Source organism: Rosa chinensis, chromosome 7 (assembly GCF_002994745.2).
Source record: "Rosa chinensis cultivar Old Blush chromosome 7, RchiOBHm-V2, whole genome shotgun sequence".
Lineage (NCBI taxonomy): Eukaryota > Viridiplantae > Streptophyta > Magnoliopsida > Rosales > Rosaceae > Rosa > Rosa chinensis.
Genome location: NC_037094.1, coordinates 28,458,211 through 28,519,240, shown reverse-complemented (window position 1 = coordinate 28,519,240; position 61,030 = coordinate 28,458,211). Strand labels below are relative to the sequence as shown.

The 61,030-nt window shown below is 36.8% G+C and overlaps 3 protein-coding genes, 3 long non-coding RNA genes and 1 other non-coding gene across 11 annotated transcripts; 2 read left to right on the top strand and 5 right to left on the bottom strand.

Moving 5' to 3' along the window:
- Positions 1–2,200: 2,200 nt before the first annotated feature.
- On the bottom strand, positions 2,201–7,697 carry LOC112180202. Its single transcript, XR_002928143.2, has 5 exons — positions 6,752–7,697; positions 5,644–5,833; positions 4,591–4,612; positions 3,947–4,041; positions 2,201–2,463 (listed from the first exon to the last, which is right to left on the bottom strand). It is a non-coding gene; the product is annotated as an uncharacterized LOC112180202 (long non-coding RNA).
- A 3,200-nt stretch (positions 7,698–10,897) lies between these two features.
- LOC112180529 lies at positions 10,898–22,856 on the top strand. 3 transcript variants are annotated; one of them, XM_040510534.1, is made up of 18 exons: positions 10,898–10,929; positions 11,022–11,123; positions 11,789–11,825; positions 12,650–12,696; positions 12,777–12,848; positions 13,028–13,135; positions 14,471–14,583; positions 18,328–18,718; positions 19,347–19,559; positions 19,678–19,770; positions 19,889–19,983; positions 20,491–20,917; positions 21,022–21,282; positions 21,403–21,656; positions 21,740–21,904; positions 21,988–22,089; positions 22,183–22,249; positions 22,539–22,856. In XM_040510534.1, exons 12-18 carry the CDS (start codon positions 20,912–20,914, stop codon positions 22,626–22,628), a joined length of 945 nt encoding a protein of 314 aa, XP_040366468.1. In that variant the 5' UTR covers positions 10,898–10,929; positions 11,022–11,123; positions 11,789–11,825; positions 12,650–12,696; positions 12,777–12,848; positions 13,028–13,135; positions 14,471–14,583; positions 18,328–18,718; positions 19,347–19,559; positions 19,678–19,770; positions 19,889–19,983; positions 20,491–20,911; the 3' UTR covers positions 22,629–22,856. The 3 variants fall into 3 exon arrangements, 2 of the variants coding, with proteins under 2 accessions (XP_040366468.1, XP_024174855.1); XM_024319087.2 differs by lacking the exons at positions 10,898–10,929; positions 11,022–11,123; positions 11,789–11,825 and having other exon boundaries at positions 12,453–12,696; XR_005803099.1 differs by lacking the exons at positions 10,898–10,929; positions 11,022–11,123; positions 11,789–11,825 and having other exon boundaries at positions 12,454–12,696; positions 22,183–22,429.
- A 1,038-nt stretch (positions 22,857–23,894) lies between these two features.
- LOC112180139 (disease resistance protein RPM1) lies at positions 23,895–27,636 on the bottom strand. 3 transcript variants are annotated; one of them, XM_024318640.2, is made up of 2 exons: positions 27,531–27,636; positions 23,895–27,394 (listed from the first exon to the last, which is right to left on the bottom strand). In XM_024318640.2, exon 2 carries the CDS (start codon positions 27,021–27,023, stop codon positions 24,180–24,182), a length of 2,844 nt encoding a protein of 947 aa, XP_024174408.1. In that variant the 5' UTR covers positions 27,024–27,394; positions 27,531–27,636; the 3' UTR covers positions 23,895–24,179. The 3 variants fall into 3 exon arrangements, with proteins under 3 accessions (XP_024174408.1, XP_040366513.1, XP_040366512.1); XM_040510579.1 differs by having other exon boundaries at positions 23,895–25,200; positions 25,387–27,580; XM_040510578.1 differs by having other exon boundaries at positions 23,895–27,074; positions 27,148–27,580.
- A 6,722-nt stretch (positions 27,637–34,358) lies between these two features.
- Positions 34,359–37,904, bottom strand: LOC112175408. The gene is made up of 5 exons (XR_002926435.2): positions 37,620–37,904; positions 36,598–36,713; positions 35,685–35,848; positions 34,873–35,044; positions 34,359–34,597 (listed from the first exon to the last, which is right to left on the bottom strand). It is a non-coding gene; the product is annotated as an uncharacterized LOC112175408 (long non-coding RNA).
- A 1,440-nt stretch (positions 37,905–39,344) lies between these two features.
- On the bottom strand, positions 39,345–43,055 carry LOC121050559. Its single transcript, XR_005803423.1, has 3 exons — positions 42,879–43,055; positions 40,059–40,922; positions 39,345–39,957 (listed from the first exon to the last, which is right to left on the bottom strand). It is a non-coding gene; the product is annotated as an uncharacterized LOC121050559 (long non-coding RNA).
- Positions 43,056–44,552: 1,497 nt separating this feature from the next.
- LOC112176004 ((R)-mandelonitrile beta-glucosyltransferase) lies at positions 44,553–49,017 on the top strand. The gene is made up of 2 exons (XM_024313802.2): positions 44,553–45,118; positions 47,787–49,017. Exons 1-2 carry the CDS (start codon positions 44,623–44,625, stop codon positions 48,740–48,742), a joined length of 1,452 nt encoding a protein of 483 aa, XP_024169570.1. The 5' UTR covers positions 44,553–44,622; the 3' UTR covers positions 48,743–49,017.
- Positions 49,018–54,415: 5,398 nt separating this feature from the next.
- On the bottom strand, positions 54,416–54,518 carry LOC112181073. Its single transcript, XR_002928681.1, has one exon. It is a non-coding gene; the product is annotated as a U6 spliceosomal RNA (small nuclear RNA).
- Positions 54,519–61,030: the final 6,512 nt, after the last annotated feature.

Below are 61,030 nucleotides of genomic sequence, written 5' to 3'. Positions count from 1 at the left end.
GGTGCTGAGAACTTATTTGTTGTCTGTAATGGTTATAAACTACAAATAATTGTGGTCTTAAGTATGTTTCAATTACATATAACTGCAGTCTGAAAATATAAGAAACATCAGTTATTTGTTGTTGTAGCTACATTTATAATTGGATTTGATTTTATTAGATAACAAAGCCATGAATAAACAGGCCAGAGTCTAACAGAACTTACATAAGAAGAGCCGGAACAAACCGGATGTCCTATCTAAGTCACACCTAAACTCATTAAAGTCTAAATGGTTGCTCGCTGAAACAGCAAGCCAACAAACTAAGCAAGAATAAACTCACTTCCTAAGGCAAGATCATTCATCTAGTCTAATCTGCCAGCACTCAATTGTGGTACACATATCAACTAGAAACATCTTAGAAAAGCATATAGAAATCACTCCCGCTTGAGAAGGCTTGAAGTTCAGAATGTCTTGAAATTTTTGATATTTTAAGCAAGCACCTGCTCTTTCCCCTTAGGGTTAGAGCTTGTACTTACCTCAGACTCATCAGCAGCCAACAACCTCGGCATCAGGTTGGTTTTCTTGCTCTTCGTCTTGTCATATTCTCCATCTTTCTTTGCATTCTTCCCTTTTCCTGCTGTCCTATATGGTAGTTTGTTGACACTACCAATTGGGCGTCCCCTCTTCCTCTTAGGCTGTTCGATAGTATTGGAAGGTCCCTATAGTAATCCCATGTTCACTGCATCCAGATTGTTCTTTCCAATGGCAAGACTCAAACGGAGTTTTTTAGGAGAGATTGTTACCTCATCATCTTCCCGAATCCTACGTAGTCCGATGATTGGGTTCTCATTGAGTCTTGGTTCAGGCAGTTCCCGAATCTGTACCTGCCTCTTGTGTCGTCGCATGTTCATCACCGATTGAGGAATAAGAGCTTCTGGTATACTCCTTGGCACCTGAGCTTTGAATATTAGGGTTTGGTTATTGATCACCACCCTAGTAGAATGAGGGTTCAGTACAGGTTGTTCCTGCATGACAGCTAAGGTCGTGGGTGGTGCTACTGCTCCCATCGGTGTATCATTGTCTTCAACTAGTTCCGGCCCGGAGCAGGGGAGGCCAACATGAGTAACCAATCCACAAGTGCTGCAGGGACCGAAAATCTTGTCATACCTGAACTGCACTATGAACTGGACTTCATCTTCTACCCAGAATCGACGACGGAACAACAGAGGTTTCACATAGTCGATCTTAACCCGAATACGCATGACTCGATTCCTGAATGTCGGACGATCGATTTCCTTGAGGTCGCCAATCGTGTTGCCAATGAGGCGCATAATGCGCTCCGATCTGAATGCCGGTGGTATTCCTTGTAGCGTCATCCAGTACGATGACTTCGTGAGGGGTACATCCACCGCCGAGCTGACACCGTCATACGATGAAAGGGCTATCGGAGCTCTGTTATAGCCTCATGGTCCGCCTTTCCAGACACGATCTACATCAGATGGGTCTGTGAAGGAGAGCAAAACTCTGTCATCTTCTCCGACTTCCTCCACCCGGAGGTTGCCATTAATCCTCCATGCAGCTCGAAACATGCCCAGGAACGATCTGCGAGAGTATTCCCTCGCCGTAAGGAGTTTGCCAATCATGAACGCTTCAGGTTGTCTCAATCCCTTGGATGGGCGCAGATCCACCGGTTTCTTCCCGTCAGCCAGGGCTAGGGAGGAGGCCAGGCGGGCTGCCATTACATCGATCGTTGTCATTGACGTGACAAAGAGAATAAGCTACGCAGGAGGCTAAAAAACCCTAACCCTAGGTTAGAGAGAGCGGCTGTGACTGTACTTGAATTTTTTTGAGATTTATAATTCGTTTTTATGTTGTCTGAATGTGTATAAAACAACAAATAATCCAACTATTATGTTGTCTATGTCTATTAAATATAACAAATATTTGTCGTGGTTTTTTAGTTAAGATTACATTTTTCTGTTGTCTTAACCAATATAGGAGGATAGTTATTTATGGTTCTATGTACCTTTGAGCGACAACTATCTGTTGTCTTAACCAATATAAGAGGATACTTATTTGTGGTTCTATGTACATTTGAGCGACAATTTTATGTTGTCTTAATCAATATCAGAGGATAGTTAGTTGTGATTCTATTCTATTGTTTCTCAGCTGTTCCAACAACATATTGTTTTTCAAGTTTGTTGTTGCCTTGTATTTCAGATGACACATATAAGTTTGCTCTTGCCATTCTTTGATGTTCACATTCATTCTGAAAACTCCAATGTCATTACAGCCATCAAAATACATCTACTATTGAAGCTAACTAGCAAAATAATTTACAATGTACTCTAGAGGTTGGACATTTGTTTTTTCTTCTCCTCCCGTGGCTTGGCTGTAGAATATATTAAATGCTCCTAGCTCCTTTAAGATGCCAATCACTTGCCTTAAGAGTTTGCATAGAATTTTTCACTGCATATGCTGAAACTACAAGGTATAAAGCAAAACCCAAACAATTATTAGGCTAATGATATCATCAAAAGAACAAAACATGGGCATGCTTGATGCATTTTTGAATGAGAACCAAACATTCCAGCAACTATTGTTCCATGACAGAGAAATCTAACCAGATATTTACATACGCAAATAAAGAACAAATGTTTTGAGCACTAAGACCCAATATCGTCTATCAGCTCTCAATGTGTTTTCTGTACCTTGAATTTGAGCCATAATCAAGGCCATTGGGCTCAAAAGACATGACAATACAGTTACATTTTGCACAGCCTCTGATCAAAACTTGTCAACTTATGTCAAAGAGAGTAGTCGCATATACACACACACACACACACACACACACACACACAGAAGCAAATTAACATCATAACCATACTTTGATAACCTGATGTGCCCAAAATTTCATACCATACCAAGCTCTGTGTAAATTATGTTTTATATTCTAATATGTGGGACTGTAAATACTTGATTTTGGACCAGAAGCTACTCAATACATATGAAGAAAGAAGCATCAAGTGATTAACAGAATAATCTGAAATTAAATAAGGCATCTCCAATCAATATAATTAGAATTCGGGGTACCATAAACTTTACATGAAATGAAGAACCTAAAAACAAAACAAAACAAAACAAAACGCTTCTATTAGCTCAACTGAAAAACAAATAAGATTTCAAATCAAAAAAACAAAGACATATTAATTTCCAATCAAATAAACTGTTTAGTCTATTTGGGGTCCAAGCACCATACATTCCCTTTTGAATAATGCTGATGCTTTTGGAAGACTTGATAAGATATTCACAGGATATGTGAAAGTAGTCATATAAGAATTGAGAAATGACCAGAGAAACGATGTAGGTTTTGTTCGATCAGCAAATTTTTACAGATAAAGCTATAAAAGAAAATGAAAGAGTTTTACCATCAACTATTCAGAAATTAAACACAAGTGAAATTGGAACTCTAATTCAGAAATTAAACCCATAAAAAACTCTTGGAAGAAAATTTCAATCCATGAGGAGAGAGACCTTAAAAGTTTTCAGGGATCCGCACTAAGAAGGTCGACATGTGCTTTCTTATAAATTTGTTGACATGCATAAATAGATGCTAGAAATTAAAATTTAGTGTTTTCTTGGTAACGTTATGGAGTTCTTGGCTGTTAATCTAATTTCATATAAATCTCATATTCACAACCACACTAAATTTGAAACATAGCAATCCACTAATGAACAATGATGCTAACAGTGAAGCCCATATCGATCAACATCCTAAATTATATAGACACACAAAAACAAAGCTCAGGACAGAAAATAGGAAACTCATTTCAATGAAGAGCAACGCTTTAGATGTTCAAAGGAGTTGGTATGCAAGATAACGAAATTAAGGAAGGAGAACATAGCCTGGAATTCCCAAACAAACTAAATAAAAAATAAAATAAAAAATGAGAGCTAATTACTCAACTGTAAAAAAGACGACCAGGTTGAGATAGAAGCCCCAAAGATGGATGATTGCACCTTTTAACAGTTCAGATTGTGACCATACCCAGCACTTGACACCTAAATCACCAAAAACAAACAAAAAAACTATCATTTACTGATTCAGTGAGTAGTGATTTCATATCATAAACCAACCAGCAATCGAAGAGCCATACAAAGCCATCAAAACTCAACTCCACTACTAAAACATACACTGAAAAACTGTTCTCCAGTAAAACAAAAAAAAACACACAAAGCAGCAGAGAGCACAAAACATAAATCCATAACCGATGAAAGACGACAAAACATGAATTATAAAAGCAATAAACTGGAATATGTTTAAAAAATAAAAAAGCAAACAACTGGAATATGAATTATTCTATGTATGATCTACTGTGTATGAACCGAGGAAGCACCTATATTCAATAAGCTAATCTATTTGCATTTAATTATCTTCTTGAGATATTTTCTTTCTGGATGCCATATTATTTGTATGTGAGAAATACTTCATTTTCTTGTATTATATTTGATGAGTATGATGTTGAATTAAATAAGAAAAGAGTTAAGACACTTAGAATACCCATCGTGAAACTATATTTTAAGTTGAGTCACACAAACATGAAATCTCACCTATTTCTTCTTGCTAACAGACCTGCAATACAATAAAAAGTAGAAATAAGGATATCATACAAAGAAGAATAAATTATGCAATTGACAAAGAGAAAAATTAAGCATACAGCTTTTAATAGAAATCTATCATATAATTCATATCGAACACAAACTATAGCTATGAAGATCATGAACATGCAAAAAAAGGGTCTATGAATTCAGTTGAAAGTATAAGGAAAACCGGTCTGAAGCAGAAACCACAAATAAGAGGGCAATCATATCAATGAAGCATAACAGTAATCAATATTTTCTCTCTTAGAACTCCCCCTTTCTTAATGTGGACATAATGTTCAAATAGAAATGAAATTTTGAAATAAAGGTCCAGCTGCCTATGAAGCAATTATTTATAGTGGAAGGTACATACCCAGGTGATGGCAAGCTGGGAAAAGAGTAGAGAAAAGGCTTGGTAAAGCAGAAGAAGACGCAGCAGAGGACTAAGTTTGTTTCATATTCATAATCCCTCAAATATCCGGTGATATCTGACTTTGTCAGCAAAGGAGTTTTACTTACCCAAAAGAACCTACATTTGATGAATCTAAACACAACACCCTATCTATTTAAAAAGAAAAACAAAAAGAATTGTCTTTTTAGCAGAAAATATCTAACATCTCATCGAACTAAGACAGAAACACTAATCTTATTCTACCAATCTTTTTCTAGCAACTCATTCAATCAACTCAGCTAATAACAGCAAAAGACCTTTGACCAATTCCATACAATGATCCAACAAACAATTATAACAGTTAATTAACTACCATGTCTCATTCTGTACAACCAAAAATTAGAAAAAGTGGAGCCATAAAATGGTTCGAGATTATCAAACAGATACTAAAATAAGAACTGTGAGTGCTGCCATAATCTAAATCCACTCTGCATAAATGCATGTTGATTATAAACAATATATAAAAGCCAATCAAAAAGATCACTAATTAATCACAGCTTGTCCCCAAATGTTTTTTTTCTTTTCCGGTAAAGCAAATAAGATCGATATATATAATAGAGAATGAACCAGACCTTGAGATGGCTGATTTCACTTTAACAACCTGCATTGTTTATGCTTCAGAATAAAACTATAATCTCCAAGTAATGCAGCATACTTGCAGTTTATACTTGCGAATTGTTCTTCCCACTCTTCTTTTGATAATGCAGCATACTTGCAGTTTTACAATCGAGTTGATAGAAATGTGAAATATGGCCGGTTCTTCTAAAGGAAAAGGAAACAAACACAATCATAGCAAGTCTGGAGATACAAGCTCAACAATAGGCTATTCCAAAATAATAACAAATAATCTCCAAGTAAAATGTAATAGTCAAACTAGGTAGCAAGTACAATTGAAAGGGATATATAAAAGAAGTTTAACAATGATGCATGGCATTGAATCTACAACTCAGTGTCTGGGGTAACTTGTGAAAGAAAGTTTAACAACAAGCTCAGCAAACTTCTTTTGGTAGGAAACTCGACTAGAGAGAGGGTGTACACTTCATCTGCAGATTACAGGAGGAATCCACCTTCTCCTGTCAATCTAATCTAGATGGGACAAGCATCACTCACTCAATTTAAGATAATAGTGTAATGAGTTCCTCAACTTACAGGTCTTTAGGTTTATCAAAGTCTGAAATCCAAACTCAGAGGAAGAACATACATTATAGGAGTTGACACACATTCTGCCAATTAAAAAACTATCATTTTTTGAGATTATCTGCAAATAACGAAAGGAATGAGAGAAAAATACTCCCCCTGACCCATTTCTCTTCCCAAAACCCATTCTTTCCCATTCCCTATTTACGAATCTCATTCACTGAAGCAGTTATAATTGCTAATAACAATTGAAATTTTCAATCAAGGAAAACTTTAAAAAAAACAAACAGTCAACATTAAAGCAACTGCTAACATTCCTTTCCATCACATTATAACACACAGAAGGTGACACACTTTGAAATAGAAACAGAGACTTCTACTACATGACTTTTTTTGTGGGAAATCAGAAAGAACCAAAAACCATTCATATTTACTAGATATGAAAGTCATAACAAACATTGCGGGTTTCATCAAAGTCCAATTCGGCAACATACATAACAAAAATGTTGAAAGCACATGATAACAAGTCCATTGAAATAATACCTCAGGGTGGTACTGCAGCCCATAGAACCTCCTTTCTGGGCTTTCAATGGCGGCCACCACTCCCTGCTAGCTCTGCTCCATCACCCGGAACCCTTGGGGCAACTTAGCCACCTCATCCCCATGGCTCATCCCATAGAACCTCCTTTCTGGGCTTTCAATGGCGGCCACCACTCCCTGCTAGCTCTGCTCCATCACCCAGAACCTCTGGGGCAACTTAGCCACCTCATCCCCATGGCTCATCCACACCACCTGCCTATCCCCAACCCTCTTGGTCCCGGAAAATCCCCGAATTGCTCTCCACCACAATCTCCATCTTGCCATAGTCTTGCTTCTTCCCAGCCCTAACCACCTCGCCAAGCTTCTGTACAATCAGTTGCAAGCCATAGCAGATTCCGCGGACGAAGAAGTCGTGGGCCTCGGTCCACTCGGTGAACCCGGCTGGGAAGCTGGGGGAGTCGTCGGTGTGGACGGAATGGGAACTGCCGGAGAGGATGACAACACTGGGGTTGAGGTCGGTGATGGCCTTGAGGGGGTTGGTGCAGGAGATGGTGAGGGAGAAGACGGAGAGGGATCGGATGCGGCGAGTGATGAGGTGGGTGTATGGGAGCCGTAGTCGAGGATGAAGACCAAGTCCGATTTCACGGCTTTTGGGTCCATGGCAGAGATGGCCATGGCTACTGCAACTAATCTAGTTTTTTACGATTCTAGGGTTGGACGAACGGGTGATCTAGCGAGTAAAGAGAGAAAAAAATGTAGTTGGGGTTTTTGGATTCGAGTACCCAAAAGCTACACTAGTTCCTCGTTCATAGATCTGATGAGGGAAAGAAACAGCTAGAGCGGAAGAGTGATGGAGAAGGGGTGAGTGGGTGACCCAAAGAGAAACTCTACTCGAGACTTGAGGGTTTTAGACCAAATGAAAAAAATATCAGGCTTAAGGACATGGGACTTTCAAAGGAAAAAGAAAATACCGAAATTAAAAAATTGATCAGACAACACAATTTCTTTAAATCTGTTGTTTGAATGTTACTAGTCTTTTGACTCAACTAGGGTTTGACCATTTTGAGAGGGAAATGGTCAAACGAGCATGGAGGGAGAATTCCAAAATTTCAACAATTTATATTCAGACAACAGAATTTTCTTATCACCGTTGTCTGAATATGACTACCTTCTCAGCTTCAGATGAATGAAAATAATAGCTATATTTCTATCTTGAGCTAACAACGTTATTATGTTGTCTGAATGCCACCCTCTTATTCAAAATGAAAAAAGTGTGTTTCAGTGAGTATTCAGACAACATAGTTACATTTTTATGTCGTCTGAAAAATTGAGACGACAGAAAATTAGGCTTCTGTCTGTCTGATGTGTGTCGTATGATTACCTTTTTGGCATAGTGCTAATACCCCATTAAAAAAAAATTTAACTTTTTTAATACCATTTTACCCTCACCTTTTTGTTACTTAGAGAGAGAGAGAAACCATAGGAGATTTCGCTGGAGCTCCGTCATCGGCCACAGGATTCCAGCCAACTTTCACCGATTCCGGTCACCAGCCACCGCCCACCTGACTTTTTTGAAAACCTCACCGGTTATTGCCCCTATAGACATCTATTGCCCCCCAATAGATGTCTATCAGCCATGTATTGCCCCCAATAGACGCCTATTGCCCCCCAATAGAACTTTCTGTAGCCGGAATGGAAATTAATATATTCTTAAAATTAGACAAATAAAACTTTGATTAAAGAAAAAAAGAAGAGATTATATCAATTTAAAAATGTTTCTTGCCCTTCAATAGGCGTCTATTGCCCTCTAATAGACATTCAAAACTTTTCTTTGCTCTTTTGTCCGATTACTTAAAAAAAAAAAAAAGATGTCCCTTCAATAGATTTGGGCACCCATTTTGCAAAAAAAATGATTTGGGCACCCATACACCGTCCGAGCATATTCCCTTCGACGCTGAAATGCACCGGGGCTGCGAAATTGGTTATTGCCGACGGCAGCGTACCTTCCAAGAGGTTGTGGTCCAGCGCAGAAGCTCGCCAGAACCTGACCGGAAAACTGGCTGCACGACAGTTGATGAGCTGATGCTGAGTTAATTAGGGATGCTCCTCAGATTCTCACCTAAGAGAGAGAAAGGAATAAAGAAATCGGATCAGAAAGGAGGAGAGAGATAAAGATAGACTGGAAACAAACTCAGTGTCGAAGATGAGGGACTGGAAACGAACTCGAGTCGAACTGGTGACCGGAGAGAATTGAGCGTTGATGACTTCAAAGCTGGCTGTAGAGAAACGGGCGGCGAGGTCGACGGAGGGCATCGTCGCCATCATTGCACCGGATATGGAGATCTGAGATCAGATAGATAGATAGATAGATAGAGCGAGAGAGAGAGAGAGAGAGAGAGAGAGAGAGAGAGAGAGAGAGAGAGAGATCTGGAAGGAGGAGATAGATAAAGAGTGGCATGTTGTAATTTCTTAATTAAGTTACGGTCAAAATGGTCATTTTCTGTTAAATTGTGTAGTTAGGAACAAAAATTTGGTGCTTTTGGTCAAGACCCCTTAATTTTAATCAATTTTAGGTGTTTTGGTTTATTTGAGAGCTCCGCAAAAACAGGAACTAGTGTTTGGCAGTTAACAATTTGGTTTCTTTGCTTGTCCCGCGGCGCCTATACATCGATATGGCTTCCAACTTGACTTGGGTACAGTCGGACAAGTTAGTTTGTTTCTCCAGTCGATGTTTATGTAGTTTGGTTGCAAAAGTTGGTTGTGTTCTTCTTCTTCTAGGATCATATTTGGGAGCGGCTGTGGTTTCGGGATCCAATTCTCCAATGGATAGGGTTGCTCATGTTCTTCGGTGAAGTTCTTGGAGATTTGGTTTTTCTCTTATCTCTGGTCGGAGATCATTTCTCTACCTCTAATGATTTGGATAGGGTTGCTCGGAGGCTGGGCTTGGGGATTCGAAGTGTCTTGAATTTTCTGATTTTAAGTGATGGCAGTCATGGGCAGTGTTTCAAAGTGGGTTAGTGGATTGCTCCGGTAGCGGTGGAATGGGGGTTGCTTGTGGTCTTGGTGGGTTTGGAGGAATGGTGGGGTCAAGTCAGATTCTTGATGTCTTTTTGGAAATGGGTTGAATCTTTGCTGATTGCTGTTCACCGTCCGATGGTAATCGTCTCTGATCCTATTAGTCATTCTATATCTCTTACCAATTCAGATAGAGTTTGCAATATTATTTATAAGACACTGACCGTATGAAATGTCCATATGAAGAATGTGGCTTAAGTGATCTACAACTGGTGTCTCTTTTTGTGAAGGACATGTTATGCTCTTTTTGCCCTTCGACCATGGTTATTTTTGTCCCACAGGGTTTTTGTTACCTGGCAAGTTTTTAGTGAGGCAACGATCAAAACGTCATCACCGAGTTTGAGTGACACGAGGGGGAGTGTGGAATGATGTCGACTACTCCACATTCACGAGCGTTGTGCTCGTTTTCTCCTTCGACCAATGTTGTTTTTTCCTACAGGGTTTTTATTACTTGGCAAGGTTTTTGACGAGGCAACTTAGAAGCGCATAGCAGAGGCAACACTATTGACATGAAATATCCAAGGGGGAGTGTTGTAAATGATAATGACTATTCATGCAATAGGTATTGCTTAATGTATGCGATCGACAGACTCGTAATGTATGCGATTGACATACTTGTAATGTCACTACTAGAATTTTGGCCTTAGACATCACGACAATTACATCGGTGAGGAATTCACGTGATGTAAAAAAATGTCATTAACATCGATTTCTCAAATACCAATTTCTATGTATATTACTGACATCGATATTTACTGTTGACTGATGTCTAAACTTTGATTTAAATTTTTGCGGAAAGGCTGAGCGACTAAGTTAAAAAAATTTTAAAGAAAACGCGGGGATGAAAAGTTGTTTCCCACACTTAGACATATTTGGACTAAAATTGACTTAAGACTACCCTAACTATTCGACAGCCTCTATTCCTCCTCTTCGTTCTACGCCTCCGACCAAAACTCTCATCCTCTTGGTTCTTCAAATCCAAGCAGAACTCGACGCCTCGTCCTCCTTCTTTTTCTAGTTAGACCAGCTCCTGTGCTCGAAGACAGTGAACAGGATCGGAGATCGAGGCTGCCGTTTTGGAGAAACTTTGAGCTTCTGAGTCATAGGTAATTCACTAATTTGTGGAATACATGTCTTTGAATGATTTGTGAGTTCTGAATCACCGATCTGAGCTTTTGTTTCTTAATTTGCTTCCAAGGATTTGTGTTTCATCTACCGAGGCATTCTTCATTGAGCTGGGCAAAGTTCGAAGCCTTGCATGACCATGTAACTGGAGCTTTCTGGCCATTCTTTATCTCTGGTTCGCTCTTTCTCAATTCTTGTCCTTGTTTGTCACTGATTTGGGAAATTTTGGAGATTTTGTTGAGTTTTAGGTTTCGGTTTTTGCAAATTCTGGGTCTTAAACTAAACCATAAGCTTAAATTTCCAAACTTTGTTGGACCCATTTCACCAAACGTAGCATACATGTCCTTGAGTGGTCCGCCAATGTCAAATTTTGCTTCTTTATCAACTAAAAAGCTTCACATTATCGATGTGATTTGCTTCAAGGAAGGTGCATGCTTTTGTGTTTGTGCTTCAGTGATGGCTTCGATGGTAAAGTTTTAAGCTTTGAGATGAGTACTGATATGGGTATCGATTGTTTTGATTAATCAGTTTCTGGGTTGGTTCTGATTTTGTTCTTTACCTATTGATTCTTGAAATCTGGCTTATACTTGCTCTTTTAGAAAAGTTGTTTTAGAATAGTATCTGTTGTGTTTTTTGGGTTTATTTGAGGCAGCTCTGAAGTGGGTTTGTCCTACTGGTCTTGGATTATGTATATTTGTTTTCTAATTGCCAATTGCTTGGGCTTAGTTGTGATTTAGAGATGGAGCGTCTTCTTTCTTTTTCTTTTTGCTTTGATTGCAGCACGTTTTGACAAATTCTCATTCCATTATATTAATCAACACTATTTGTCATTATCTGCAGGTCTTCACCATTTTTCCACGGTCAATCTTTCAGAAAGGTAGACTTTTGACAATGACCTTGCTGCCTTGTGTTTGTTGTTGCCACCATGTCTTGCTTTGATTGTGACCACCATTTACCACCGATTCCAGAAAACAAAGCAATTTAAAATGGTTTCTGCACACATGCTTGCATACTTGGCCTTTTGTCTTCTTGTTCATCACCTCCCTTATCAACCATCATTTGCAATTGTTAATCATGCAATATATATTTGAAGACTCCTGCCATCATTTTTGTCAAAAAGTACAACATGCCTTTCATGCTTTGAATTATGCCAAGCAATCCATGACTTAATAATCAATTATATATGCTTGAAAGCTTATCTTGCAGCACATATAATCAATTATGTATTTTGAAGGGCCATGACTTGCAGCACGTTTTAAGAAGCCCTGACATGATTAAAACTATTTGTTGTTTGGCAAAGCAATTGTTAATTGAACCTTTTGCTGAACTTTGTATTTATCTTCTAACTAAACTTGTTAGCACTCCAAAGATTAATTGATTAAACATGCCATCTTTTTTTGTCTGCTAGCTTCTGGTGTACAAAGCTTAATTCTTTATGTGTCTAGCAACTACAAGATTGAATTAATTATAGTCACGGGCGTTTGATTTTTGCAAGTTCCAGATTGAGGCTTAATTAATGTAGCCGTCATTTGTTATTAACTATGTCTGGCACTGCTGCAGCACATCACCACCTCAAATGGCTTAACAAATTAATTCAGAATGTCACTTTTGATTGTCAGCACCGCTTCACCACTGCACACTATACTTGCTAACTGTTCTCTTTCTTTATTCGTGAACATTAATTTATCCTTTTCATTTCAGGCATCATTGTGTCTCCACCGCCGAGCCTTGCTGCCAATCTTTCAGAGGTAAGCACCACAAAGAAATAGTGGCCTACAGTTCCGCCCTTTTTTTGTTAATTCTAACCCCTTGTATTTCTGTTTTGCAGCTCTGCCTTCTGACTCTTTTGTTCCTTTTTGTTTGCAAGTTACAGAGAGGGATTAAAAACAACTATTAAAGGGTGAGGGTTCGATTATTTCTTTTGGTTGTATGGCTTTGTATGGGTTGTTTTTGTATGGAAACTTGTATGTGTTGTTTTATATACGATAAACTGTGGTAGTGATTGTAAAGCATGTTCCTTTTGAGGTTATATATTGAATTTGAAATTTGAAATTGTTATGATTGAATCTGTGTGTTCAGAAAAACGCAGGGATGTTTATGCTTTGCTTTTCTATCTACTGGCGGTTGGAAGTGGCCTTTTGATTGGTGGATTAGAGGCTTCAGAAGAGGAAGATATATGCATGTTTGGTAAGTGTAGGATTGGGAAAACTATTCCTCTTAATCACCAGCTTAGGATTATTCTTTTTGTATTATGGTTTTGACATTTTGGGTGCTAACTCACCAACCCATCTAACTGATTTCAATGGTCTGTTTCCAAATACGTGAACTAGTGATGGAGCTTGAGATTATGGTATAGTAGATGAATTAAAAGCACATAAATACAAGAAACTGAAAAGAAAAAAATATTAATCTTGGAACTCAAATAGGAAAGAAAAGAGTTGGGGTCTACTGGAGCTAATTAAATTTTACTTACTTTACTGTAAAATTGAAGTGAGATTTATTTGATAGTTGCACCACTGTTCGAAACAAACATAAGAAATCTGTTCATATTTTCTAAAGCAGATCAGTATGTCCAGTTTCTAGTATGGTATATTATTGTCTACTTTTGTGTTTAACGAAGGTTACTAGCAGATTACAATATGAAAGTACCAATGTTCGAAACTTATTTTTATTGAGACGTCCATTGAAATAATAATCCTTGTTTTTTTTTTCTTTTTTAATTTCCAAAAGGCATTAGTCATTAATATTTTAACACCCTCATTCAAGAACATTAGCTTTATGTTATTAACTTAAATATAATCAATTATGGCATGTTTACTTACTTGGAATGGAAAATAATCATGAATCGGAGACAAGTGGAATGGGAGAAGAAAGGAATCGGTATTGATTCCGGAGGAATGATTCCTAAACCCATCTCCCCCCTTCGTAATCGAATTCCTGAGTATTCAGGAATCGATTCCTGATAAGGAGGTGGGACCTACATCCATTCCGATTCCTTCATGTGTTAGTAAACGCAGAAATTCTTTTACCCGGAATCATTTTGATTCCTTTACGTGTTAGTAAATGCAGGAATGTTTTTACCCCGTAATCATTCCCTTTCCTTCCAAGTAAGTAAACGTGCCCTATGTATCTTGTACAAATGTTATCCCATAGTTGTGTATTAATGTTCTAGATTTAATTGTGAATAAACAGCTGATTTGAACTACGTTATTTATTGTTTGCACTTCTCTTATATATAATATGAAGCAATCTACATACTTGATGTTTCAAGAAAGGTTGTTGTTTTACTCAATTTATGATGTACTTAAGGGAAATAAGATGTATTGATTTGATTTTGGCCTGGTTTGTATGTCCTAAATCTGTTCACTGGCTGATGCTTTAAGATTGTATATAATCAGATTGCTTGAAACAAATATACTATAGTTCTTAAATTCTACAGTTATCTGCCAATTGCTTTAATTCAGACTTATATCCGTATTATTTAAAGGATGCTACTTTTTCTAAACTTCAATATGCTGGCAGGAGAGCGTCCTTGTAGAGGAAGTGTTTGAACAATTGAAGCGTACAACAGAGGGTCTGAAATTTGAGGAGCATTTAGTTTCAACAATCACTTCAAGATAAATCCAAGTGTTCAGGTAAGCAATCCAACTCTTATAGACTTTGGTTTGTGCATGAAGTTTAAGAATTCTTGAAGTTTTGAGTTTGGTTTGATGCCATGACTTCATTAATTTCAATTTTTTTTATTGTTTTTATTTTTTTTTAATTTCAGCAATGGATAAATCTTGGATAAATGCAGATAGGGATACTTTAAAGTACGAATTGGGTGTTGAAAATTTCTTTATTTTTTGCTGAAGAAAATGCTAGTAACCTTAATAGAATTCGTTGCCCTTGTGCAAGATGTGTAAATTTCAAAAAGAAGTCGATTAAAGTCATTAGGGGACATTTGTATGATTATGGCTTTAGTTTGGGATACACAAACTGGATGTGGCATGGAGAACCTACATTGTCCTCCTGTGCCAGTGCACCTAGTTGTTTAGGCCTGCCTCCAAACACTCGATTTGGGTCTGAAGCTGTTGATATGTGTCAAGCAACCTTCAATGAAGGTGATTATGATGAGGAGTCATATGAGTTTACTAAGTTTGTTGATGAAGCCGAAAGACCATTATTTGAAGATAGTGAACACACTAAGTTAGAGGCATTGGTGCAACTTCATAATTTGAAAGCTAGGTTTGGCATGAGTGACACTTGTTTTTCTGAAATACTTGCCACTGTTGGGTCTTTGCTTCCAAAGGATAATGTATTGCCTCAAACTCATTATGAGGCAAAGAAGACTCTCACCAATTTGGGGCTGCAATATGAGAAATACATGCATGTCCTAACGACTGCATATTGTATAGGAAACAATTTTCTGCAGCAACTACTTATCCTAAGTGTGGTGTCTCTCATTGGAAGTTAAAGAGGGATAAAACTATAAAAGTTGGCCAACCCGCCAAGGTGTTGTGGTACTTTCCTATAATTCTCAGATTTAAGAGCTTGTTTAGATCTGTTGGAACAGCTGAAATGCTCACTTGGCATAAGGATAAGCGAACTAAGGATGGACACATGCGCCATCCAGCTGATTCTCCTACTTGGAAGTTGGTTGATTATAAGTGGCCCGAATTTGCTAGTGAATCAAGAAACCTTCGGTTAGCATTGTCAGCAAATGGTATCAACCCACATAGCTCTCTAAGTAGTAGGTATAGTTGTTGGCCCGTAATATTGGTGACTTATAATCTTTCTCCATGGTTATGCATGAAGAGGAAGTTTATGATGTTATCTCTATTAATATCTGGTCCAAAACAGCAGGGAAATGACATTGATATTTACTTAGAGCCATTAATTGATGATTTGAAAACTATGTGGGATGGAGTTAATGATGTGTATGATGCTCATAGAAAAGAATATTTCACTCTAAGAGCTGTTTTGTTGTGGACCATCAATGCTTTTCCCGCATATGGAAACTTGTCGGGGTGCACCACTAAAGGTTACAAAGCATGCCCAATTTGTTGTGATACAACTTCAGCCATACATTTGCCCCATAGTAGGAAAATGTCTTATGGCTGCCACCGTAAGTATCTACTTCGTCATCATTCTTATAGGAGGGAGAAAAAAGCATTTAATAATGAACAAGAATTTGAAGTTGCACCTACACCACTATCCGGAGAGGAAGTGTTTAAGAGGGTAGAACATATTAACTATGAGTATGGCAAGGGAAAAAAAAAGAAGAACTCCGATTCTGCCGGTACTTCTTCTTGGAAGAAAAAATCCATTTTTTTCAACTTGGAGTATTGGAAATCTCTTCATATTCGCCATGCTCTCGATGTGATGCATATTGATAAGAATGTTTGTGAAAGTGTGACTGGTACATTACTAAACATGCCTTCTAAAACAAAAGATAGTGTGGCTGCCCGTTTAGATATGGTTGACATGGGTGTTAGACTTGATTTGGGTCCAAATATTGGAGAGAAAAAACCTATTTACTTGCTGCCCTATATACTTTGTCAAGGGTACAGAAGATAAAAATGTGTACTTCTTTCTTGTTTATGAAAGTTCCTTATGGTCATTCATCAAACATAAAAAATTTGGTGTCTATGGATGATTTGAAGCTGTATGGATTGAAGTCACATGATTGTCATACATTAATGCAACAGTTGCTTCCTGTGGCCATTCGTTTGATGCTTCCTAAGCATGTTCGAATCTCCATAATGAGGCTGTGCTTCTTCTTTAATGCTTTGTGCACCAAAGTGGTTGATGTCTCAAAGTTAGATAAGTTGCAATCCGATTTGGTTTTGACCTTGTGCGGGCTAGAGAAGATATTCTCTCCCTCCTTCTTCAACATAATGGTACATCTTACTGTGCACCTAGTTAGAGAAGTGTGATTATGTGGTCCCGTTTTCTATAGATGGATGTACCCATTTGAACGGTTTATGAAAGTTTTGAAGGGGTATGTTTGTAACCATTTTCATCCAGAAGGTTGTATAGCCGAGAGTTATGTTGGAGAAGAATCTGTGGAGTTTTGCTCCGAGTTTGTTCAACGTTGTAATCCAATTGGAGTTCCTAAGGATCAAAGTAAGCTCTGTGGCCCACTTTCTACTGCGAAACTTAAGTGCATTGATGAGAAAGAGAGAGATCAGGCACATCTTCATGTGTTGTCCAGTAATGCTGAGGTGGATCTATATAAGATGTAAGTACATTAACCTTATATTTTTATCTTATTCCTTTATTTTAATCTACTATGAATATTGCACCAGACATATCCTCATTATTCTTTTATGTGGACAGCGCACATAAAAACATTGTAGAGCAGCTGTATGCTGGGAAAAAGAAGAGTAAACAGTGGTTTATTAGTGAGCACAATCGTACTTTTGCTGATTGGTTTGAAGCCAAGGTGAGTACATATTTTGTTCAGCTGTTTATTTGTGTAAGAATGAAGTGTATAGATTGCAAAAGTTGACATAATATGCCTATTGTGTAACCAGGTTTCAGCTCAAATAAAGGAAAATCCTAACGAGGTTTCCCAAACAATTAGGTGGCTAGCTGGAAAACCGAGTTTTATGGTGCATAATTACGAAGGGTATCGATATAATAGAGTTAAATACTTCACAAAGCAGCGAGACAATGCTAGAGCTGTCTAAAATAGTGGTGTTACCTTAGTGGCTAAAACTTGGCAGGTATCGAGTGCCAAGGATAAAAATCCGGTGGAGAGTGATATGACATTTTATGGGGTCATTGAAGAGATTTGGGAGGTTGATGATCATGATTTCAAGGCCCCTTTATTTTTGTGTCGATAGGCAGAGAATGAAAAAGGAATTAAACGAGTTAGGTTTTACATTGGTAAACCTTAATAGGCAAGGCCATAAGAAAGACAGATTTGCTTCTGCTGGTCAAGTGAAACAAGTTTTTTATGTGGAAGATCCTATCGATGCAGAGTGGTCCGTTGTACTACCAACCCCAAACAGAGATTACCATGACTGTTTCTATGAAGATGATCTAGGGGACACCTCTATGGAACATCAACCGTTCTGTGCAGAAATACCTTCGCCTTGTGATGAAGATGAGAATGAGCCTGATGCCACTTACATGAGAGCGAATGTGGAGGGGTTTTGGGTTGACCAATTCACCTCTCCAAGATGACAATAGTTAGGCTTGTATTTGTATTGTATTTGAAGTTAAAACACTTTTTAATCGTTGTTTTATGACTTTGAATCAACTATGTGATTTATTTAAGTGCATTTGTTTATGATAGTCTTTGATGTACACTTCACTATTTACTGATTTAGCAGGTTACTGTTTTTAAGTGTTTTGTTTGCCTATAACATTTATTTGTGCTTTGTCAACAGATAGTTGGAAGCAATGGGTTCCAAGAACAAGGAAAAAGCTGAAAGAGATAAAAAGTCAAAGAAAGAAGCTGATTTGGAGACTTGTTCTGAGGCTGACAAGGTGGATGATAAGAAAGCAGAATCTGAATCTGCAGAGACCATCACAAGCATCGAATCAACTAAAAGAAGAGGGAAGCGAAGTGTGGTGGAAATGTATAAGGTTGTGATCAAGAAGGCTTTGGGAAAAAAATTTAAAGTGACATACACCGACACGGGGAATCCCAATGGACGAGTACGACACACTTTGCAATCATATATAGGGATGCTAGCGCGGAAAATGGTGCCCATTAACATTGTAAGCTAGCTCGAAGTAGACGGTGAATTGAAAGATAAAATTTGGATCGACGTCTAGGTATTGATCCATGCTATTCTTTGTCAATTGATTATATCTGTTTAGTTTTGTCAGTAAGTGTTCAGTTCACCATGTTGGTATTTCAATTTCTTATTGTTAGTGTAGCTGCTGATCAATAAGGAAAGGAAATTTGTGGTCTGTTTAGTATTTGGAAGTAGAAAAATGTAGAGTTGGAGAAGAATTGATCTATGTACCTTTCAATTTTGCAGCGATATTATGTTTGGATTATAGGCTTATATGCAAGGAAAGTGTTGGGTATAGAGATTGAAGTTATGAATTACTTTTTTTTGGCTGCGTAACCATACCGAACACCTATTTCTTTTCAATTTTGAGGATTATCATAATCCTTTATAATGCAGGGAATAGTGGGGGATTGTGTTAGCATTTTACTTTTCAAAAGTTTAGAATGAAATTGTGGAAATCATTTTATCTAATCAAAGAGAATTGGAACTGATTTTTCTCCTAACTTTTGCAATGAATTGTGACCAGTATGAATAATGAGTTTTGGAGTGTGCAAGCTACTGTTATTTGGACCTTTTTTTCCAACTTGCGCAGCCAGATTTGTTATTTGTCAATTTCTGAGTATGTCCAGTTTGTTCTTACATGTCTATTACTCATCTTTGCACAGGATACATTCAAAGTGGCCCCTGAAATCAAGAAATTGGTGTTGACATCTGCTGGCACAAAATGGAGACAATTCAAGACCAACTTAACAAATAAGTATGTGCTGCCATACTTAGGAAAGAAGAAGAAATTGAGAAAGCCACCAAAGCAGTATGCATTCGTTGGGTTGCATCCATGGAAGGAGTTTGTAAGTCAGAGGACTACAGAGGCATGGCTGGTATGATGAGTTTACATAGAAGGCTGTTATAGTCTATATTGAGTACTTTTCTGATTTTAATCTAACTTTCAACATGCACTTTAATATAGATGATTTGAAGTCTTAATTTTCTGTGCAGAAACTTCATAATGACCAAAGTAAACGAGTCAAGAAGAGAAAATACCATCATAGATTATGAAGAAAGGGATATATTGGACTAGAGGAGGAATCGGTAAATTATAATCTGTTCTTGTGATACATTTTTTAGCATAATGATTTCTAAACGCTTTATATACAATGTAATTACTATTAAGTTTTAACCGCTGCACAAAAACATTCTTGCCCTGAAGGAGAGGTTATTGACCGTGCAATTCTATGGAAGAAGGCCCGTGTACTTAAAAATGGGGAGATAAGTGAGGAGGTGACACTGATTGCAACAAAGATAGTAAGTATCACAGAAACTGTTGTTTCATTAGGCATATATGAATCTGATGGTGACATTGGAAAGTAGTTTAAACCTTTGGGAAATGAGTAAGTATTGTTAAGTTTAAATCTATTGTTAATCGATCCTTCCTCTTCTTGATTAGGCATATATGAATCTGAAAGTGATCATTTCTTATAACCTCTTGATATTGATGTTTCGGAGTATAATAATAAGCTATTTGGCTGATACTACATATTTTGTATTAGTTGTGCTACTGCTTCTGATGGGTTTTCAATAATTTATAGTTTAAATCTATTATTAATCGATCCTTCCTCAACTTGATTAGGCATATATGAATCTAAAAGTGATCATTTCTTATAACCTCCTGATATTGATGTTTCGGAGTATAACAATAAGCTCTTTGGCTGATACTACATATTTTGTATTAGTTGTGCTACTGCTTCTGATGGGTTTTCAATAATTTATAGTTTATGACCTCATGTAATGTATCTTTACATATCTTATCAGGATGAATTGATGGAGAAGAAAAGGAAGGGTGAGCTAGAAATTTCAGGGAGTAGTGATGTATTATCTCAAGCACTAGAAACTCCTAAACATTCGGGTAGGGTAAGGGGTGTTGGAGGCTTCGTAAATCCGTCTACCTACTTTAAGCTTCCAAAGCAGAAAAGGGTGAGAATTACTAAGGCAAAATTACTGGCACGTGATAGAGAGCGTGATCGGGAGGTGGAGGAGACAAAGAAAATAATTCTTGAAAAACAAGCAAAGGCAGAAGAGCTATTACATAAAAAGATTGCTCAATTAGAAGCATTGATAACAGAAAAGGCAACCTATACACCATATTCCCCTATATCAGATAAAGGCAGTTTCCATGATAAAGAAAAGAAAAGGCCAATTTATCTTGATGTTGACAAGGTGCAAGAAAATGTAGATGATTGTGAGTAAATATATTACACCTATTCCAATTTCAATATTTGTCTTCTTTTAATGTGTGTAATCTCATTGCTATTTGGTAATTTGTGAATATGATTTTTCTTCTAGGGTGGCACCTGCGAGTTGGCAGTGAATACCATCAGCAACATAGTTGCTTTTGGTACCGTATTCGATGACGCGGATATTAACAAGACGATACATGGAGCTCCATTGAAGGAGGGGTGTGTTAGAGTGTCGGTGGATGGTGAGATTCAAGGCGATGCACCATTACCTTTCCCTATAATGGGTGAGATGGAATTTGTTCGAGAAGCGGTTGGAAGTCACATGGCTTGGCCTGAGGAGTTTGTTATTCGAAGACAACCAGTGAAGGTATATATGGATCCATATGTTGTTGCATATTGTAGGTTCTGTTTTATATTGCAGCTATAGGAGTACACATTATAGTTAGTTTGATTAAATGATGATGTGATCCAATTTCTTTGCTAACAGAAAAAGAAAAGAAATATGGATTTCGTCAAATCAATGTTCAATAAAGTTGAGCTTCCTCCATTTGTGCCCAAGCGCTGTAAGTTATTGTACAAACATGCCACAACAATCATGAAACAAACTAGTGAGGCAATAACCACAGTGTTGGATGACAATGTCTTTGGCATACACAAAGAACTCTTCATCTTGACTGAGAATGTGATTGATCTCTTAGAAATGAAAAAGATTGGCCAAGGAGTGATAGCAGCATACATGGTGTAAGCACATTCTTACTTGGACATGATTTTTGATTTTGTATGTCTCAAGTTTCAACAATTTAATCCCAGATTTTTTTACATAGGCAACTACATGAACTTATTACTGAACAAGACGAGTTGGAAACTTTTGCCTTTATTGATCCTGCTGCTACATATAATTGCGAGAGATCAGACTTTAGTTCCTACTTAGTGAATCGGTTGAAAGAAGGAAAGGCTGATCGCATATTCTTTATGTCCTACAATCCGGGGTAAGTATTCTTCATCTCTTTTGGTGGTCAGCTGCAGTTTATTTAGTTGGTGATACATTATGTGGGCTACATTAATAATGTAGGGAACATTGGATATTGACAATCATATGGGAGGATGAAATCTACATCTTGGACCCTTTGGGAAAATCAATCCATTACCAAGCATGGGAGAACTCTATGATAAAGTTAGCACATGCATGTCCTTGGTTTTTTATTTTCAATTGTCTATATAACTAAGTTATTTTCTGCTAGATAATGACATAGTTTGTTTTGTGCAGTCCAATTAAAAGTTTCAATGCTGAAACGGGTAGGGCTAACAAGGTGCCGAAATTGAAACTACTTCCGGTTAGTATGATATATGTGATTGATTAAGTTACAATATTCTATTTAGTATGAACTTTCTAATTCAATAATGTAAATAAACATGGCGTACCTAAACAACCGGGTGGAGTTGAGTGTGGCTATTGTGTAATGCGATACATGAAGGACATTATAAATGATGACACGCTTTCATTTCCGACCAAGGTATATGCATTATAGTTTGATGGAAACTTTGGTTTAATTATAGTGGGCAGATTTTGTAGTGCGTTTATAGTGGGCAGATTATGACTTATGTTATTGAATATATTCATAGTGGGCAGCGAAGACTCGGAAAGTATACACCCAAGTTGAACTTGACGAGGTCCGCATTGAAGTAGCTGACTATTTGCAGACTTTGCTATAGATGCTAACTCTACCAAAGTGATTTTGAGTAAGGCTAGCTAGATTTTGTAGAACCATTTTGAAGTAGAACATTGTACAGTTGCAGGTGAACTAAACTGCATATAGTTATTGCAATGGTCTATTTTGGGCTAGCCTTGATGTAGGTTGGGGTGTGTTTGCCTATTTTTGGAACTATTAACAATTCTGCTGTTTGACAGAAATTAATGCAATGCCTCATATTCAATTAATTCAGAATGTCATGTTGTCGAATGTGGATTACAAGCATTTTAGCAGCTATAATTAATTTCTTGGACATCATCTCATATAAAGGATATGATGTATATACACCTGTTTGAAATTAGTGTTAAACTACAAAAACGATGTCAATAAAGAGATATTACATCAGTTTCGAAACTAAAATCGATGTCTCGTTTTTCATGGATAACGATGTATTGAGTAAGAAGCGATGTTTAAAAAACTAATCGACGTCGATTTAAACTACAGGGAATGATGTCTAGCATCAATGTGGACATCAATTTTCAATTTGGGAAACGATGTCCAGAATCAATGTGGACATCGATTTACAATTTGGGAAACGATGTCCAGAATCAATGTGGACATCGATTAACAATTTGGGAAACGATGTCTAATATTAATATGGACATCGTTGTTAACCTAAAACCTGATGTAATATAGTAAAATGGACATCGCTCCATAAAAGGAAACGATGCTTATTATAATAATGCACATCGTTTATTATATACTACGGAATGTATATTGAATCTTAAATAGTAGGATATATGGAAAATATGTGTGAACCTCACAAACGGCAGGCAAAATAAAAAGAATCCGATGTCTGATATCATATAAAACATCGTTTCTAATATGAGTAACGATGTTAAAATGAAACTTCTGCTATTGGACATATACTTCATTAAGCATTAAATGCCAAAATATGAAGGTTTAACAATATCTAAACACACTAATATGTCATCATAATAATTGTTTTACATCGGTTCCATAAGCTTATTCGATGTCTATTGTTGAACTGGACATCGGTTTTTGACCGATGTCTTTTTGTTCGTGATCTTTAACATCACCCACTAAGACATCGGATGGTTTTTTTTTTTAACATCGGTTTCTGGCCGATGTCTAAGGCAAAAATCCTAGTAGTGTGCGATTGATTAGTATAGCTATTATGTATTGCCTTTTATATACATGATGTAACCCTATATAAACCTCATGGTGAGATGAATACAATACAATTATCCAATTCTCTACAACAGTAACAGTGAAGTCTCTCCTCTTGAGTATAACCTCATATCTCTTCTTACCTCTAGAAACTTGAAATGTGCAAGTCTTAGAGCACAAGGCATTGACTTTATCTGACGAGCACAAATTGCCAACACTGCTTCATACATGAATAACCTACATCACCAATAATTACAGAGTATAAAATGTACAAACTAGCTCTGTCAAATTAATTACAAGGGTCTTTTCATAAAACATTACATTACTGTACTTGCACTATTAAACATAATTACTAGCATCACTTTCAGGTCAAGCTGAATTATTACTTCCAACCAGTTCCAATGCTCTTCATGACAGAACTGGGTTGAGAAGAGATTTGTGTCTCACTCAAGCCCTCTAATGAGAATACTTCCCACCCAAACTCTCTCAAGTAGGTGACATAAACTTCTGGGACATGCGCAACTTTCCAATAATCATTGCCATGCTGATGTGGAAGTAGAGTCTTGATTAGTTTTTCTGGCATATCAAAAAACTTAAGCAACTTTAGTTTGATGAGATGTTCAATGCCTGATGGGACTTTCTCCAGTGATTTACAGCGCCGGATGATTAGATTTTCAATACAAGGCATTGTTCCCACCTCCATCTCTATGCATCGAAGTTCATCAGATTTATCGAGGCATAAATGCTTGAGCTTCTTAAATCCGCCGGCTCCAAAACATAGTGTGTCTCCTTCAAAAACCTGACACAACTCAAGATGTACTAGATTGGGCAAATACTGAAGGAATGCAAGTGGATCATCCCTTAACCTGCTCCATTTCAAATACAACTTGACGAGGCTATGGAGAGAAGGTATCCAGTGAGGTAATGCTTCCAGTCTGCCTCGCAAGTACAAATGCTGAAGCAATAGAGGAGGAGAACACAGGTGCTGCAAATCAATGATCTCGTCTTCTTCCACTGAAGTTATGGACAATGCATAAAGTTTGGACAACTTTTCAATGGATGAAGAAAGAGCCTTGCCATCTTTTTTCCTCATCTTAACAATGCCTAACCTTCTCAACTGAACTAGTTTCCCCAGCTCTCTCAATAATGCGCTGCCACCTTGGTTCACCTCAATAAAACATAGCTTTTGAAGGGATTTCAAAGCTCCTATTTTTGCAAGGACCTTAAAACCATATGTTGAGTGAAAATCTTCGTAAGGAACAAACTCATAACGATATACCAAGAGATAGCGCAGATGTTGGAGTTTCAGAATTTCAACTGGGAGTTCAGTAACTCGAGAATGCTTAAGATCCAAAGTTTCCAGGTTCTGAAGCTTCCCTATAAATCTTGGAATGGTTTTTACCCTGGTATCTCTCAAGCTCAGATACTTTAAAAAGTAAAGATTCACAACTTCAACTGGGAAAACATTTAAAGGTGTACTTTGCAAATCTAACACATTAAGCAGCGCAAAGCCGGCTGGGAATAGTCTTTGTAGTGATGGCTTCTCAGCAACTGTGAACATAAAAAGAGAACGTAGTTGAGAAGCACACCTGTTTGTCTGAACATATTGCAGTGTGTTATGTATTGACAGGCGACGGATTTTTGCTGGCAATGTTACATTCTGCTCTTTGGCTATTGTGGCAAAGTTCTGACTTCTTGTCTTGGAGGTGATAATTTCGCGGAAGAGATCATGGATACGAAATTTTGTGACCCTTCCATCAGCTGTTGTCTCTGCTGCTTGAATCATGCTCCTATTCAATAGTTCATTGAGGTAATCCTCTGCAACCTCTTCCAATGTCTTTCCTTGTTTTTCTTCAATGAAGCCCTCTGCCATCCATAATCGAATAAGCCTCATATGCTTAATTAGATGGTCCTCTGGAAAGATGCTCAGGTACAAGAAGCACGATTTTAGATAGTATGGTAAATCATTGAAACTGAGTGAAAGTACTTTCTTCAAGTCCTGCAGTTTGTCATTGCCCTCAATTTCAGCCCCGAGACTGTGGCCAACCATTTCCCACTCATCAATTCTGCGCTTATCTTTAGCAGCCAGAACTCCACTAATTGCCACAATAGCAAGGGGTAGCCCCTCACACTTTCTCAGAACATAGTTACAGATTTTCTCTAAATGTGGAGGGCAGGAATTCCCTTGGAATGTCTTCTTGCACAGGAGCTCCCATGACTCCACTGGGGGCAAGGGCTCCAAAGTATAGACTTCACCTCCAGATTCTGTGCTTGTTGTGGAGGCTATATCTGCATTTCGAGTAGTTAGTATCACTCTGCTGCCGTAAATATTATTAGGCAGTGCATACTTCAAGGCATCCCATCCATATAAGTGCCACACATCATCCAAGACAATGAGATACCTCCTCTTCTGTAGGAAGTCTTTAATTATTGTTTTCAGCTGGTTGGTATTCATGCTATTGATTTCTTGTGGAACTGGACTTCGGATTGCTTGGTGGAGCTGTTGAACGATGTCTTTGAGAAGTTCCGCTAGCTTGAAAGACTGAGTAAAAGTGATCCAAGCACATAATTTGAAATGTTTCTTCACTTCTGCTGCATCGTAGACTTGCTTCGCCAGGGTAGTTTTCCCCATTCCTCCCATTCCTGCCACAGAAACTACCTCACGTCCACAACCACCATTGACCAGCCTCCCAACCATCTGCTTAATAGGCTCGTCTATGCCCACTATATCAGTTTTCTCTAGAAGTAAAGCATCACCTCGATGGTCCTCCAACAGGTAACCTGCACTTTTGGAGCTTGAGCCTTGTTCAGCCATATTGAATTTGTGGTGGAGTCGCTTATGAACCTCAGAGATTTTTTTGATCCTGGAGTTTATGGCTCGTAACTCCGAAGCAATTCGATATCGAGCTTTTGTATTCTTGATGCAGCAAGAAAGCTTATGGATTGAACCATATAATCCCTCCCCATGATCATGTGCTTGCAGAAGGGTAAATTCATCAAGAACATCTTCACTTTCGTGAGCAATGTCTCTTAGTTGTTTAACCCATACTTTGAGTTCCGCATCACTCTCTTCATATGCATCAGCAACCCTCAGGAAAGCCGTCATGCGCTCCAGTTCTCCTCTTAGATACAAAATTTCTTCCCTAACCCCTCTCAAAAGTTGCAACTCATTTTCGAAAAGAGGTGCAAGCTTGTCAAGTAGAAACTTTACTGCACTCTCCGCCATTTTATTTTGTATCTTTACTCTCTTTGATTTCCCTTTCTCCCTCAACTGATACTTTTGAGTTCAAAAAGTCTGATTATATAGGCGAATTGAAACTCACAAAATATACAAGAACAATTGCAGATACCTTTCTGTGTATGTAACCAATTAAGTGGAAGAAGTAACAGCAATTGACTTTTCATGTCCTTATGCATGCAAAGCAGTGAGATTGTAGAAATTTCCGAATCATTGCTCCATGCAGTTAGATGATGTGAAGGAATCTTCCCACAAAATTAAACAATTTTCATAAGTCCAGTTTTGTGGAGCTTGTAAGGTTCACGGTCTTTCCCTTGGTGATCAACTCATCCACCAGATCATTTCCTCTCTGCAATTGCCTATAAAGAATAGCATGACTGCGATGCTTCAGACAACATGTAATATCTAAATCTTACGCAATGAAATTAATTTAAGGGTTGATTTGATCAACACAAAAGATGTAAGATATGAAAGTGATCTCTCTCATCTCATCACCTAAATAAATGATGACTCGGAACAAGTTGATCAACACATATTTGTATTTACAATATTTGGATTCACTTGACAACTTGTTTCCAAATGAATACAAAAGGTAGCCAATTGCTAGGATAATTTCACTTGACTAACTACCTCTTTGTATATTAGAAACTCTAAAGTCCAAGTCAAAGCACACAATTAGCCTCTTGACAACTTGTTTCCGAATGAATACAAAAGGTAACCAATTGCTGGGATAATTTCACTTGACTAACTGCCTCTTTGTATATTAGAAACTCTAAAGTCCAAGTCAAAGCACACAATTAGCCTTCCCTGGAAAGCCTCATGAAAGTGAATGAAAATTGTACGTATTGCTTACGGTTAGTGATTGCCTAATTACTATTTTTACATTTTGTCTGGAAACATATATAAATAATGGAGACAAGCTAGTGTACTGGTGGGTATGAGATACCCTCATTTACAACTATTTGAACAAAAATTTACAAGTATTTGAACCAAAATTACAACATTGAGAACAAAAGTTACCATATTCATTTACACTATTTACATATAGTTAAACAAAAATTACAACATTGACAACGAATTTGTTCAAAAGCTTGTAAAAATGTCGTAAGAGATGTAATTATCATTATTAGAACTAAGATTACAACATTGACAACGAATTTGTTCAAAAACTTGTAAAATGTCGTGAGAGGTGTAAACGTGTAATTACCATTATTAGAACTAAGATTACACAAAGTAGGACTCAAATTACAACTTTGACAACAAAATTTGTTCTCACTTTTGTAAATGTGGGTATGAGATACCCACCACTACACTAGAATTTCCCATAAAGAATGAATTGATTTCTTTTTTCAGTAGAATATGTTTCAAAAGTCAAAACTCTTACTAGCTAGATAGGTAACATGAGTTGCTTCGTCTACTGCACCTGTTAATAAAACATCCAAGCTAGCATGAAAGATATACCCTCTGGACTAATATAGCTAGGTGGGTATTTTAACCTCAACAGTGTCAAACACTCACTAATTAAGAACTAAAAATCAACTCTGAAAAATTACCAAGTTGTTTTACGATACTTATATAGGAAAATGTTGGCACCCAATCAATTAAGGAATAAATAAAGATATCGTTTGTGGAAGTTTAATAACTTCTATCAGTTCTTTACAAGCAACAAGGTACAATAACCAGAATGAGGAGAAGTACTAGGTTTCTTGACATACTCACCTGAGATGTAAACAAGAGGGATTATGCCAGAAGTACAAACATACATGCACTAAAGTCAATCATTTGTGCATTACAGTTTACTTTTAATTGGGGCCGGCCAATGAATACATTACAGTTATTAAATGACAAAACATATCAGATTATCTATCTTCCCTTTACCCAAAACAAAAGTATGCAAAAGGTTCAGTGCAGCAAGGTTACAGTGACATACGCGTGTATCAGATTCTTTTTTTTTGTTTCCTTTAATAGTTGAGGGGTTAGAAGTTGGTAGTCGACCTTCATCAAAAGTAGTCTAATACAAATACAAGGTGATGTAAGTTTTGAATAATCTTTTTAAGGCTAGCTGCATAAATCTTGAGATTAGTTACCATGCCATCTGCTAACTTCTTGCGCTCACATCAAGGGGAACAAAACATTTCCTCGCAAATAATATTGCACCGTTCACAAATTTAACCAATTGCAAGTAATACGATTTGGAGTCTAATCAAGGTTTTATCCATTTAGTTGGATATGAAATGTAGACTCTTTATTCATATTTCATGAAAGTCTGAAGATTTCATTAATTTAAGACTTTCTTACAAAAGTGAGAGAACATAAAATATATGTGGCCTCGTTAAAACCTTTTCCGGATAAAACCCAATTGGGACAAAATCCTGGACAAAGGAAAGAGTACCACACGTTGATATACACAAAAAATTAAAACAAAATTGACTGACATTGTTGTCAATTAATCTTAACGTACAGCTAGGTAATTAAGAGCTTTTTCATGCCAATACCAGCTACGAACACCATTGCATTTCACTCCAAAGGAAGTTGTTCTCCTCAGGACTAAAATTGATCATTGACTCCAACCAATCTGAACAGTCTTCATCAGCTGTCTTCTGTTGCTCATCAATTGGGACCTCTACCAAAGACTCAAGCCAGTACGCAGCATCCTGCAAGCCAATCGATCCACCACAAACATTATTGCTTCCAGATGGATCAATGCAACAATTTTCTGACAAATATGGCATTTCAGTGCAACCATCAGAGGCCACAGACATGGATGATGTGGGAGCATAAAGAAGGGTGCTGTTTACCGCGTTATCTTCATCCACATCTATATTACTACTTACACCATTAAGAACTGGTTCTTCCTTCTCTACCGTACCCATTTCTTCTACCATTTCCTCCCAGAGAAAATCTTCCTCCGGCAGCTGATTAAATATTCCATAATCGTCTACAAATGAAGGCCCTGATGATTGCCCCTCGGATGCTAATTTTTGGAGTCCACCATTCTCCTCACCTTGAAGGCCAACTGCTTCAGCTTCTGATGAGGGTGCATTATCATCTTCAGAGCATTCCAATGACTCTTCTAGTTCAGCTGCAAATGCAGCATCATCTTCTGATGGCATTGTTGGTGGTGCATTATCAATGGATGGCACGGTTCGTTGTCGCTTCGCTTGTGGCTCAAGCAACACTTCTTGCTCCCTATTCGAGTTTTCTCCGTCATCACAGGCATAATTGTTTTCAAGAAACTGTTCCTCTTCACGTTGCTTTCTCTTCTTTTCAATCTTGGTTTTGGGTTCACCATTCTTTCGTAGTAGACAAAGAACACAGTCTTTCACCTTTTGTTTCTTGTCTCTGAGTGATCGATCAAGGTAGAACTCGTACAAGATCCAACAGCCGTTGTGCACCGAGTCTTCATTCTTGTAAGTATATCTTTTCTTCAAGCCAACAACACAACCAGAATCAACAGATCGTACTGGCTTGCCGGAGTCGTCGCCCTTCCAGGTGCCACTTCCAACATTCCGGCGTACGCGCTTGTCTGTGGAACTCATCTTCTTGTGTTGGGTGAAGAAGTAAATGTCCTTATTGAGCCTCAAGTCGTGTGGTCTTCTGGTCTTGAAGGCCTCCCATATCTCCCAAGGTTCTTGCTGACCGTAGAGGTCGCAGTCGAACACCACGCGGCTTCTGCCGGGCACGTTCTGTCCGCTCAACATCGGCTTGAGGTAAAAGAGAACTAGTTCATCGTCCATGGGGCAGAACCTCTGGCCAGGAAGTTGATTGCCTCTGCTCTCCTCCATTAGAAACTCTTGCTGCATGTTTCTCTTGCTTTTCTTGGTTTTGGAAAGAATTGTTTATGGAAAGAAGATGAATAGCTAGGTTTTGATGGATAGAATTGTTTCTGGATTGGGGTATTGATGAGTTAGTTTATAGAAAGTTATGGCTAGGGCTTTAGATGAGTTTTGCTTCAAAGAAGATGCGAGTAGCTAGGGTTTCGATGGATCAATTTATAGAAAGCAATGACTAGGGCTTCAGATCTACTTAGAAAATATGAGAAGGTTTCATAATTCAGATGGTCCAATTTATAGAAACTGATGACTTGGAGGCTAAGGAACCTCCTTGAAAGTAGGGTTTCCTTCATATATTACGTGGACCAATTGGATTTCCAAATCATAGACGGTTTCTATTTTTCTTTCCGTGCATGCGAACTCTTGCTGCACGTTTCTTTCTTTTCTTGATTTGATAGCCAATGGTGCATCTCAACTAGAATCGTTTCTTTTGATTTGGCAGAGGAAAAATTTGAGAAATTCTGCCATATTTTGTACTTGAGTAATGATTAGTTAGTCGGAATTGGAACTATCAAAATTGTCAGTACAATCAAATCTATGCCAATAACGATATGGGTAATGAATAAATATGGGATCGATGAACCTTGGATTAAGCTCATGAACATTCCTACCAATATTATACCTTACAAGATCTCTCTAACGGACTGTTAAACTCATTGTGGAGAATTGTGAAGTTTTGATGATTTTGGATGGAAAGGACTTTGTAATCAAGGGCGAAGGCACTAAGGGGCACATGTAATATGGAATCCCACAGAAAATATATATAGGACTATACGATTTTCAGTCTCACAGTATTTTGTGGAGTGCAGAAGTATTCAGTAGCGGAAACATCTTAAAACCAAGATTTATTATCAGTCTTTTGTTATCTGTTAAAGTTCTGAGTACAATAGCTTTGAATATTGTAGTTTCTGAGTTATGATGGAATCAAGTTGTGCCTAACGTACAATTTTCTTCTTGTTGCTGTACGTTTCTTTTGGGAATTCAAGCAAAAGAAGTTCATGAGCTCTCTTATATTTATATTGTTCTGGTTAGAATTATATTGAGTTTTGGACAGAAATAAAAGACATATGGCAATGACTACCAACTTGAGGAATGTTAGAAATGAATAATTTTATCTTCAGCGATTTCTATCGCTAGTTCAATGAAATTTCCTTTTCTCAAAAAAAAAAAAAAAAAAAAAAAAAAATCAACTTGAGGAATGTTAGAAATGAATAATTTAATCTTCATATATCGTCAAGAGAACTGATGTTGAGTCTCCACCTTATTAGCTGGCCGGGAGGCTGTCTGTAGACCTAGAAGTATGGCGGGTTTAGGGGTTAACAGACGGCAAGTATGAACCAACCCATGCTTGCCAACAGAAGCTGGAGATTAATGCAGAATGATCAAGGTTTATGGGGCAGAATTTATACTTTTATAGAGATATGTTCATATATGATACTTCTTTATTATAACTATTTTTTTGATTAAATATGGACTTCATTAATACTAGCTTTGAGGTAATAACACTCATAATAAGAGCGCTGCCCCTTCAAGCTCTTGCATCAAAGTTTACATCACATAATTAGCCAAGATGGACCAAGCTCTTGGCAATACATCGATTGACTAATACAAGCTTAAAGCTCTCCTAGCTAAGGCATGAGCATTAATCTGGTTCTTTTTCTTCCGAACATGCTTCCAAGACACTACCACTAGTCTCCCTCCAACTTTCTAACTTCAACCCTGACTGCACTAAGATCCAAACCTTCATAATCCAATGGATTAATCACATTCAAAGCATCTCCAATTACTTTAAACTTCTTTATTATCTTCTAATTAAAAAAGAAAAAAGAAAAAAAAGTGCTCCAGTACATGGTCTGGGCCTCTGGGGTGGTGTTTGGGGCTGAACTGTTAAGACAGGGTTCGCAACAGAGAATTTGGAATGGTGCTCTAGTAAATTTTTGGAATGATAAATGTTCTAACCTTGGAGCTCTGAGACAATTTGCTATAGATGCGAAGTATATATGTTAATGAGTAATGACAGTGCTTCTGTTCAGGATTTTCAGCAAAATGGTACGGTAAATGGATTAATGGAATGTTGATCTTTTAAGAAATTATCTTCCTCGCCAGGTTATAAGTCATATTACATGCACAACTGATTCCTTGGATCATTCTACTGATAAACTCATATGGGGAAGTACATCTTCTGGTAATTATGTCAAGGCCAAAATCATTGTGACTTTAGATGGCGGGAAATACGGTCCTTTGCAATACCAGCTCCTACACTGAAGACATTTCTTTGGATTATTGTTTTAATGCTCACAGGTTAAGGATACATATTGCAAACTCTCCTAACTGTAGCCTTTGTCTTTAGCACATGGAAAAGATGGGACACTTGCTGCTGTTATTGTAGAAATGCTCAACAAGTCTGGCATGCTGTTACCATCCCTATTACAATGCAGAATACTTTTTCCCTGGGTTAGAAGGAGTGGATTATTGCTAATTTGAAGCAACATAGGTGCTTTTTAGAAATATGCAGTGGAATACTTTCTTTGTCTTGTGCCGCTGGTATATTTGGACATGAACGTGCAAGAGGATCTTTGACCCTACTTTTCATGTTCCTCATAGTATTTCTGAAATCATTATGAATTATGCAACTGAATGGTGGAACTAAAATTGTAAATCTGTAGTGCAAAAGAGTTTGCCGATTAAATTGAAATGTTGGAGTAAGCCTGGGGTGGGAAAGGTTTAAGCTGAATGTTGATGGCTGTAAGTCTTGCTGGTTTAATTGGTGCAGGAGGCATCATTAGAGATGAAACAGGAGAGTGGACTAATGGTTTTATGGCCAATGTTGGTGCTAGCTAGGGAAGTTATACAGGCTGAAGCTTGGGGCCTTTACTATGGTTTGCAACTTGCTCTAAGTCTGAATATCCAACATCTTGAGGTGGAGTCTGACTCTGCAAGACTGATTACATTTTGGCAAAATGAAGATGTCAAGCTGCATCCTCTCGGTACCTTGCTCCTTAACTGTAAGCAGTCGATGGAACAGTTTGCTACACTGCTGCTCAGGCACATTCATAGAGGGAAATATGGAGGCTGATTTTCTCGCTCAGGAAAGTGTGCGTGATGCTGTGGGTGTATGTACTTGTAGTACCCCTCCGACTCTGGTGATTGAAACTATTCTGGATAACAATTTAGGTGTTGCCAGGCCTGGCAAGGGGGATTAGCAATAACCACCCTGGTTACTTTTTTCTTTTTCCTCTTTGTTCTGGGTTATATGCAATGCTACATGCATGAAGTAATGGCCTCTTCCAAATGAGTGAACCACTAATTGTATCCCATTAGAGTTTGACAGCATAAGGTGTCAGGATATTATTACCAGAGATGACAGAAAAAGGTTATATGTAAACCAAAGAGAAAAACAAATCTCAATCCTTTCTAAGGTTGTATACTGCCCTTGTGAAACCAAAATTCATCATTCACCAGTTGCAATAATAGAATAGTGAGACACTAGGAAATGGAACCCCGCGCGATGCTGCGGGTTTTTTTTCTTAGTCAAATTTATAGATTCATAGTTTCCGGAATATTGTATAGTTATATTACAAAAGTGGAAATACCAAGTTGGTTACAAAATTGATTTCCTAAGCAAAGCTGTTTCGCTATACAAAATTGGTTGAGTGTCAACAAAAATAGCTACATCAGGTCCTTCGAGATGATTCTTCTACAGCTAATGTAGGTTGTGACCGGGAGTTACTGCAAATGATAACAGCAGAGGGTTAGTAGATATTTTAATACAAGTCGATAGAGTTTCCAAGTGTAAATTCCGAGATACATAAGAGAATATTTCAATACTTAAAATGAAGATAAGGGCAACATATAAAAATTTAAAAACTTAAGTGTAAAGTTTCTAGGCAAAATAAGTGATCTCCTCTTAGAATTTCAGGAGTTAGTTCAAAGGAGATTACATGAAACTATAATTTTTCTATGAGATTGTAATGATATGACAGGGATGAAATTAGAGGACATACTTTGGTTTTGTTTCGCTTTGAGGCTGTTTCACTTTATTCCTGGTAGCCTTGGTATCAAGATTGTGTGCTACAACCAAAAACAACTACAAATGGCTACCAGATATGCATAAGCCAAAGTGCCATAGCTATTTTGGGTTGAACTATATTGCTAATTGATCAGCATCTGGTTTTTCTGTATGCCAGAAGAAACAGTTAAGAGACTTGAGAATCGTAAAATATACAGTAAATCACTTTGACATGCATGTTCATAGATTCTTCACAATGCCTATAAATTACATCAATTTTTTTTTTTATGTGAACATAGTCAAGCACCCCATGCTTTCTCGAGAAGATCAAGAATTGTTTTGCAATGACACAACATCAAGCAAATGAATCTCATTTCTCATTCACTTTGACATGCATGTTCATAGATTCTTCACAATGCCTATAAATTACATCAATTTTTTTTTTTATGTGAACATAGTCAAGCACCCCATGCTTTCTCGAGAAGATCAAGAATTGTTTTGCAATGACACAACATCAAGCAAATGAATCTCATTTCTCATTACTCTGCCAAATTAAGCATTTCCAATGACACAACTGAATCTCATTTCTCACAATTATATATCTTTATACAGTATGACTGACGGGTTCACAGTAAACATAAGGTAACACCCCTCATGTATATGGACCCATAAGAAGACGGAAAAAGAAAATCTGTTCTTTATTATAAAATCCTATGCATATGAGCAATTAGCAAAGTCTATATATAATGACCATCAAGAAGAGGACATATGTAATTAAGGTAAAATTAACCTCCAGCTTTAACCCACCACTTTTTTGTTTTGATTTCTTGCCTAAGGAGTTACGATTGTGTGTGGCTTTGATCTGCTGCTGAGTATGCGGCTACCTGCTTTGATTCATCTGAGCTGCGGCTGTGGCTGCTAGAGTCATGGATTGATATTGAGGCAATGGGGCTGCTTGCAATTCCAGATCTCTGACCATAAAAAACCCAGAAAGCTATGTCAGGTGAGCCTTAAGTTAACCCCTTCTGAATAGTGTTGCATTGCGAAATTAGTGATAGTGACATACTTGAATGTGCAAGTTTCCAAATATACAATGACGTAGAAGCTTTGTAAATCAAAAAGAAAAAAATGGCAGCATACTTTTAATGAGAAATGGACTGTCCTAGTTCCCTAGATTGCTAATAAGATATAGTTCGATCAATTCGCAGTACAGCTATATATATATATATTGTACGACTTTTTGCACTTATACATCAAACATTTCTCACTCCACCAATCAATATTTGGTCTAAAGTTTCGACAGTGTTGGACCCTAATTGCTGTGGTTCTAGAGTACCCTAATTCCAAATCAATCCTTTCAATTAAAGTAACTTTTGACATCACTAAGTTTCGTTATCATCAACAATACGACCTTACCTTTATCATTTGCATATCTGAACTGCTATTTTGAGCTTACACTCGAAATAACTGTTGAATATATGAGACTGATTTGAAAATTAAAAGCATAAGCATAATGCTCTTTCTCATATTAACAGTGTGTGATAACCAAAGCATTCCCTAATTAAATCCAACATATATATAAATTGATCATGTAATAAAAGCATTGGAATCGAATCACAATTCTATAATCCAGCCATCAAATTATATGCACATTTCAGAAACTATATATAATCCAAAATTTCCTATTTTGCTGAATGAAAGTTAGGAGAAACTAACTCACAGAGTCAGCTGCACAATTACGCAGTTTGATCTGAGTGTTGCAGGGTCAAAATAAGCAAAGCAGTTGTCAACGTTTAGTCACAACAGGAAACGAAACTTGTCGCTCAAAACAATCACCTGCAAATACAGATAATTACACATTAAAAATTGACATCAATGATAAATAAGGCCAAGCATGAAAACACGATTGGAACATGAAGGTTTCTCATCAAGAAGACTGTTCATAACACTGTCTTTGTGTTTTCATGAAGGACTATATGCGTGACTGTTGGAGTAAGTTTACTACTTCAAACCAACAAAAAGAAGACCACAAATGAAAAATAGGTAACAAAACCTGGCTTGGAAATTCTAATACCAGAGGCAGGACTCTAGTTTGTAGGATTTCTCATATGATTTCATGGTTTTGATATCAGTGGCACACTTAAACTTAAATCCTAGCACTAAAATATTACAATCAAATCACTAACATATTATATCCAAAACTCTCAGCTTAATCTTTGCTTCATTATAATTATTCGGAAGAGACGCCCATAATGCTTTGTTATTATATCTGATTGCTTTTGGGGACACAAATATGAAATACATAGAATGAAGGAATACAAATAAGAGATTCTTTATGTAGTACGTACAACGTACAAAACTATAATCAAATGGTGGTGCGTGAGGAAGGTCCTTTCTGGACACAAACGACTACGGTCGAATTCGATGATATTTTGGCTTTAACTCCAACAAACATGAAGCTGATGTTTACGTTCGTTACCCGAAAACTATATCAGAAGTATATATTCACTACCTCACTAACCAAACAGAGCTCCACACACAACCAAATTCCTCAAAACAGATCGAACATAAAGCCGTAGCAAATGAAAACGATCCGAAAAATAAAAATCATTTGAACCCGATAATAATGATAGCCATAGTGATTTGAATCGAGCAATCAAGAAAACCCGAAAATTCAAGCTTCTAATCACATAAAAAAGCAAAGCAATCAAAAGACACACAGAGAGAAACAGATCGGCGTACCTTATAAGCTGAAGAAGACGATCGGAATTGGATTCTCTCCCTCTCTCTCTCTCTCTCTCTCAATGTTGATGTCGATGGCAAGAGTTGATCGTACGAAACACCGGAACTCGATCTCGACACAACAGCAGAACTCGATATCGATAGAGCCTCCCCAAAAAAACAGAACCAATTATTTTGGGATTTAGCCAAAACAAACGCAAAACCTCTATTATTTTTTTAATCTCAGCTGTCTCTCTGTCTCCATCACTGTCGCTGTCATAGTCTCATAGTTGCTCTCTCGATCACTATCTCTGGTTGCTCTCTCGATCACTATCTCTGGAAGCCTCCAGCGTCCTCATCGTAAAACAATGGCAAAATCGTAGTTGAGGAGAGCGGCAAGGACAAAAGCGTCACTCCACTTTTCACAAACAGTGATGAACAGTAAACCGGACAACGACGTACTATGGTTATGTACTCAGGCGACACCTATTTCTACCACAAACTGGGTGGCAAGTTCATAATGTAGAACACTCATAGTGCACGCTCTAGTGATGTGACTGAGTCGTAAGTGCTTTAAAACAATGAGAAACAAAGGAACCAGTTTGTTAGAGTAAATGGCTACTTTATTTGTATCGATAAATGCTGTCCTTTATTTTCCTTCAGCTTCTCCAGCAATTGTGAAAACAGTTCGTTGGATTAAAGGGATATATGTATCGATAAACACTGTCCTTTATGTTCCTTCAACTTCTCCAGTTATAGTTCATTGTTTATACTTTATACTACCCCCAACAACTCAAAACTGGACAGCAAGAGCAGCAAATTAAGTAGCTAATTGACTTCCTAGCTAAAGGTGGGGAAAACACTTTATTATGTAAATATCAAGAAAAACAATGTAAATAACTAAATATAGAACAGTTAGCATCTTATCATGATACTTGGAATCAAAGTCAACACCAATTCAAACTGTTTAGCTCAAGGACTAAAAAAATCGAAAGTTTCGGCGATATTTCGTCGAAATTTCCATTTTTTTGTGGTGTCGATATTTCTGTGACCATCCAAGTATATTTCGACGGATATTTTAGAAATTTCCCGACATTTCCTGAAATATCGAGAAATTGATGATATTTTGCGAAATTTTGGGTAATTTCCGTGACCATCCAAGTATATTTCAACGGATATTTTAGAAATTTCCTGAAATATCGAGAAATTGACGATATTTTTTGAAATTTTGGGTAATTTCCGGAACCTTCCGACTCTTCCCACCCTTTCTCACATCAGTCACCACCACTCTACCACCCTTTCTCACATCAGTCATATGCAACATCAACATCATGTGGCTGACATATAGTTGGCCAAAAATTCCAATAAAAAATCAACAAAGTCACCAGGGTTCAAACCTTGGTCACGTCATTGCTCTTTGAGCAAGAGCCTTAGCCAACTCTGCTGCACCTACACTTGTGTTATCATTGCAATATTCTAATATATATTCATTTTGCCTACGAATCTGAAAACTTAGGTAAATGTTCAATCAATAACTAGCATAGAACAATCAATTACATTTTGAATTTTGTACCTCATAAGTCTTCTACATGATTCTAAGTTACTCATGCAATTCAAGGTATAATGTATGATATGTACAAAGAATGTATATAATATGTAATGGCCTAGCCTCCCATTGGGTTTCCGGCCATAAAAAAAAAAAAAAAAGATGTTTATTTCTAAAATTTTCAGAGTTGTAAGCGATTTAACATTTGCCGTTTCATCTTAAATTATTACAAATTACTATATAACAATATTTATTAAGGTTTTCTTTTCATATATAGCAGACAATTGATTAAATAAACATATCTAAAAATTTTACTTAAAATTTCCATGTTTTTCTTCAAATTTCCATCATTTTTCTTGATTATTTACTGAAATCGATATATCCTCGATATTTTCATCGAAATTTCCGTTTCCGAGACCATCGAAATTTCCTCGAAACTCGATATTTTGGTCCTTGGTTTAGCTTCTTTTCTTAGTTTCAATTTCCACATAAAAAGTATCCATACATTACAGGGTACCAAAGAACTACACTTGCTAATCCAAAACAAAAGGTAAGGTATAAGAAGGCAATTTTCCATACAAGCAACTAAATTTTATGAAGTTAAGAAAAGAACGGAACAGTTGCCACAGTAGGGATATTTAGAAGCCAATCACAGACATCATACAGGCTTACCAAGAAGGTTCATCAACTTTCTTTTCTTATTTTCCAGTAGACCATTTGCCATTATTTACTAAACCATGAGCTGCCTAGTACCATTTTTGATGTCCAGACATCAAAAATTAATAACGCCGATCCTTTCCCAGAAAAATTTATCTGCATAAAGAGATTTTAAGTTGTTAGCCTGATTGCTACTGCAGCATTCAAGACCAAAATTTTTTACATTATGAATACTCATTTTTAAGTACTTGGTATACCTTGTGACATATTCAGAACCATGTAAGCGCGCAGGACTGCTGAGTCAGGAGGAGATGATTGATCATTCACTGAATTGACACATCTTTCAAGCAGCTTAGCTGAACAGCTGGTGCTCATAATTGATTCATACCAACTTTTATCATAGCATGTAACAGATGATTGCAGCCTCTTATCATAGCACAGCCTTTAGGTTGCTTTGTTTGTAGGTTGCTTTTTTTTTTGGAGGGGTTTGGTTTTGCCCGTCCCTATTGTTTTGACATTCTCTCTTTTAAAAAATGGATAAAAAAAATAATAATAATAATAGCACAGCCTCATCTTTCAACATTGTTTTTAAGATGGATTGAAACCTGTGGTAGTCCTCTTCTTGTCTGCTATATATCAAATAAAGGATGTAGAGAACATTGTTTGTGTCCAAGTATACAGGTTGGTACCATTTACATTTGCTTTGAATAGGAAGGCAAACCCATGTGCTTTGACTAGACAAAATAAAATAATTCCACAGCTTGTTGGAAGTGGAGATCAGAGATATCATACATGAAGCAGCAAAACCACATGTTAGGTTGGCTTGTTAATCCACCAATTCTTGTCTGCAAAGAAACCCTACCCACCAGCTTAGAGTAGAACTGCCGACTGTGAGTCTGAAGCCGGGAAGATATCTCACTTCGAGTGGTCCTTGTCCTATCTGTCAACTCAAGGAAGTAGCAGAAAGATACTTGCATATGTATCTGCTGGGGGAGAGTCAGGTGAAGGACAAGACAATCTCATGTGATTTCTTGATTTGAAACAAGTTGGTGTCCCTCATCAGTGCCAACTTAACCACTCATTTTGTGTAGCAGATGATCTTCCACACACCCTTTCATCATCTATATATACACACACAAATTAATCATAAGGTACAGAAAATAGAGAAAAGAAATTAACATTAAGAAAAAATGATTAATCTTCATTTTTTTTGTGCAAAGCTAAAAGAGAAAAAGTAAAAAAAAAAAAAAACCACATGATAGTTCATGTTATTTTCTTGTTATTAATTTTTAAAACTCAATATCTTGTGTTTAATTTTTTATTTATTGGATAAAACATTTATGTTGTCTGATTAAATAATAGAGATGTAATTAAGATTTATAAAGTAATTAAATCATTGAAGTGACTAAGTTTTTTATTATAAAGATATTTTTTTGTTTGCAAATTATATGAGTGAGGTTATTTAAGAAACTTTAGTAAGGTTTAATGAGTAAATTTAATATTCAAAAATTTGATAAGAGGTGTAAAAAGCATAGGAGATCAAGTGAGTAAATTTGAAGGTTTCAATAGAAAAACTCTTGGAACAATTGAATGGTTAAGATTAAACCACATCATCTAATACTAAATTTTTTTTTTTTTCTGTTCCTTTTCCTTCTAAGAAAAAAAATAAAGATTTAACTGTGATTTTACATTGACGGATGGACTGAATCCTATGCTTGTATGTAGGGCTGCACACGGATTGGGTTGGTTCGGTTTTGATTCTAAACAGTCTCTATACTAAAGTGAGCGGTTTAAGCATTTTGGACAACCGGTCATTAAAAAAAAAAACCTTAACCCGATCCAATCCAATCCAATTAAAGATGGTTTGGTTCGGTCGGTTAGGCGGTTTTAACCTATATTATATTAACATACTATTTATGAAAAAAAATTCTAGTTAAATTCAATCTAAATAATTAAAATTATATTAAATAAGCATAATCTAAATTTAAAATACAATAATTAAATCCAAAACTAATATTCAAAAACCAAAATCTAGAATAGATTCAAAGTGATTGAATTATTTGATGGTTTAGCTATAAATACTAGCTTAATATGGTAGTATTAAAGGTTAGAGAATGAGAGATTGAGATATGTGATATGAGAGTATCAAATTAATCGTAGTGATTATATATTAGACTTCTAGGCTTTGGGCATTGGATTCGATATGGTAGTATATCATTTGAGAATAAAGTTATAATTGGATATTTAGAACTTACTTACAACGACTGGACAAATGAATATATATATATATATGTATATATATACATATATTTATATTTAACACTTTTTTTTATTATATTTCAAACATACAGGTCGGTTCGGGTTCCGCGGTTTAAGCAAAAGAGAAACCAAACCAACCCAATTCATAAATTGTTTGGTTCGGTATTGAACCGGCTTTCAATTTTTTAAGTTAAAAAACCTTAACCAAACCATATTTACCTGTCGGTTTTGACCGGTTTGGCCGGTTTGTACCGTGTTTTGCACACCCCTACTTGTATGTAGAACATATAAGGCAGTTGTCCAGTTCATGATTCATGAATCTCAAATTTTTATTGTTCATCAAATCCTTGTTGCTCACTGCTCATTCATGGCTATTATCTAAGCTAGCAAAGGGATCATGTTAACTCGGAGTCTACCTTTGTGATTCAAATGGATCTAATCACCGAATCAAAATCGTTCGTAGAGAACAAACAAAATTATTATTGTTAACGTACTCATAGGATTTGAGGCTAAAAACTCAAAGACAAATTCAATGCAAATTGCCAGAAACAATTATATGAAGAGAAAAGAAAGTTACCATTTAAATTAAACTCTGAAAAAGCCTTTATGTTTCATGAGATCGAAAGAATGGACAAAGAGAAGAAGGGAAGGAGAAAGAATAAGAAAGCGATCCAGACTTCAAGTTCATGAATGAAAGAACCTAAGGTTTGCTTTTTGTTTGGATCGATGCAGAAGACAGTAACTGTAACGTTCGTTTCAAAACTTAAAATAAAAAATAAAGGCTAAATTATGTGGCATAATAAAATCTATGAACTTACTTGTAAGATGGTGATCTAACAAACTTCACAAAAACTGCACACAATTAACTTTAGAGGATCTTGATGCTACTCGATAATATACAAATTGTTGGTGTACGTGTTTGTACTTTTTAGTAGCGCTCATTGGTTATTTCAGCACCTGAATGTCCTCTCTTTACCTCCATGGGATAAAAATTATTGGCCAGGTTATTGATTATAAGCAGGCATGCAATAATATACTCGTAAATACAAAGGATAAAACTCTATCTCTAGCAGAAGCTACCTGCAATAATACATTCAACTACTGTTTACTGATCAACTACCTGCAATAATACATTCAACTACTGTTTACTGATCAACTACCTGCAATAATACATTCAACTACTGATCAACTACTGGCCATGAGGAATAGTGAGGACCTTCTGGTGGTGAAATTACCGAACTATACGTCACCAAAATTCGTTGTGCAATAATTGCATGGTACTATTGCCTCTGTTTGTAGCAATACTAGTAACAAAGACAACATCATTATCCTAGTTAGTTTTTTTTTTTTTTTTTGGTTAAAACGGGGACTAGAAAGAGAAAGCTTGCCAACCCTAATTTATTGAGAGAAAGAGACAGAAAATTACAACCATAGGGGAAGAGCAAGGTCTCCCTCACGAGAAATCAGATAAACAATAGAAACAATCTAAACAATTTAACTGCTTAACATATTCAAAAATTTGGGAGACCAAGTTCATCTCGCCGACAATACTGAAGGATGGAAGCAGGAGGATCATCCCACCATGTCATGATGCTAGTCAAGGACAAACCCACCATCATTATCCTAGTTAGTAATTTTTCGTATGACTAAATACTGTTTAGTCCTTGAGCTTTTAACCATAAAACACTTCAGTCCCAGCCCTTCTAATTTCACACGTTTAGTCCCTGTACTTCAAAATTTCAGACCAATAGGTCCTTGCCGTCTAAAAGTCGCGGCGAAATGTCTATTATGCCCTCAGTTCTTTTTTTATAATAAATTTATTCCTTTCTCTCTTTTTTATTTATTCTTTTTTCTTTATTTTATTTATTCTTTTTTTTCAAGCAGAAAGAAAGAAAGGGAAAAAAAATTCATTTTCCAAAAAAAATAAATTAATTAATTAATTTAAAAAAAAGAACTGAGGGCATAATAGACATTTCACCACCACTTTTAGACGGCAATGATCTATTGGTCTGAAATTTTGAAGTACAGGGACTAAATGTGTGAAATTAGAAGGTCAGGGACTGAAGTGTTTTATGGTTAAAAGCTTTAGGACTAAACAGTATTTAGTCCTTTTTCGTATTATACGCGAATAAAACACTTATTTACATTTTTTTTTAAAATACTTCCGTACTTCATATTTTTGAAAGGGATTCGTTAAATTTCCCATACTTTTGAAGCCAAAAGTATTATACACGTACTATACACGATTTTTATGTTTTTTTTCTTCTATATTTTACACATATTATTAAACAAAAATGAATATAAACTAATATTTTTAATTATTTAATTAATTAAAAATATTTTGCCTAACTTTTCAACGAACAATTGAATAAAATGTCCAAATAATACACGTACGTATTTTTCGCGTACTATACACGTCCCGTTTTTTACTAACTATGATCATTATATATAAAGCAAGATGATGATCCAGAGGATCTTGATCATAAGCAAAAGGAAAGGTTGATATCAAAGATTTTCCTTAGAAAAGAAACACATACACTGCTACAAATACATAAACATACAATGGCTTCTAAGAAGCCTCATGCTGTGTGTATTCCAGCTCCGTCTCTAGGCCACATAAAGGCAGTGCTTAAACTAGCAAAACTCCTACACCATAAAGGCTTTCATATAACCTTTGTCAACACAGAGTCATTTCACAAGCGCTATCTTAAATCTTTAGGCCCCAACTCCTTAGATGGTCTCCCCGATTTTCAGTTTGAAACCATTCCGGATGGCTTACCAGATTCTGATGCTGATCCCATGAGCTTGCTATGTGAAAACAAACATATGAAAACTTTGTTGCCTCCCTTTCGCGGCCTCCTCACAAAACTCAACAATGATTTTACTAATCCTCCAGTGACTTGCATTGTTTCAGATGGTTTCTTGTGGATGTTCACCATTGCAGCTGCTCAAGAAATTGGGGTCCCCATAGTGCTCTTCGAAACTATTGCTGCAACAACGTTCATGGCATTCAAACAGTTTCGCACTTTGGTCCAAAAAGGGCTTGTACCACTCAAAGGTACGTGACTAAACATATCTAACCATTGAGGAGGTGTGTTAAACTATATCCCTAATTACTTCATACATAAGATTTGTAGGTCAATTATTATTAAATCGATCTTCCATTTTTCTGATTTCCATATAACTAATTGCTGTGGAAAAGAAAAAAAAGGAATCATACTTGTGGACTTAATTATTTGTTTCACATATGTATTCTCTACATTTGTAGACTTGACATTTGCCTTTCCTTGGACTTGGGGGCTTGTCAATCTTAGATACGTCACCTGAGCAGCTATGCTTGACGATGTAGTAGGGTAGCTAGATCCCATTTTATTTTGATGGAATATACTTGTTTTTTTTTTTTGTTTGCTGAAAATAAATAGGGATAAAATCTGTTTAGTCCTTGTACTTTGCCTCTCTCATCGTTTCAGTCCCTGACATTCTAATTTAATTTAAAAACTCCATGATCTCACAATTTCCCTCTAATAGGTCTCTTCCGCGTCAAATTAGGAGTTGGCCTTGGGTGAAATGTCCAATATACCCCTATGTTAATTTTTTTTCCTTTTTATTTTTTTTTCCCTTTTTTTCCTATTTAATTTCTTTTTTTCTTTTTTCTTTTTCCTTTTTAATTTCTTTTTTCTTTTTTCTTTTTCCTTTTTAATGACCATCATATCCTGCTGCATCAGTAGCGCCACATCGGCAAACCAATCCAGATCGACCCGAAACCCCAATTATTGTTCTCCACGCCGGCGGCCATTTTTCTTTTCCATCACTATTCTTCTTCTTCACTTCTGGTTTTGGTCAACTTCGCCATCAAAAACCACCATTTCAACCATGCCCAAAATCCAAATCACCATTTTAAGCAAGACCCAAAAACCTCAGAGTCTGAAAAAATGGTAGTTTTCAGTGAAAAGTTTCCAAATTGAGGCCTGATTTGGAGAGAGAAAGTGGGATTTGAGTGGGAGAAAGAGAAGTAGGCTGTGAAAACAAGAGGGGAGTGGTTTAGCGGCGAATTTCTGAGCTGATTGGGATCTGCTTGTGCTTGAGAGATGGCATCGGCGACGATGGAGACGAGGGCGGATCCGCTAAGAGACAACAGAGGGAGATCGCTTCAGAGAAGGTGAAGAAGTGATCGATCAGCTCCTAGCCTCTTGCTTTTGCTCAATGTCCATCTATACACCGCCAAGCTAGGTCTTTGCTGGGTTTGGTTTCAATTTGGGGAGAGAAACAGATGGGTTGTGGAGTTTGATCGGAATGGGATTGGTGGGTTGAGGAAGGAGAAAGTAGGCAGAACAAAAAGAAAAAAAAAATTAAAAAGGAAAAAAATTAAAAAGGAGCAAGAAAAAAAGAAGCAAAAGCAAAAAAGAAATTAAAAAGAAAAAAGAAAAAAGAAAAAAGAAAGAAAAGAAATTAAAAAGGAAAAAGGAAAAAGGAAAAAAAGAAATTAAAATGGAAAAAAAGGAAAAAGAAATAACAGAGGGCTATATTGGACATTTCACCCAATGCCAACTCCTAATGTGACGCGGAAGGGACCTATTGGAGGGAAATTGTGAGGTCAGGGAGTTTTTAGATTAAATTAGAATGTCAGGGACTGAAACGATGAGAAAGGCAAAATATAGGGACTAAACAGATTTTATCCCAAATAAATATGAATATACTTAGGGTGGTTTCGATACACATAAGACAGCACTGGCCAACCCAAAACATCCAAATAAAATCAATAAAACAGATTCACTGGGAGGTAATGAACAATGATTTTCCCCAACACTACCAAGGCTGAATATCAGGCACTGAATTCTCGAGAAACAAGACACCTACAGAAGCTCATCTATGCAAATTGATTGTCACTACTGCTGCTTGCACTCTGGAGGACGCTCACCACCTTCTGCTCCTTGCGCCTTACCTCTTTTCTTAGCTCCAGTAGATGGCTTTTTCCTTCCCTTCTCTTCCTCTTCCTCTTCTTCATCATCTTCGTCATCATCCTCACCGTCCTCTTCATCTTCATCTTCATCCTCGTCATCGTCATTGTCTTCATCGTCATCTGCATCACCATCGTCATCTTCTATATCTTCAAACTCATCCTGAACAGCCTCCCCAGTAAACCATGACACCGCATGGGGAATGATTTTGTCTCTTATCGTTGAACCAATGTCGTAATCCTGATCTATCTGACCTTGAAGTTCTTCCACAGTTTCCTCATCAAATCCATCATCAGTATCAGGGATCTCAATGTAATATTCTTGTTTTTATTGGGTCTTTTACATCCTTTTTCACCTCAAAAAAGAAGAGAGCTAGGTAAACAAAAGTCAATGCAAGTTCAACAAAACCTTCCTGCAGGGAGACAAATTTCAGACAAGTCTTGCTGCCTGATCTTTTATACGTAGTTTTGATCTTTTACAAATTAGTTTTGAGACACTTATCTAGCATCTCCTCAATCTCTTCCAGGATCTTATTTACAGGGTGTGAATCAATTAAATGACATATCCAATCATGACATACAATGTAGAATTATATGTATGAGAGCTTGAATACTTTTGCCGAACTCTTTAATATGAGATCGAGTATTATAAAAATAAAATATGTGTGTTTGTGTGTGACGTTTTGGAATACATATAGTTTGTGCAGATTGATCTCATTGGTAATTTGTTAATAATATTTCTTTAACTGAATGTTGGTACGTATTGTAGATGAGGGCTGTTTCACAAATGGATTTTTGGACAAAGTGATAGACATGGTTCCGGGAATGAAAGATATTCGTTTAAAGGATCTCCCAACCTTTATTCGAACTACAGATCCAAATGACACCATGCTTAACTTTTTCATGGAAACAGTGGATAACGTTCACAAAGCATCGGCAGTTGTATTTCCTACTTTTGATGCTTTGGAACAAGTTGTGTTGGATGCTTTCTCATCTATGTTTGATCAGTCACTTATTTATGCAATTGGTCCCATGCAGTTACTTCTCAATCAGATGCCTAATGACCCCTTAAAGCATATTGAATGTAGTCTATGGAAAGAAGAATCTGAGTGCCTCCAATGGCTAAATTCTAAGGTGCCGAATTCAGTTGTGTATGTGAATTTTGGTAGTGTAGCATTCTTGACACCAAAACAGCTAGTAGAATTTGGTTGGGGACTTGCAAATTCAAAGCTTCCATTCATGTGGGTTATTAGGCCTGGTTTGGTAATGGGCGAATCAGCAACTTTGCCACCTGAGTTTGTAGCTGAAACCAAAGAAAGAGGTCTGATAGTGAGTTGGTGTCCACAGGAGGAAGTCCTTAATCACCCATCAGTTGGAGGGTTTCTAACACACTGCGGTTGGCATTCAACCATGGAGAGTCTGACTGCTGGAGTGCCTATGATCTGTTGGCCATTCTTTACAGACCAGCAAACAAACTGTTACAAGATTTGTAAAGAATGGGGCATAGGAATGGAGATCGGTAGTGATGTGAAGAGAGACGAAGTTCAAAAGCTCGTTAAAGAGATAATGGAGGGAGAGAAGGGTAAGACTATGAGAAAAAACATCTTGGAATGGAAGAAGCTTGCAGAAGAAGCAACTGCTCCGCATGGGTCTTCATTCGAAAATCTAGACATTCTAGTGAATCAAGTTCTACTACGAAAAAGAGAAGGCCGGGCAGGTGTTTGATCTAATTAGCTAGTAATATGAAAGATGTTATCCATGCATCAAAATATTGTTATTTGTAATAATTTAGTAACTGGAAAGAATTCTGGTTGATCATAATAAGGCACGCACCTACTAGTTAGGAATGTGCTAGTGTTGTTTGAATTTCATGTTTGAGTGGAGGATAGCCTTTCATGGCTACTCAATATACTTATTCGATGTATTGTAATCTATTTTTGATATACTTTTGTCTTTGCAAATAAAAAAATAAAATATCTATGACCTGGCTTTCCCAATAATCTATATCATGCATTAAATATTTTGCTGTATGATTGGTGGTAGCAAGGGATATATATATTAATCAACGGGATCCGGATCAAGGAACATTATATTTTACACAAATTTTAACACATATTGTGAGCCATTAGATTTTAAATGTTTAATGGTCTGGATTTGTTGTTTGACTAGAAAATAAGCAATCATACAATCAAATTCAAATCGTATCAACATACGAACAAGGTAATCATACATGTTTCCCATGGCAATTCAATTTCTTTCGTTTTTGGGTCATCTCTTCCATCTAAGACGCAAGTTTCCTTGCCAAAATAAGTTTATTGAAGGGTTTTTATCACAACTAGGGTCAAAACTTTCTTACACAGTGCAGAATGATACCCAACTTTCAAAAGTGATCAAAAGGTACCTAGACTTATAAAAATTGATCAACTCCATACATTCGTTCATTTTCCGTCACATCTCCGTTAAAACTAAGAGTATATACAACATTTCACTCAATTTTTAGTTAGAAATGATGATATTATCCTCTAGTTCTTTCTCTTTCTCTTTTTCTGTTATCGTTCTTCCTCATTCTTTTGCAATTTGCATATTGCATTTAGTCATTTGCAACCTAACTATCCAAGCTTAGTTCTTCTTTACTTGTGATTGCCCGACTATTAAAAGCTAGTTTTGGTCTAAAAATACTATTATAACCCCACAAAACACCTCACCTGCACCGCACGTGATCAATTTTAACAGAGAAGTGACGAAAAATAAGTTGAGGTATCAAGTTGATTTGTTTTTAAAAGTTTAGATATCATTTTTATCACTTTTGAAAGTTGAGTAGCATTCTGTTTGATGCAAAAAAATTTAGACACCGTTGGTGATAAAAACTCTAACTCTATTCGTACAAGTGATTCTTGGGAATTCACCCATCAAAATATTGGGTAAAGGTATGCATAATATGAATAAGTACTGTATCAGATTTGCTCACCTAAGAGACAGTTTTAAGAGACTGTAAGAGACAAATGCTTCTCAACAACATGTATTAAATATAAAAGTAGAAATTATAACAACTTAAAACTGTGTATTTATTTTCAGTCGTCAGATTCACTTGTCCCTCAAAAACAGTCCCTTAGGTGAACATGCCTTAGTACTATATAGCGATTTTTTATTAAACTTGGATGGTTAAGCTGATTTATTAACTCCGAGTATTGTTCATTTCAATTCATTTATGAGAAGTAAATCTGTAGGGAAGAAAATTCTCTCTGCTATACAGAAAACCATGTCAAATGTTGGCGGCATTCAAGGTTCGAAAAATCGCTAGGCGCTAGACGGGCGGTGGCCAGGGGACTAGAGCCCAGACACCTAGGCGGGTGCCTAGGCGGCGCCTAGGCGGTTTTAGTTTTTTAAATCTTTAATTTATTTTTATAGCAAAATAAAATATAAAAAAAGAATATATAACTATATATATAGACTTAATTTAAGATGGGTCACTTTCTTTTGGAAGATATATAAAGACTTAACTATAATTTAAGATAAGAACAATAAGAATTTTATAAGGATGTATTTTATTCCTATTTCCAATGCCGGTCAAACACAGGACTTGATGGGTTTCCTATTCAAGTTGAACACAGACTCAAATACTCAACAAGTGAACAAACTACTGTGGACACCCAGAAAAAGAAAATCTGGAGAACCCACGGGAGCTACAGCATCTGCAGAACCCATGCGAGCTACAACATCGTCAATTAAACTCGACAGCTTAATCTAGTTCCCTATCCACTTCTCTCTTATTCTCTTGTCTTCTCCAATCGATCATCGTGCACAAACAAACACCGAGTAATTTATTCAAGGTAAGCTCCAATCCTCTCTCTCTTCCCCTTTCACACTTTTTGTCAATCCTGAAAAGCCATAGTTTTGTCCATCTCTCCCTCAGTTTTACGATTAGAATGGGTTTGGTCTGTAAAGTTGGATTTCTCAGGTTTTGCGACAATGAATCTAGTTTACAGTGGGAATTTGGATCCGCGAGTAAGTTTCAAACTTTTGTTGTTCTTCATAAATGGCCTAAACAGCCCGCCTAGCACCTAACTACTCGGCCACCTAGGCGCCTAATCGCCCGCCTAGGCCGCCCAACTCTAGCCTGCCCAACCCTGCCGATTTCCCATTCCTCGAGTCGGAGAGCCACCGCCCAGCACCTAGGCGCCGCCTAGGCGGCCGAGTTTTAGAACACTGGCGGCGGCATTACTTGAAGTCGATTCAGATTCAAAGCTCTACTATACAGTGGCAGAGTGAGGCAAGGGCCCAGTGGGTCCCGTGCCCCACTCAGTTTTTGTGAAAAATAATAATAATAATAATATATATATATATATATAGTATATTAATATTATATTACAATCTGATTTTGTTATATATTTTTAAATTAATTTTTAACTTTGGCTAACGATGATAAACTCACGTGCTCTTTTTTTTGTTCTTTTTTTTTGTGAGATAATTTGAGATGTGTTTGGTGCTCCCAGCCTCTCAACCTTGATAATTAATCACCATAAATATTATATAATATTTACATAATATTTTTCTTTCCCAATTTTTTTTAACATCAATAATAGAATCGGGCAATTGGTTGTAGTTAATAATTCTTATTTCCATATTACTTACAGACTTTCAAGTCTAATCCAGATATGATTTAAAATTATTTTATTATATCAATAACATGTATGCGTGTATCATCAAGTGATGATTCTCAGTATTTTATGCTATGAACGAGTCTTCACTCGTTTACTCAGTCGAATGGGTGACGAGTTTATGAATGATTGCTTGATTTCATATATTGAGAAAGAAAGTTTTATTAGTATATATGATGAGATTATTATGCAACAATCAATTTCAAAATATGAAATCTGGTCGAGCACAATTACCATTGTAATTGATAGAAATTACATTTAAAAATTTTGTATATTTTTATATTATTATTTTTTTGCGTCCCAGTAAACTTAACTTCCTGGCTCCGCCACTGCTACTATAGATGGACAGAATTCTGACAGTAGGGAGCTATCCAGCTTATTGGCAAATCTTAAAGAAGTTGAGAAAATCACTTTCGAATTACAATGGTTGTCAAACAATTAGGCAACTACTTGTACCAGAACAAATAAATATGTATAATTACCAAGTATATATCTCTGGTTGATTAGTCTTCCATTTACAGTATATCTAAAGCATCACAACTGTATTCCAGTAGCTGTTCAAATATGCTTACAACTACATAAAATGAAGAAACTATATTTTAAAGGCATTATACTTTTGCATATAGCAACTAAGACGATGAGCTACAATTTTCAAATCTAATTACTTTGTCATTCATCCCATGTCAAATTCAACCCTCCTATGTTCAATAGTACGTGGAGTAAACTAGAAGAAAAAGAAAAAGGAATGGAATCATAAACAGATACATCTATAGATACAAATGAGCAAAATGTCCGTTGAAGCTTTGCTACAAAATCATTTAGGCCTTGTATCAAGAAAGATACCGTGATGCATGTGTAAAGCCCCAAAGCTGCATAAGTGAAAAAATGCACAGGTATTGCTCATTAGAAATATGGAGCCAAAGTCCAATTTGATGCTAAGATAGATTCCTTGTAAAATTTTGACATAGTACAAAAAAAGAAAGCATAAAATTTTTATCAGTTTGTGTCCTGAGATACTAGTTTCCTAGTACCCACATTTAAGTATATCTGTTTAGTTACAGATCCAAGTACATAAGTGGGTGGGACAATGCTGAGAACAGTCCTTTCAATTCAATTTAATGCACTCTAGCAATAGGAGTGTTGAAAAATGATTTTGGTCAGTGGCAATAAATTGGCCAGTGACAGATTGATAGTCCGTACTGATATAATCCAACCTTAAAGAGTCAAATATAAGGAGATTACCTCAACATTCTTCAATTCAAACTCTGGTTTATGAGCCAAGCATAATAAGTTCCCAAATGTTTCATAAGGTCCGCTAGTTCCGCTTAACCTTAAACAGTTTACAGGTTACAATAACAAAGAAAAGGACGTGTACGTCTTTCTCCATCTGATTATGGGAGGAAAACAGTGCAAGAGCAAAGTTACTTACAGATCTCCATCTAAGCATAAAGCAAAGTTACCGCCACCCCCAAAAGCTAGCATGTCATTCAACCCATGGGGTTTGGTCCAGTGGTAGCAAGCTGGCCCTGTATGTTGGGCGAACGCTACAGTGATACTCCTGGTAGTAAGGAGGTCACTGGTTCGATCATCCGCATGTGAAAAACACTCTATGGGGAGGGGTCTTACCCATGTTGCTCTCGGCCCCGGAGTAGTAGTCCCACCCGACCACCATTTTGCTTACCAAAAAAAAAAAAAAGCTAGCATGTCATTCAAACACATGTAATAGTAACGATTGGCTCCTATTTGATTTCTAGCGTCCTAAAGGCTTATATATGCATTGCTTTACATTTAACCAAGTACAATTAACTGTAAATTTTTAAGAGCTTTACAACAAGAACCAATTCATATAAAGGGCAACTGACATCTCAATGAAGTGGTTAACTTGATACTCTTTGCAGAGTCAAAGACGGAGGTACCGGTTAGCATCTTTAGTTCCAAAATGCACCCCAAGTGCTAGTGCTCTTGGTGTGTAGTACGTATCAGTTATCTTATCTCTTGACCAATCAACAATGAGTATTCCTAAGAAAACTTGAATATGCAAGTAAATAGGACACACATCTTGTACAGACAATTGGTGACATCATATGAACTCTCTAAACTATTGGTTCAGAGACTCCAATTTTTTTAAAAAAATCAGAAGACAGTTTAAATTAGGGAACATAAGATTCAGAGATTCAAGAAAATACTAAAATATGGCTCTTCTAAATCAGACACTTGAAGTAATGGACAAGGATATCTTGTCCAATTATAAACAGATTCGAAAGTTCACGATAATAACATGTGCATGGAGGGGGTTGTGGTTTATAAAAAAAAAAAAAAAAAGGTTATCCGAGTTAGAAGGAAATAAGTAGAGCTAAGTTACCCACAATGTCAAAAATATATGAACCATCATAAAGTATTAACAAAGTTGATGTAGTTCAGGCAGAAACAAGGATGCGTTATCTGAGTTTTGTTCTTCAACCCCCAGAACTAAGCTAGATGTAAGGGATACACCATCAAACAGCTGGTGAACTTTGAATGAATCAAAGGAATGAAACAAAAAAAGTAAACATTGTCGGAGAGGCATTTCATCAAACAGGTGGTGGACAATGTCTCAATTTTACATGGGCATTCATAAATACTGGATCACTGAGGCACTGATGGTTCAATGTCGCAAAAGGCAAACAGAATGGAAGAAAAAACGAAGACCCAGAAAGCAAAGGTAGGCTACCTGGAATCGAAAGATGAAAAAAAGTCCCCAAAAAATTTGGACCATTTCTCGATTTATGCGTGTCATCCTTGCGCAGGGGCCATGCTAATCTTCTCTGTATCGTTCCAATTTTATCGGATGTCCCCGAAGGGACGAGCTACGGTGCTAGCTCTGCTGATATGAACAGATTCACCTCAACGTTGTTTCTTGATGTGGGACTTGCAAAACAGATTTTTTAAAAGCACACGTGCCTCACGTGTCCTCTCGTAGTTGGTTTTAAACTTCTAACCAAGATTTAAAAACTAACAAAGTTTGACTGCTTATGGCACCTATCTAAGTTAATATTTCTTGAATAATCTTTACACGAACATGAAGACCATGTTACAAGGTCTTATTCCATGTAATAGAATGTATTTTAATTCAACTTTTATGAAATAAAAATAAAGCTTAAAGAGAGGTAGTTAAGGAGGATGTACGTAGATGAATAATGCAGCTCGATCTCGTGTCTTGCAATCTTTTCATTCACTGGCAGTCTGGCACACACAAGCTTAGGTTTCATTCATTGATTGGTTTTAGTTTCTGGGTCCAAGTAAACTAGACGGGTTCTGACTTTTGTTATTTTCATGATTTTCTTATCAGGAGTCAATATTCCTAGTCTCCAGTAATGATCTTACTCAAATTTCTAGATTAAAATAAAATCTATCTACTTTTCTCTTTGCTTCTTGAGTCTGGAGATCATATACGAAACTCACACAAGCTGCATATTCTTTAGGGTTGCTAGGTCTTTGTGCTCTATTAAGCACCAGCAAGTGTTAATTATATAAGCAACACAATAATTATCAAACAGGGCCACAAGCTCCCAACTTAGTTGAATCAGTGTCGGTGGATTCACTTGCTGTGTCGTTTTCGTATCTGTTAAATATTGAGAATAGTTCAGGAAACTTCTACAGAATCAAAAACCCAAATGAGCAACATGAATGGAAACTGGAAAGGGTGATGGAGTTGAGAAGTGACATTCAACTCATTCAAGCATTCACAGGTGACAGATCCATGAGTGAAGCCCTATCAATTTCTTAATCCCAACAAAACAACAAACACCAATCCTTGCTGAGATACAAATCTTAACGGCACATACCAGGATACCTCCATAGTCCATATACATTACCATGATACAAATCTATTTCTTTATAGCAAATATGATAGACTTGTTCCAAACTCAAATGCCAATTCTAGAAACATAGAAACATTGTAAGACCTTACTACAGCAAATCCGAATAAGAAGTAAACCAACCGGAACTTCAAAATCCAAGAAGTTGAAGTATAGAGTTGAAAGTCGAAACTATAAACGAAGTTAACTCAATATATTACAATTAACGGAATAATCCCACTTTGTACTCCACTAAATCATCCGATAAAGACAATTAAACAAGATGGATAAACCAACCACAAATATAGACTTCTAGGAGATCTGAATAGATTAGTTAATAGAATATTCGCCTAAAATTCAATCAAAGTAGTTACTCATATGAACTGAAATAATTGCAATGGTTATAACAAGGAAGATCACTGGTATTGGTATGTGACTAATCATGTGAGTGTCCTGACTACTAAAACGTTCTAATCCCGTGGGAAACGAGAGAAAAAACAGATATCAACAAAATGAAAAGTAAAGCACAAATAATATGTTCAATAACAATCACGAAAGGCAAAAGCACCCTGAATTAAAAAGAACTATAACAATTAATCCTTATGCTGATTAAAGGAGATATTTCTACATCTTTTAATATCTCCCAAGTTCTAACATACTATTCTACGTCTGGAGACAGAAATTTCAACATATCAATATGGACTCATACCTTTGTCAATTTACATGCATACATCAATATAGTGGCCAACTCCTAGTCTCTAGTAATCTCACATTAACCAAGACATCAAATTAATCCCTTAAACACTGATTATCTGAGATCAGGGGAGTAAAGCCTACACTGCAAAACAAAATGGTAAAAAAATACTCATCCTGTCACAAAGAAGATGGGACTGATTCAAAAACATATTTTAATTTTCAGGAATATTGAGAAACCCATAACAGTTCAGTGGATGATCAAGGAAAAATTAAACAAAACAACTTTCAAATGAATGAGAGGAGAATCAATATGAAGAAAAACAAACCAGCACTTGTGTGCACAGAGCAATCATCCTTCTATTTTAGTGAAAATTGAAGAGCAGAGCATATCCTACAGCAGTTTTTACCATGTGGGAGTAGCAATTCAAACAGGAAAGTTAATATGCCGGAACTGGAGATTGGAGAGAGAGAGGGAGAAACTAGATGGCACCAGGATTGAGTTCGACGAGGAGAGAGCGACAAAGCTTTCATGGCAAAGAGAGAGAAAGACTGGAGGGCAAGGACCCAAGGGGATGGAAACCTTCTTCTCCGGTGAGGTCGTTCTGGACTGCTGAGGAGGTCGATCTCGACCATCACTCACATCCTCGCCTTCTTCGTCGGCGAAATTTGAAGATCCGTTTCGAACTTCTGCTAGGACTTCTGCACGATCTCACTGTTGTCTTCGTTTCCGACAACTGGCGACCACGCCGACGGGGATGTGGCCAGATCGTGAGTGAGAGAGAGAGAGAGAGAGAGAGAGAGAGAGAGAGAGAGAGAGAGAGAGAGAGAGAGAGAGAGAGAGAGAGAGAGAGAGAGAGAGAGAGATGAGAGAGTGTGGCATTGATGTAGTTATTTAATTAGGTTGAGGGTAGACTGGTCATTATACTCTAATTTGCGTTAGTGAGAATAATAATATGTTGTTGGGGTAAGTGGGATAATTTTAGCTTATTTTGGGGCTTTTGGTCAAGGACCCTAAAAAAAAAAAAAAAAACCACGTCCAATAGCAATTTAACCTCATTTTATGTTCAATAATTTTTTTTTTTTTTTTTTTTAAAAAACTTTTTTTTTTTTTTTTTTTTACCCTTTTTGTATAAAACACACTTTATACAGTAATAAAAACGCGTATTCAACCGCGTATATTCTACTCCACGCGTATTCAACCGCGTATATATTCTACTCCTTTATAGCTCTCTCTCTCTCTTTCTCTCTTTCCTAAATCAATGTGCTTTCCCTCTCTCCCTTTCTGTCTCGATCCGAGGTTTCAATTCGACTCTCGACTCGCCGGAGATGGCAAAACCAACGTTGTTTCAGGAAAATCTGGATGTCAATGGTAATGTTTCATTTCCAAAAGCTTCTTCTTTTCAAGTTTCAAAATGTTGTTCTAACCCTAATTTTGCCAGAGCACTGAGTTTCAATTCCAACTCCAGAAAGCTCCACTTGGTTCTTAATCTGGATCACACACTCCTCCACACCACTCAACTCTGTAATCTGACACCTGAAGAAGACTATCTCAAGATCGGAACCCATCCTCATCGAGATGTTTTCGTGCTTGAAACTGTGATCACCAAGCTCAGGCCCTTTGTCTGGAGATTCTTGGATGAAGCCAGCAAGATGTTTGAGCTGTATATATACACAAAGGGTAACCGGTACTATGCGGGTCTAATGGCTGCCCTGCTTGATCCTAGGAAGGAGTATTTCCCTTCCAGTTCTAGAGTCATATCCTGCGAGGATCACGGAATCGTGGGGAGATATAAGAGTCTGGATGATGTGGTTGGCTGCAATTATTCTAATGTTTTGATTCTTGATGATACAGAAGCAGCATGGACAAAGGAAAGCCGGGACAATCTAATCGTGGGGAGATAAATTTTTTTTTTTTTTTTTTACGTTTTTTGTATAAAACACGCTTATACAGTTACGATAACGCGTATTCAACCGTGTAACACCTACGCGTCTATTCTACTCCTTATATAGCCGTTAGCTGACTTGGCTCTCTCTCTCTCTCTCTTTCCTAAATCAATTGTGCTTTCCCTCTCCCTTTCTGTCTTCATCTTCTAGGGTTTCAATTCCACTCTCAATTCTTTGCCTACTTGATTCGATTCTAGGGTTTATTTCTTTTGCCTGCATTTGAAAAAAAAAAAAAAAGTTTAATATATATATTTTTTTAAAAGTATATTTTTCATGCTTTTTGTGTTAAACGCATATACCACTGCATAACATATATGCGTACTCTAGTCCTTACAGCCTCACGTGTATACCATACGCGTACTCTAGTCCTTACAGCCTCACGCGTATACCACTGCGTAACATATACGTGTATTCTCAAAAAATAGTCCTTATAGCCATTTACACTTTTTATATTGTGACTTCGCTCTCCCTTGCTGTCTCGATCTCCTAGGGTTTCAATTCCACTCTCAATTCTTTGCCTACTTGATTCAATTCTAGGGTTTATTTCTTTTGCCCGCATTTGAATTCAGGAGCGACTCGCTGAAGATGGCAACTCTGTCTCAACCAATGTTGTTTCAGGAGAAGGAAAATTTTGATCTCAATGGTAATCTTTCATTTCCTTCTTCTTTTCATGTTTCAAATTGTTCTTCTCACCCTAATTTTGCCCTTGGTTTATTAAATTACTTATCGTTAGAAATTTTATACATAAAGGGTAAAAAGAGAAATGCACAACTCCCTCTTACAGTTAGCAGTAAACCCACGGCCACGTTTTGAGGAAGAAAAGAAGTTACTAACTCCCACTCGAACTCAATTTCTTTTTTCCAATAACACTTTCTTCCTTTATTGTGTTTAATCTCTCCCGTAGGCATACTTGCTTCACTGCAACACAGGAAGATCGATGAAATTATGACATTAAAGCCGGATCAAAGGAGGTTCTATCAGGTTTAGTTTTTGCCATTTTCGATTCCTCATAATTGATCATTTTTCTAATTGACAAACTTTTCGAGATACCCAAATTCAAGAGGAATGGGTTTATCAACACAGGAGATACCCTACACGTTCTTTGAATCTTCATTCAAGTAAGGTAAGTCGTTCCTTTGATCTTGCGTTCCAATTAATTTATGCGTTCCTACTGTTCTCTCTTCATTAAGGTATGATTTTTTTTCGATAAAATTCATTAAGCCATTGATTGCTCCAAATCTCTGTGTGTTGTGTTTTTGTTTTTTTTTTATAACTGTTCTTACGTGTGACAGTGTCTACGGAACACAAACACCTTTTTTTTTCCTTTCTTTTTTTTCTTTTTCTTTATGGGTCGTTGAAGAATTTTTCTCCTTTGCTAGGTTTTCATGTTTAGTTACAGCACCAAGTGCCAGAGTGGAAAACCATCAACGCTGACAATTTGTTTAGGTTTTTCTGTTGTTTTTATTCCATTGGATTGTATTTACATGTTGATTTTGGGTGTCAATTACAATTGGGTATCGCTATGAACAAGCAATCAAGCATCGAGTACATAGACAAATGAAAGGAAAAGGAAACGGAAAATAACAAAAGAGAACACATTTTACAGTTTGCACAGAAGACCAAAACGAATTGGCGTCCAGCAATTACCACAAATGAAACTTATCTCATGGTTTTGGTATGCATGCAATTTTCATTTTGAATATTTTTTCTCTTATTTAATTTTTTAGAATTTACAGTTCTTATCCAATCCCACTCAGTATGCAATTAAATTGTAGTCCTGGTGTCTTATATTTGATGGCTTTGTTTAACTAAGTTCTCTTTAGTTAAAGAGTGAAGAAAACAGAGTGGGATGGATAAACTTATCTCATTCTTTTGTTAGTACCTTTTTCTATATTGATTAATTGTTTTCCAAGTTCTTTATACCATCATGGTCTAATCGATCTTTACTCATTTTTGTTCACAAAATTTTCAATTTTAATAGGATAATTGTTGAAATGAAGCAAAGAACAATTCATTGAATCTCAAAACTCTTTGACAGAAGTAGTTATTTCCTCTTCTTCTTCCTTCTTTCTTCATCTTATGCAGGTAAGGAAGTTAGTTGTAAAGTGATTCTCTAAGGTAAATTCATTGCTTGATTTTGATGTCTGCTCAAGGAAAAAGTAGTGCCATAAACTACAATGAAGGGAAAATGCAAGCTGCCTTTTCTTTGGCAACTTGCATGAGTGCATAAAAATCTTAGTCCTTTCACTGTTTGATTGCAGATTAACATAGCCTTCATCAAGTCCATTCAAATATCAACTTATAACTGTCAAGGTCAGCAAAGTTCTGATATATTTCTATAAAAAAATTAAACTCTTTTGTGATTATTTCAGATTGAGTTTCTCATAGAAAGAAGATCATGGAAGAAGGCACAAAAAAGGAACCAAATGAAAGTGTGAGAAAAAACCCAAATAGAATATAAGAAGGTGGATTCCGGTCACTGGCCGCTGCCCATCGGACTTTTCTGAAAACCTCACCGGGGTGACCGGATTCCGGCTAACTTTCGTCAGAATCCGGTCACCGGCGGTTGGATTTCGGCCATCTTTCGCTGGATTCTGATCACCGGCCGCCGCCCATCGGACTTTTCTGAAAACCTCATCGGAAAGTTTATTGCCCCCAATAGACATCTATTACCCCCCAATAGAGGGGAAATATACCTCTATTGCCCCCTAATAGACGTCTATTGCTCCCTAATAGAACTTTTAGTTGCCGGAATGAGAACTAATCTTCCTAAAATTAGACAAATAAAACTTTGATTAAAGAAAAAAAAATGAAGAGATTATATCAATTCAATAGGTCTAGTGCTCTCCAATAGACGTCTATTGCCCCCCAATAGACGT

Excerpts from the sequence above, each read along its gene's own strand:
- LOC112180139 (XM_024318640.2), bottom strand. The coding sequence starts at position 27,023 with ATGGCGGAGAGTGCAGTAAAGTTTCTACTTGACAAGCTTGCACCTCTT.
- LOC112176004 (XM_024313802.2), top strand. The coding sequence starts at position 44,623 with ATGGCTTCTAAGAAGCCTCATGCTGTGTGTATTCCAGCTCCGTCTCTA. Across the intron at positions 45,119-47,786 it reads AGGGCTTGTACCACTCAAAG|ATGAGGGCTGTTTCACAAAT; the intron begins GTACGTGACTAA and ends TACGTATTGTAG.
- LOC112180529 (XM_040510534.1), top strand. Across the intron at positions 21,283-21,402 it reads TTCGAAGACAACCAGTGAAG|AAAAAGAAAAGAAATATGGA; the intron begins GTATATATGGAT and ends CTTTGCTAACAG. Across the intron at positions 22,090-22,182 it reads TGGGAGAACTCTATGATAAA|TCCAATTAAAAGTTTCAATG; the intron begins GTTAGCACATGC and ends TGTTTTGTGCAG.